Raw genomic sequence first — 72,089 nt, forward strand, 5'->3', positions numbered from 1 at the left:
CCATGAGTGCACAAAAGTGTACAAAACTAAAGGGGAGATATTGAGAATCTTTTTTTCTTTTTAAGTCTGACTTAGGTCTGACTGATCTAAGGTTCTGACAGGTCTTTCGAGCTAGCTCAGTGGCTATATTGTCTCATTAGTGTGAAAAAAGATTTGTTTATTAACAACACAGAACTAAAGTAACTGACAATCAATAATAAAAGACAGATCCTTTCATCACTTTGCTGCTGTGAAATGTAAATTTCTCCACTGTGAGACTAATAATGGCATATCCAATCCAATCCAATCCAGTATAAAGACTGAAGCAGGAAGTCAAGCGTGTGTAGGTAGACGGAATCACGTCCACACACAGACATTATGTACGTGTCCATTGAGAGTTAAGAGTAGGAGTTAAGGCGAAGGTGTGTGTGTGTGTGTGTGTGTGTGTGTGTGTGTGTGTGTGCGTGTGTGTGTGTGTGTGTGTGTGTGTGTGTGTGTGTGCCTCGACTGGGATCACCACCTTATCGTGGTGAGGCACTTTGCGCGTCTCCATGACCCCGAGAGCTATGTCGGCTGGAGTCTTGTACTCCTGGCAGGGTCACCCAAGCCGAACAGGTCGGAGGGTAGAGGCCAGACAAAGAGTGATCCCAAATCCGCACCCGGGGGTAGGCGTAGGCGGAGTCCAACAGATCGGACCACCGGCAGGCCCTTGCAACCGCACTCACCTGAAGGTTGTCTCGAGTCTTCACTCTTGCCACTGGAATACAGTGGGTGCGGCCAAGTATGTGGGGGAAGGAATTGCGCGCCCCGTCCCTCACACTAAATCCACTAGTAGCGCAGGTTTCAGCTTCCACCATATAAGTCCACTGGCGATAGGATAAAGTGACGGGGGCAGGTCATGGATGTGACTGGAAGCTTCTAGCTTGATTCCTACACAGGGGCGGTACAGGATTGATGGTCGTTGCGAAGATGGGATGGAGCAACATTATCCTTCGGCAGCATCCTGTGCGTCTGAGCAGCCCTATTCAGGGTCCGCACTGCTCACCCTTATAGGGGAAGGGTCTAGAAAAGGTGACCTAAACATTGCTTGTTCCACCACACCTGGGTGGCCCACCGCAGCCACCAAGGCATCCCCCCTCTGCGGTCGAAAACGAAATATAATCAAACCCATGACTATGAACCTGGCTTCCTGGAATGTTCGCACCCTCCTCGATGCTCGAGACGGGATGGAGAGACCTCGAAGACGAACTGCCCCCATCGCACATGAGCTGAGGAGGTACAACATCGATATTGGCGCACTCAGTGAGACTCGGTTCTCAGGCGAGGATTCACTCACAGAAGTTGGTGAAGGTTACACCTTCTTCTGGAAGGGTCTCCCAGAGAATGAGCGAAGACTCCATGGAGTTGGCTTTGCTGTGAAAAGCAGCTTACTCAGTAACATCCCTGAGTCCCCCCAAGGCATCAGTGAATGGCTTATGACCTGGCGTATTCCCCTGGTAAAAGGTCGCTTCGCAACTTTAATCAGCGCCTATGCTCCCACCTTGGATGCTGACGATAACACCAAAGATGCCTTCTACGAGTCCCTGGATGCTACCATATCCAAAATCCCTGCCTCTGATAAACTTGTTCTGATGGGTGACTTCAATGCCCGAGTAGGTACTGATGCCAGGCTCTGGAAACAAGTAATCGGAAGGCACGGGACGGGGAAAATAAACTGCAATGGCCTCCGACTCCTCACTCTGTGCTCTGAGCATCATTTGATTGTAACTAACACCATATTTCAGCTGAAAAAGAAATACATCACATCATGGATGCACCCCAGGTCCAAACATTGGCACTTACTGGACTACATCATCACAAGGCAACGAGACCAAAATGATGTCTGCATCACGCGGGCCATGCGTGGGGCTGAATGCTGGACTGATCATCGACTGATCAAGTCCAGGCTCAAGCTGAGAATTCGACCTCCTCATAAGAAACAGCAACCCCAAAGGCGTCTTAACACCAGGGCCCTGGAGTCCCCAGAATGTGCAGCCAGCTACCGCCACAAGCTGGCAGAGGGACTTGCCAGCCTGGACAACGACACCAGTAACGGTGACCTTGATGTTGAAAGCAGGTGGAAAAAATTGAGGGCAACAATTCATCAAGCTGCCTCTGAGACCATCGGCTTCACTCAGAAACGTCATCAAGACTGGTTCGATAACAGCTCAGCTGCCATACAGGAGCTTCTGGAAGCCAAGCGCAAAGCCCATACCACACTTCTCTCCAACCCTCATTCTCCACTTCTCCTCTCTCACTACAAGGCCATCCGTGGTGAAACACAGAAACAACTGAGGATGATGGAGAACAAGTGGTGGCTCAGCAAGGCCCAAGAAATCCAGAGGCATGCAGACAACAACAACACACACGCCTTCTATGATACTGTAAAATCCCTGCACGGCCCACGAAGACAACACATTGTCCCAGTTAAATCTGCAGACGGTTCTGTACTACTGAAGGACAAACAGCTAATACTTGAGCGCTGGGCAGAGCACTTTGACTCCCTGCTCAACCAAGTAAACCCTTCAGACACATCTGTCCTTTACTCCCTCCCAGAGCTTCCATCAGTTCCCTCCCTTGATGAACCTCCTCAGTTCACAGAGGTCCTCTCTGCAATCCGGAGTCTTAAAAACAGCAAAAGCCCTGGCCCTGATGGACTTCCAGCTGAGGTCTTCAAGAGCGGCGGTTACCTCCTGACACGGAAGCTTTACCACCTCATCTGCAACATCTGGCAAAACGGGACACTTCCTCAGGAATGGAAAGACAGCAACATTGTCACCATTTACAAAAGGAAGGGGGACAAGTCAGTCTGCGGCAACAGCCGTGGCATCTCCCTACTTTCTGTTGCTGGCAAGATTCTTGCAAAAGTAATGCTGTTCCGTCTTACATCGCACATTACCGAAGACATCCTCCCAGAGACACAATGCGGCTTCAGGAAGGATCGAAGCACTCTGGACATGATCTTCGCTGCGCGCCAAGTTCAGGAGAAATGCAAGGAACAAAACAAGGACCTCTATATCACCTTCATCGACCTTACAAAGGCATTTGACACAGTAAACCGTGACATTCTCTGGACCATACTGCAGAAATTTGGCGTCCCCTCCAAATTTCTCGGCATTCTAAAACAGTTCCACAGCGGCATGCAAGCAACTGTACTTGTTGGTGGCCAGCAATCTTCCCCGTTCCCTGTGGAAGTCGGGGTGAAGCAGGGCTGTGTACTGGCCCCTGCTATATTCAACCTGTTCCTGATGGCAGCTACGCTCCTCTTCCATAAGTCCATCCAGGAAGGTGGCGGTGTACAAATCCAATTCCGCCTGGATGGTAACCTGTTTAACATCAGACGCCTACAGGCCAAGACCAAGACCCTGATCAGCGGCATCCACGAGCTACAGTATGCAGATGATTGTGCTCTGCTGGCCCACAGCCCAGCTGCCATGCAAAATGCCCTTGATACCATGTCCTCCGTCTACCGATCACTCGGTCTCGTGATCAATGTAACCAAAACGGAGGTCATGGCAAAAGAGAGTTCTCCAACCCCAGCGTTCACCCTCAGTGGCACACCCCTCAAGGTTGTCCAACAATTCAGCTACCTCGGCAGCATTCTAACACCCTCCTGTCTAATTGATGATGACGTCCAGGCCCGCATCCATCAAGCCTCCAAAGTTTTTGGCAGATTGCGTACTCGTGTGTTCGAAAACAACCACTTAAGAACTCCAACAAAAGTCGCAGTCTACCAAGCAGTGTGTGTGTCCACGCTGCTATATGGCGCAGAAGCCTGGACCATCTATCGACGCCATGTGAGACGCCTTGATGCATTCCACATCAGGTGCCTCCAACGAATCCTTGGCATCACCTGGCAGGATCGTGTTACACACACCGACATCCTTCAACGCACTGCCTCCACCAGTATCGAGGCCATACTGGCAAAGAGGCAACTTCGGTGGGTTGGACATGTCATCCGGATGCCTCGCTGCCGCTTGCCTCGACAGGTGCTTTATGGACAACTCTTGTCAGCGAATAGGAAGCCTGGTGGTCCGAAGCTGCGTGACAAAGACCAGCTTAAACAGACTCTAAAGAAATGCAACATTAAGCCCAGCGATCTGGAGTCTGCTGCAGCGAACAGGCCACTGTGGCGCTCCTTATGCCACGAAGGGGTGACACAACTTGAAGACAAACGCACCCAGAGGAGGATCATGCGGCACGAGCAAAGAAACCTTTGTGCTGCTTCAGTACCGTCTCGCCAGCCCGGTCCTGGCCTCACATGTCCTGAATGTGGCAGGATTTGTGGCTCCAGAATCGGGCTTCATAGCCACCTACAGTGGCATCGACGCCAGCGCCAATAACCACTGTCCAATACCCCACAAAGCAATGGAAGCTATGTCATCTTCGACTTCGATGGACTGCCAAGAGAGAGAGAGAGAGAGAGAGTGTGTGTGTGTGTGTGTGTGTGTGTGTGTGTGTGTGTGTGTGTGTGTGTGTGTGTGTGTGTGTGTGTGTGTGTGTGTGTGTGTGTGTGTGTGTGTGTTGGGTCAGACTGCTAGCACTGGCGCAGCTGTAAAAATACTTTATAGGCGGAATTAATGCCGGCGGACATTAGCGGGCGGACCGATAAAAGACTATCAGAACAGAGGGCCAAGAGGCTTGAGTGGCCCTCCGTGCCCGAGCCCTGTGTCGGAACTAAAGTAGAATCTGGCTTCAAAGCCGGCACACTCGGTGTGTTTGCTTCGCTTTGTGGCATCTTAAAAGAAGTCGATCCAGGCGCCACCTTATCAGCCTGCCTGCGTGTTTTTATTACAGCCTGCTCTTAGCGTAGCGTAGCTTTGTGTACATGCAGTTCATGCTCAAATGTGCAAATATTGATCTTTTGGAAGATTTCTTGGTCACACAGTCAGACATATTTCTAGAAGATCTAAAAATGACATGTGGAGGACTGTGTGGGGTGAACTTGTGTCTGCATTGTGTAAATGTTTGGCCACAATACAGGTAAAATTCAGAGATGTGCATGAAATACAAATGCATGAAATACAAATGACACTCAGAGAACTTCACTGCTTCCAAATCCATTAAACTTTAGAAAATTATTGGCAAGAATCACGGCCAAGTAGGGATGGATTTTATCCGATATCAAGTAATGCGTGGTCCACCTATCACAATAACGATCTGTATGGATTCCGGACAACAATTGTAATGAAGCCAACGATTGCTTGGTCATCAGAGAACTTCAGAAGCTGGCAGCTTGATTGATGGATGGACGAATGGATACACTCTGCATTGTCTTGAGATGTGAGTGAAAGTTCATATATGTGTGCCCTGAAGTTAGCTGGTGGCACTGTTCCGGGTCAACCCTGTCGCTCTGATGATGGCTGGGATAGGCTCCAGAACGCCCATGACCCTTATGAGGGTCATGTGGATTTTCCAAATGGATTTATGAAAAGTTGAAGCCAACCAATTAATAAAGTACATTCCTTTTGAGGGGAAAATTTCCATGAATTTCCATTTGATTATGTCTGCCAAGAACATCTTTAATCAACAATGTCAAAATGATGTCTTTTTCCATTATTTGAGATACTTTCAAGCACCCAATTTTCTGTTTGTGGTAACAATACATTGAAATTGTGGTTTTGGCGTCCAACTTTGGTTGATGGCGTCCCCACTGGACTGCATCAAGACTTTCGCAGCAAGGGAGACAGTTTAATTACCAAGAGGTGTCGTATTTCATCTGTCGTCCTTGAAGTTCCGTGACCACCCACATTGATTTTTCCCCAAAAACGTTTCAAATCGGTGTGAGAAAGAGCTCATGTTTATTTCCCTCATTAAAGGCATGCAGACGTGAAATGACTTTGAAGTGTAAAATGACAGTGTCCAAGTTTATGGATTCATGGCGGTAGAATGAGACTCGGCGTGTTAAAATCATCAATATGAAATGTCACGTTCATAAATGCAATTCCAGTGAAGCTACACACACAGAAACACACACACACACACACACACACACACACACACACACACACACACACACACACACACACACACACACAACCACAATAACTTTGTACACACTGTGTGTTATGTATCTGTCGGTTTTTGGTTCCTTTTTAGAGAGTAGAAGTGAAGTAGAAGTGTTGTTTGCCACTAGAGTGCACCTATAAAGCTCTCTCACAGGCAGTGTGCTCCATAATTTCACTGGTGACTTTTTAAGTGAAATTATTTCCAATATTGAGAGACAGGACAATGTACTATACTTGATTTTAAGGAGGGACTGGATACGTACTGAGATTCTGACAAGGAGCTGAAATAGAAGCCAAAGAACCTAACACAGCTTGGAAAAGCACACACATCATCTGAAACATTCATTTGAAACATTAAGATTGCTTTGAATCACATATTTGAAATTCTAATTCTTTTCTCAAAACCCTAATTGGTGGGCCCCTAACTTGAAACCCAATTCAAATACCCTCAACCCGTCTTGAAAACCAACTTTTCAAACAGCATCACATAATGTTGCCTGCATAGTGCCACATGGATCAATACACAGCCCCTTTTTTGTCCCAATCTAAATGGTGCCACTTGAGGGCATCATACAAAAACAATGCCATCAATGTCAATTCTAGTTTCAAGAATTGACTATAGAACGCAAACCCTAATTTGTACCATAACACAAATGATGTTTTCACCCCCTAACTCGAAACTCAATTATTTCTCGATACCCTAATTTGAAATGCTATAATCCCCGTCTCCATCAATGCAAAAACCTTTTTATAATACCCTGCTCTGAAACTTTAACATTTGCTTGACACCATAATTTGAACGATAAAGGAGTATTTGAAACTCAATTTTGAAACATAATTTTAAATCAGACGACACTTTACCTGGAAACCCTACTTAAAACTCCAATTTTGTTTGGATGTATAATTTGAAACTTAAACATGATACACTGCCACCTACAGTACTGGAGTGGAACTATTTCAAATATAATATGGTTCGCTAGGCCGTGGTGGAGGTCTTAGCTGACTAAATGTTCTTGGTGTACGTCGAACACAAGTGCGCCTGCTTGTCTGTACACCAGGTTGCCAGCACTGCTTGGCGGCAGACATGGTGACACGTCTGGAGGCGTCGGGACACGACCTAAAATGTGAATGTTGTGAACTTGCGAGTGTCAGGCTGAAATTCCTCAAGTGTCACCTGTCTGACGAGTAGGTCCATCCCGATTTCAAAGTGGGGTATTACAACATTTCATGCTTGTCTGCAAAAGTGGGGAGCCAAAAAAAAAACAAGAAAGAATGAAAACGAAGTTCACAGCATCCAGGAAGAGCTTGTTTCTCAGCGTTGCTATTCAGCATGTGACACGTTTTCTGCCGACTCATCTTTCGCGCTGTCAAACGCAATGCCACATTTTCTTGGTGCAGAAAACATGGCAAAAATATGTCATCTTGACGCAGCCTCACCGAGGGGGGGGGGGGGGGGGGGGACATCTTTCTGTCTTGAAATGTGAATGCTGTCATGACTTCCCCACTTTTCATAAACTAACCTGCAATCAAGCTCTGGCTGGAAACCTACATTTGAAACCCTACAATTACTGGTGTCAATTACTTTTTTTAGTAACCCTGTATTCATTACAAAGTGTATTTTAAAATGCAGGCCCGTACCCAGAACTGAAATCCCATGCCTGTAAAGAAACCAAATCCCAGACATTGAACCTAATCTTGAAGCTTGGCTTGAAACCCTGATTTTAAACATTTGCCTTTACCTGAAATCCCAAACTTGGTTGGAAACCCTGCCTTAAAATCCAAACTCAAGCATGTTGGATGAAACTCAAATCTTAGTCGAAACCTTGACTCTCTCTTCAGTTCTTCATCTTTAACTTTAATGCGCTCATGTAACAATTCTTTTCGACTCAAACCAATCTTGAAGGTTTTATGCAGACACAAAACCCTAAAACTGGCTTGAAAAATAGGCTACACCCCAACTATGGCTTTAAACCTCAAATTGAAACCGAAACTCTTCTGAAAATGCAAAGTCCATTATTTTGAACCCCAAACATAGGGTTAAAACCCCACTTGAGAAAATAAACTTGAGAACCTAAACCTGGAAACGTAACCCAGGCATCAAATCCTAAACCCTAATACCGTCTCAAACCCCTGTTTTTGAGACCTCAACCCTATTCTGAAACCTTATGAGGCAAGCCAGGCTTGACACCACAATTTCAAATCCATACCCTGTCTTGAAACCCGAAATCAGTCAACAGGGCCGCCATTCGACTTCTGGCATGTTTTCTCCCGTCTCTCTTCTGGCACTGTCACAAGCGCTTTGATAACGTTTACCAGGCAGAGAAAAGATGGCAGAGAAGCTGGCACCCGAACATAGCTTCATTTCATAGAAGCCAAAGAAAGAAAGACGGGAGGGAAAAAAGCCGCAAAGAAATCAAGCGTCAACCTGACTTGCGCTGAATGCTTATGCCGGGTGCCTCGGGGCAGGGACTCCAAAGGAGTGCGGGCTGGGAGATGAGATCAGCGCTTCCAAGTAAATATTCAAGATATATTAGCCTTAATCGAACGTTTACTTTTTGTAAGCATTACAGGTGGAATGACAAGATCATCATCCAAACATTTCCGCAGAATTTCCACCTCTTACCATAAAATGTCCTCACATTTCTGTCATCCCGCTTGGAATCAGACAGATTTTTATTCAGCCACCAGCCATCCATTTTCTGATCGGCAGCTACTCACGAGGGTCGCAGGCTTGCTGGAGCCTATTCCAGCTGTCTTTGAGTAGGAGTTGGTGTACACCTTCGGAATAATAATAATAATAATAATAATAATAATAATAATAATAATAATAATAATAATAATAATAATAATAATAATACATTTTATTTCAAGCGCCTTTCAAAACACCCAAGGACACTTTACAATAAAAACAATAAAACAAAGCACATAACAATAAAACCATAAGTAAAATGATACATAATAAAATAGCAGATAGAACTTTTGGAGTGTGGAAGCAAACCGGGGAACCCAGATAAAACCACAGAAGCACAAGAACATGGAAACTTCAAACATGTACAGATCTTGAATACATGTAAAACATGTTAGAACATTACTATTTTAATTTTATCTAAATAGGAAATAAATTCAGCCTTTAACTGTCTAATTTTTTGGGGGCTAATGAACATTAACATAATTGTTTGTAAAATTCACAACATTTTAGTTACAATTAATCTATTTATATCAACAGTCAAATAATGTTACCCTCAATGAGACATTTTTGTAGCCATAATTTACATTCAATATATGATTAACCTGGAAAAATTTTAAGTCTGTTAATACATTTTCGTTTTTCTAAATATCAATGACACAACATACAGCCGTTTTGTTGTACTAAATTCATCCTGTCTACTTGATAACTAATGTTAAGCAGATTCCTTACTTACAGACAGTGTATTGTAGGTGTTCAAATACCTGACATGTTTCGGCGACTACTTCCGCCTTCGTCAGAGTGTCACGGATGTTGCTATGTTAAAAACGGCCAAACCACCACCCAGCAATATTACTAAAGAGGAAGCAAGAGCCATGATAACACTATCGAAAAACAAAGACATCACAATACTCCCCGCAGACAAAGGCAGAACAACAGTTATTATGGACACAGAAAAATACGAAAAACAGATGCAGCAGTTATTACAGGACGACGCCTATGAAATATTAAAGAAAGACCCAACAGAAGAAAAGAAAAACAAACTTAAAGCACTACTCACACCCCTATTAAACGAAAATAAAATAAACAAAGAGTCGCACAACCACCTGGTACCTACAGCAAACATCATCCCCAGGATTTACGGCACGCCAAAAATACATAAACCCGATACACCCCTCCGCCCCATAGTAGACAGCATCGGATCAGTCACATACAAACTCTCTAAAGCACTATCGGAAATAATAAAACCGCTACTGGGACACACGGACCAACACTGCGAGAACTCAAAGCAACTCGCCACAGAACTCGCCACCATAAAATTACAGAAAGACGAAATGTTCATATCACATGACGTCACCTCACTTTTCACAAAAACACCCACCAAAGCCACCATTCAGATAGTACAGGACAGACTCAAAACAGACAGGACACTCAAAAAACGCACAAATCTTACAGCACAAGACATAACCCAGCTACTTCAATTCATAGCCACATCCACATATTTCCAATACAGAAACACCATATACAGACAAAAAGAAGGGTTCACCATGGGGGACCCACTCTCTGCCATCATGTGTGGATTCTTCATGGAGGACCTGGAACAGAAAGCACTTTCAACAGCCCCGGAAATATACAAACCAACACTATGGAAACGGTATGTGGACTACATCTTGGAAAAAATCAAAACAGGACATACGCAACAGCTTACGGAACACCTCAACTCCATAGACACCACAGGCAGTATCAAGTTCACCCATGAAGAAGAAACAAACCACTCCATCGCCTTCTTGGACTTGAACATACACCACACGGACAACGGGGACATCAAAATAAAAGTACACAGGAAACCTACACATACTGACGAATATCTCCTTTGGACATCTGAACACCCCACTATTCATAAGTTGTCAGTCGTCAGAACATTACATGAACGCACGACAATAATCACGGACCCGGAAGACAAAACACAGGAGGAAAAACATATACAACACGCACTGAAAAAATGCCAATATCCCCAGTGGGCAATAACTAAAGGGGCAGAGCAGCAACATCCGTGACACTCTGACGAAGGCGGAAGTAGTCGCCGAAACATGTCAGGTATTTGAACACCTACAATACACTGTCTGTAAGTAAGGAATCTGCTTAACATTATACAGCCGTTTTGGTATTTTCACATCTTATCTCCTGTTTATATAAACATTTGAGTCTTAGCTGTTTGATTTTGATCGCACCGAGGTACTCCTGCCACTAGTACCATTACCCCCAATTAGCGTTATGGATGAGTTGCATCATCAGCATTGGAGAGCAGGCTGGCTGACAGCCTAGCGGGTTGCCATTGGACATTGGGGACCTTAATGATCGAAAGGAAGAAAGGTGTGAATCTTTAACGTCTTGGAGGATAAATGATGGCGAAGCATGTTGGATACTATCTCTGGGCACAGCTCATTAAGGCGTGGTAATCCGTTAGCCCTCTGCCAATCAGTAGACGCTTAACAGTTGACGGCTCGAGAAGCTGGAGGCACAGCAACGCCACGACGACGTCCCAGGGAGTGGACCTCATTAACCAAGAAGAAGCTTCGACATGTTTTCGTGTCGCGCTTGCTGTCGTGTAAAAAATAAATAAGTAACATTGACACAAAGTTGACCCAGCTTATATTTGATTTTATATAAGGTTTAGTGACAACACATTTGGTCTCAAATATTGAGTTGATGTGTCATCTGTGCTGTTACAAAATAAATAATATATATGGGCTATGATGGTCATAAAGACACAAACCTAATTTCCCCAAGCTACCGTATGTTAACTTCTTAGGAGCAAAATATCCCCGTCGCTTAGTTTACGGAAGACTCTGTTGACCAAATATGTGTTTTTCAATCATTGGGTGTTTGTTTTTTATGTTAACAATGACACACATTAAATATGCTAACCGTGTATGCATGCTCGGTTTACATAACCGTCAAAACCTTCAGTAACTAAAAAACTCCTTCCAAGGTAAGAAAAATACATACTTTTAGTTGACAGAAACATGTCTTTGATGTCTTTCAACCATCTTTGGCAGCCACACAACATGACACCCGTGTCCATGGAGAGCTCCATGAAGGCCATGGTGTTGCTGTGTGAGGCCAGTAAAGTGGTCAGCGGGTGAGCCGCCCTCTGCGGGATGACGCTCTCCATGCTCCCGTCTGCTTTACCGCATCAAGAGTCTGTCTTGTAACATTCTTTTATTTATGAGCGTCTTATGAATAGATATCCTCAAACCCACGCAGAGCAAAATGGCACTATCCCCGATCCTTATTAGTCAGCGCTCCGAGGAGGAGGAGGAGGAGGAGGTAGATCGGTAAAGTCAGATAATAATACATAGGTGGAGAAAAATATTAAATAGACGGATGTGTGAAGGCAAACCGATAATGCATTTGAGAAAATCATTTACAATGCCGTATGACCATGTGACGCATTTCACAGCAGCTGGAGCTGAAACAAAATATGTTATGTATAATATGAAATAACAACGATACACTGTCCACAACAACAATAGAGAGTCAAAACATTACATTTATTTCAACACTTTATTTTATGCATGCAAATACTTTGTTTTTTCTACTTTCTTCCCTTCAAAATGTTGCTGCCGTAAATTGTGAATTTCTTCACCGTGAGACAAATGAATGTTTTCTTATTTTATCTTGAATTAACGACACTAGCGCATACACAGTAGAAAATGTTTCTTTACACAAGTTTTAAAAATGGACAAAGAGGTTGGTTGCCTAACATTTTATATAAGGTGATTCCAGAGAAAAGGACGGGCAACAGAATAGTCTTGTTCACCTCTGAGGCTCCTCTTAGTCCTTGCCACCTCCAGTCGCGTCTGGTCAGCAGGTGTGTAGCGATGGAAACCCTTAGAGAAGTAAACTGGGCTGAGGCCATTTAAAGATTTGAAAACAAATGGAAGTATCTGAAAATGACCTCTAAAATGTACTCGGAGCTTGTATAGGGAAGGCAGAATTGGGCTGATGTGCTTAACTCTGATGAGCTCCAGTCAGGAGGTGAGCAGCAGCACTTTGGACCAGGTGGAGACGCGCGAGGTTGAATGAGGAGTTGATTCCAAAATAAAGTGCATTACAGCAAACAAGTCCAGATGAAACAAAAGTATGAATTACTTTTTCAAAGTGCTGCAGAGAAAGGTAGGGTTTCTTTAGCTGGGTCAGTTACCTAAGATAAAAAAAGTTGGATATAAAAATAATGCAGATTTGCCGGTCCAATTTTTGATCAGACGCCAGGGAGGCAAGGTCAACAGGGTGGGCTATCCAAGGACCACTGGGACCAAACACCACAACTTCTGTTTTCTTTTAAATGAAAACATTCACTGGCATCCATGCTTTGATTTGACTCCAGATCGGACAAAAGTGGTCTTAAGGAGAATGCATTCTTTTTGTTCCGTGGGACATCGATCTATCTTGAAAACATAATACGGCAAAGAAATGAAAAGAAATGAAAAGAAATGATGGGAGTCGCCCGTTTTAGGAAAGTGTCTATGCAGCAAAACGCTGTCTGAGTATGACATTTAATTAAGGGAGCTGCCAAAATCTGTCGTCTCTTTCATTCTTTACTTTATTCTCCACTACGGCACTTCTTCTTGGACAATTTGTGAATGTATCTCTTTTATGAAGTGACACCTGTTTGCCTCATCCTTTCCAAGGTAACTGATCAATAAAAGAAATAAGGGTACGATACATTTTCATTCAATTAACCAAGATTCTAAGAGTATTGTCATGACAATCAAATGGCTTCCAATTGTCTGTTTAACATCTTGTATTATCATCTTATAATTTGTTTTATGTGATTGGAACACAAAAACTTCATGAGTGTAAACCGTGATTGTCATCCCTCCATATTCAATCAGCTTAAAGGAAGAAAAACACTTTGTTACTTACATAATATTAATAACAATAACAACAACAATAATTATGATAATAATAACAGTAATACTACTAGTGCTACTACTACTACTACTACTACTACTAATAATAATAATAATAACGATAATAAAACAACAACAATAATAATAATAATAATAATAATAACAACAACAATAATAATAATAATAATAATAATAATAATAATAATAATAATAATAATAATAATAATAATAATAATAATAATAAAGATAAATGGTCAACGGTGTCTGTGATGTTAGTATTATAAATTATCTTTAACGTAGATGCCAAAATGTACAACGCCGACAAGCATTTACAAACACTACAGTAAAGATGTTATCGGAAGCAACGCAGAGAAAACAAATGTAGCTTCCACAAATACTACAATGTATATTTGCATGTTTGATTGCGCGTTTGTTCTCGAACAATATCTCAGATGGGAGATAAAGAGGCGTGAGAGGGGACGTGATGGAAAGACGGGAGGAAGGCTGTCCACAGGGTCTTTGGACTGTGGCTTATCAGGATGTTCAGAGACCGTGGTGCTCCATTTGAACATCATTTGTCTCTGTTTGTGTCTTTTCAACATATTTATTGATGTATACAAGCGAAATATGCAAAGGACATTTGAGTAGATGGTTGCCTAGCAACAAAGCTTGGAGGAAAACAAGGCTGGAGGAGCTCAGTGCTGTGTGTTTCACGTCAGCTGCATGAAAGTTAGCGGCGGGGAAAACTTTTTTTTTACAGTGGATAATCAATCGGGGATTGCGGGTGTAACATTTTGGGTTCCATGTCCACCCATTTTTTTTTTTTTTTTTTTTTTTGTTCTTCAGTTGAGCCACTGAACAACTCCAAATTTACTCAAGATATCTATCATGATGAGACCCACAAAAAATCTCAAGAAACCATGCCTGAAGAGACACAAAACGTTGGCAATGTTGGTTTGATGCAGCCATTTTATTGTCACCCCCGCCGCGCAATTTCCAAACTTGATGACTCTTTTACTCATTCACTGCCAGACGTGGAAAAATGTGTCCATTTAATTTATAAGTTATATGGGCCGGTGTTATATGAGCTTGAAATGAGGGTGGCTGTCAAAAATACAATGCAATACAGACATATTGGTTTATACACCGCTTTAACAACAGCTGACGCTGGAACTGTCACGATTTGTAAAGTGGTGATGGTTGTGGATCCCAAATAAGCAGGCAGGAGGGAGCAGCAGGTTGTATTTGACAAATTGCATTAAAATAAAGTCATCAGGAACAAAATCTAAAACATCAAAGTCATCCGAACAGAAGAGTACAAAGTATCAAAGAAAACCATGAGTAAAAATCTGCCAAGATGAAACAAACCTGACAGGGTGGAGCCGACAATGACCCGACACGGAATGGTCATGCCGGGAGTCCTTTTAACTGCCACTGATTGGAACAAACAACACCTATGCAGCTGCAGACGGGGCCGACAGCGCTATCTGTTGGTCGGCAACCACAAAGTGACAGCAACAAAGCGCTGACATGGAAAAAAAGAAACTGCTGCCCCCTCATATAAGGGAAAAAACAACCACAAGTCTGATATTTTATTGTCCCTTGTCTTTTTAAAAACAGACCTTTTCAGACTTTATCGAACAAAGCAGCGAGCGAGTAACACCATATACACGATGAAACAAAGCAGATTGAGCATCTCCTCTGTGCGTGTTATGTAAGCTTCTGTCCTCTGTCTTCACACTGTGCAGAGCGAGAAGATTTATTCTCGTCTGTCACACGCTTGATTTCCGCCACCAAACGTTCTTTCCCGCTCGGTGACAAGAGGCGACTCTTTCCCGCTTAAATGTCGGCGCAATGAAAGTCAATGCGGGAAGACAGACGACGCTTGGCACCCCAGGCCATAATTATCCTATTTGTTTGGAGGCAGGCCGTTTTGTTTTATTTAAATCTCAGCTGGGCTGACAAGGCTCGTGAAAGGCTCGTTTTACTGTCATGTCAGGTTTGTCAGCAGCACCAGACGCAGCTTTGCATTAAATATCAAGCTGTGTTTTGTTTTTATTCTATTTTCTTTTTGCAGCCAGGGTAGAATGGGATTTCACAGCGTGATGGAAGGAGATTTGTCCTGTAAACAGTGCTAAAGTGTCTTAAAAAAATAAAAATTAGACCTGTGCTTTGTGAAAAAGGGCATTTGACCTCACGAATCAGCCTCATGGGTCAGCGAGAGCCAATCTCAGCTTTGGTTGCCAGGAAATCACAGACCACATCTTCAGTCTTCACATACATGTTTTTGGAATGGAATGTAAGAACGAAGAGAACACGTGAATACGTGGCAAACGCCGAAACAAAACTGACACATCCGAATCAACTTTCAATGCTTGGACCAACTTCTCAGAACGATTAATTCAGGTTTTTCGGAGTCTTTAGTACAGGGTTGTGAAAGTCATTTTTTTGCCGCGGGACACATTGTAGTTAAGGTTTCCTCTCAAGGGTCGTGATGAATTTGGGAAGCCATTGGGATGTTTAATATCTTCCACATATTACATATAGAGCGCACAACAAATTTAATGAATAACTACTTTTCAAATCTGAAGTCAAGAATAATACCTGTTATTGTGGTGTACATATTTGAAATTTTGGTTTGGACTTTAGCAAGCATCGTGGCACTTCACACGCTTGATTTGGTTTTACGGGCTGAATAAAATGATGTGGCGGGCCAGATTCGGCCCCCGGGTCTTGACTTTGACACCTGTACTTTAGGAGGTTTCATTTTTACACTCAACAGAAACTCTCCTTGTTCTAGCAAGCAAATCCCTTTTCTGATCTGCTTATCCTCACAAACGGTACGGGGTGTGATGGAGACTATCCCATCTGTCTTCGGGTCATTGGCGGGTGACATCCTGAACTGGTTTCCGGCCAATCGCAGGTTACATATAAACAAACATCCGCGCTCTTACTGACTTATCGTGACAATTTCGAGTGTTCCGTCAACCTTCGATCCATGTTTTTGGAAAGTGTTAGGGAACCAGAGTACCCGGAGAAAAAACTCACACAAGCAGGGGGAGAGCACAGTAGAAGGCTGGATCTAGAATCGAACCCTGAACCTCTGCACTCTGAGGCTGATGTGTTCACCAGTCAACCAAAGACAATGGGGCCCACAGACGCTTGCCACTAAAGTGAGAAAGATGTCATATGTGAGCATCAGTCAGTTGTGGTTTTTGTGTTGTGCGTTGTAGCTGTGAAACAAGGAAGCTTGTCATGACTTGTACTTCTATACCGACACAATCCAAGCATGGCGACTGCTCGGTTACACCTGTAGCCTGTAAAATCAATGCCGCCTTTGTCAACAACTTGTTCATCTGGAGGCGGCGCCGCCACTCGTATCGCGCTTTTGTGCCCGCCAAGCTCGACAGAACCAAAGTGGGTGGAAAGGTGGAGGCCCGGGGGTGATGAGGGAGTCTTGTTTGAAGAGGGAAGCAACTTGATTGGAATTGCATTGCGGAAGTTATCAGGGCGTGTAGCAAGCGAGTAAACACAAAGATGACGCCATGGGAAGTGATGTCAAAAAGCAGGCCGAGTTCAAGCGGCTGCCGGTGGGGGAGAAGGAGGCAGGCTAGGAGAAGATAGTTGGCGGTGCGTCCTGTAAATATTCACAGCAAGCGTCCCCGAAGAGGAATGAGCCAATTAACAAATCCCATTAATTATGAGGCTATCACAGCTGATTAGGACAAGGCATCCCGCTCGCCAGTCTTGCTCTTGCCTCGCAAGGAAGTAAGAAAGTTGAAGTCACTTGAGGATTTAATCAACGAGAGGTGGACAGCTTCTTATGAGTCCACTTTATCTGGTTTCAAATTCTCTTTTCATGCAGCCATCAACAATGCGAATGCTTTGTACGTTTCTGCATTATTACCTCCACCAAGGCATGTTTCAGTCCTTTTAGACACGACAGATAACAATGTCAGGTGGTTCCAAATACAGGGAAAGTACCAGTTTGATGCCGTTGATTTCCGCAAAATCCAAATCTGAGAAGGATGTGAGCCGAAAAGGGAAGCTCTCAGTTTGCCGATCAATGTACGTTACAGCCCTCAGCTATGGTGACGAGCTATGGGTTGTGACCGAAAGAACGAAAACCCGGACACAAGTGGCCGAAATGAGTTTTCTGACAGAGAGAACATGAGAAGCTCGGTCATCCGGGAGGGGCTCAGAATTAAGCCTCCATATCGAGAAGAGCCATATGAGGTGGCTTGGGCTTATGTTTGGGACAGTGGCGAGCCATGCATTTCACAGTTAGGGCCTCAATAGTGGTATATCTGAATCAATCCAACCCTTAATAACTATTTTATGAAAATAAAACCTTTACTGCTGCTAAAGCTGTGACTGTGAGTCATGTAAAAAGTATGGTGTGATTTACTACAAGCCCACTAGCGGGTACCATTAGCCAGGAAATAAATCCTGCGAGAAGCCTTGGTGTTGACAACTCGAAATCCGATTGGTTACAGCAACAGTTTGAACAACGCTTATTTTATGCTACAGGGTCCGCAGAACTGATTGTGAAGGCGACCAGGTAGATTTTTGACACTGGTAAAAAATTATGACTGAAATGTGATTGGTTGAATGCTTAAATTCGAAAACAGACGTCTGGAAGCAGCAAAACAAGGTAAAGGCAACAAAAGGAAGCTGAAAGACAATTTTGAATTATTTCATAAGACTTCATGGACTAAATATAATTCACATGAGTCTGTGATTAGGATATTTTTAGGCCGGAAGAGGAGGCCTTGCAGGCACTGACGGTCCACCACTGGTTTGGGATGCCTCCTGGACGCCTCCATAGTGAGGTGTTCCGCACATGTCTCACTGGCAGGAGAACCCGCGGATGACCCAGGACACATTAGAAGACTATGTCACCGAGCTGGCCTAGGCACGCCTCGACGCCTGGGAAGCGCTGGAAGAAGTGGCTGGGGAGAAGGTTTTCCTGCCTCAGCTGTTCCCCTGTGACCCAGAAAATTGATGGAGGGAGTGGTTAGCAAAAAAATTCCCTGGCTACTAAAACAACTTCATTGGTTCGTATATTAATAATCAACAAAACTCTATTTGACTCGCGATGAGTAAAAATTGCATTTTCTTTCTTGGCAGAGCAATTTCACAAATCACTTGGAAATTGTATTTTCTTACTAAAAGTTTCGTTAAATTGATTTGAAAAAGATTGCTGACTGACCTACTCACTGGCAAACTGAATTAAAAACTGGATGATAGACTCACTAAATCCCTCACAAAATATCGAACTAACTACCCCATACTTGAATGACTTTCTTGCATGTCAAACAAAACAATCTCTGGCCACATGCTGTAATAAAATTAACTAGGAATGGATCTCATGTGTGAAAGAATGAATAAATGAATAAATGAATACTTATGGGAACAATATGTGCATAAACAACAAGCCGCTGTTCTGCTGTGGCCTCAGCGGGGCCCCTGGATGCCGATGACGGCGATCCAATTGAATTCCCAGCAGTCGGTCACAGGTGTCACTTTTGCGAAAGCGGAAATGGAGGGGTTGGTGGTGACAGGGCACAGAGCAAATAAGGAGAAAGGGGAGAACGGGGCGAATGGGCTATGACATTCGTCACAAGGCAAACAATAATTACGTGAAGTGTTTTCTTCATAGTGACCAAATGATTTTAATTACGCAGAGACTGAAAATCAATATGTTGCCCAGCCAGATATGTAATTACGCTTATCTTATTGCCATCGTCATTAAGTCCACGCTGTTTGACCGCACACCAACACGCGCGCCTACACACATCCTTGTTAATGAATTGAAGCCATTTTGGCAAAATGAAGTATGAAGTCCTCACCCTAATTGTTTGCTTTGTGGGAATAAAATGCACCACTTGATCACACTTTAGAAAATAAAAAGCCGCTAAAGTCGCAGAGGAAATGAGACGCACGCTTTATCAATGTCATTTTCGATTTGGCACATTATTAAAAATTCAATCTATGGACAATTTATTTTCCTTCTGGAGACACATTTTATCATTTGAATTACAAATTATGCCCCCCCCCCCAAAAAAATGTGGTTTTTCTTTGACAATAGAGTTTTGGACATCGTGTCAGATTGTCAATCTGTTTTACGGCTCAAAATAACACCCTTTTTTTGTGTTTTCATTGCAGGGTTTCAAGGCAAGATTGGTGTTTGAACCCACGTTTGAGGCTTTCAAAGTAGTTTAGGAAATTTGTTGAAATGAGGCCAGAGAATAGGTTTTTCCTTTCAATAATACAGGATTGTTCAATTGAACCTTGAACCACGCAGAGAGTAATTCATTCTTAAAGGACAACCGACGTCACTTTTTTGTTTTTTAACTGACAGCAGAAAAACGTTTTATAGCTTCTAAATTACCCTAAACATGCAGTATGATATTTTTAGTCAAATGTAAAACACCAGTAAAAATGACTTAAAGTGTCAGAAATCTGCAAAAAAATTGAGCTGCGAATTGGGCATTTTCAGAAGGTCCCGCCCCCATGTTTGTGGTGTCACCCCAAAACGTCTTGCATTGCTTGTGAATCAAAACAATGGCTTCAGATTCGGAGAATATGCTTTCTTGTTACACATCCAGTTATGAATATGATTCAAATAGTCCTGATGAGCAAAGCATACATGTTTGCAATCGATTAAAGAATTTATTTGGGCCATTTTGAGGCAAACGGGCGGGGAGGAATGTCTCACCCAAAAAGAGGCAGAAAAATGGCGACCAGCTCCGGTGAGGAATGAATCAGCCCGTTTCCACAGGCTGATACATTCCTTCCATGGAGTTTGCCTCCCTCTGCTGGCGCCTTTTGGGTGTAAGACATGGTTAAAAAAAAACAGTACAGCAAAATACATTGACGTGATGGAAAGATGCTGCAATGCGTCTTTTTTACGGTGAGGAGACGGTTCTTTTCTGACGTCCCGTACGGACTCGTCACCAACTCAAAAACAAGACTTCCTGAATGTTCAGCGCGAGTCTTAAAACGTAAAATATAGCTATATGCGGTGGAATCTTATTAAAATACGCCCAGTAGAAGTCATTTGAAGCTATTTTACAAATTATGGATTGGATTTGGATTTGGATTTGGATATGCCTTTATTAGTCTCACAGTGGAGAAATTTACATTTCACAGCAGCAAAGTGATGAAAGGAATTAAAGTAGAAAAACAAAATACATGAGCTGCTGGAAAGGCAGCTACTCTCGGGGCGCCGTCTTGAAGTCAAAAGAACAACAAAAAACTAAATAACAAATAATATGACAGCATAGAGACAATATGACAAAACAAAGACACAGAGAGACATTCATTCTTCAGGACTTGCTGTACCCTCTTTGTGATGACATGAAGCAGTTCTAGATGAAAGAGGAGAGGATCTGTCTTTCCAACAGTGGATCAGGGACATCATGGTGGAATGTGCACATCGACTACAAGCTAAATGTTGAAAGCAAACACGCAGCTGTAGCATCCACTGACGAAAAGAGATTGTCTCACATCTCCTGTTGCACATAAATCTGCTTCAATTCCAAGCCGCAACAGTTCCACATACGCATCGGCGCTCTGCGCTGACGCTCCTTTCTTCTTATCGCGGGTTCCTCAAGCCATGCATCCATCCAGCCGCAGACTGGACACAACTTGTTACATGAAGCAGGTCTAGATGAAAGAGGAGAGGATCAAAGCTTCCACTGGTGAAAAGGATCAAAACCTCCTTTTCACCAGTGGATCAGGGATGTCATGGTGGAATGTGCACGTTTACTAAAAGCTAAATGTATAAAGCAAACATGAAGCCGGAACATCCAATGATGAAAAGAGATTGTCTTACATATCCTGTCCCATGTAAATCCACTTCAATTCCAAGCCGCGACAGTTACGCATCTGCGCTCTGCGCTGACGCTTCTTTCATCTCATCGCGGGCTCCTCAAGCCATGCACCCATCCAGCCGCAGACTGTCCAACTGCACCGACCATTGTTGTGAAGCGGTTCAGTTTGGTGTTGGTTGACGTCCGTATATACATTTTTTTGGGGTCCTGAAAAAGCGCTTTGAAATTATCTCCTCATTATCTCCTCATGCACTCCTCATTATCTTGACTCATAATGGGATGTGAATGAAAGCTTTTCCACAGATGATTTATTTGATTATCTGATTATTTCAAGGCCGCACGCAACGCAGCACAAAGGTATTTGGTTCCCCGTCCCGTTGCTGTACTTTTTTTGTGTTTGTTTTATTTCCACTTCCACTTAATTCCCATTCCCCTCCTTCTCCTTTGGCCTCTCAGATTAGTCAATTGAGATCGGTTAAGGAAAAGCGGGAGCTCAAGCTGTCACCCGCATGAACGCGCAGATCCCACCTTACAGTGTACGGCCGCCCGACATTTACACGAACACCTTGTCCAATTATTCTTCTCTTGTGCCGATGCTAGCGCCGGCCGCGTCACGCATGGTTGCCGGCAGCCTGCTTCTTCGCTGACAATTTACCCAGGTTAGAATTCTCAGAGGACCAAGGACACGAGGGCACTGTCTCCTTCTCGCACACTGCCCCAAAGTCACATTCACTACTGGAAAGTCATCAAGTATCCACAAAGTGTAAATGCTGGGACGAGTGGAAGCAAGAAAAGAAGTGTCGGGGGAAAAAAGCCTGTTGGATGCTTAAGATTCATGACTCCCAAGGAGGGGGAGAGGCAAACGTAGACAAGGCGCTGGGTGGTTGAGTAAGAAAGAAGAACACGGATTCACAGTTTTTTAAAATCATTTTCACATAAAAGCATGTTACAAGGACCAAAAAATAAAATAAAAAACAACAACAAATAATCACTCAAAACATCACTCACCATTTTCTACGCTTCACTGGTCTGCGGCCTATTCCAACAAATATAATTCTGACACTGACAGTAGACCCATAGCAACACAATGTAGTGTGATGGAGTTTGGCATCTATATTTGGATAAAGTTGTCATTAGTATACAATTCTTATCCACGCATCAATGGAAATAATACTCTGTCAATAAAGTGCCACTTGGGGTGGCTACATTTGTTTCTCGTCACTGATATAAACCCATAAAAATAGCAGCAATCAGGACGGAGTCCAGTCATTAGCTTTCAGCTAACTTTGGTCGTAACCTAGCTTAGCTACCACACTGACACACATCAGCGGCGTTGCGAGTGGCATCCTGCCAAACATAGATTGCAGTTATCTACCAACTATTGTTACTTGTCTTCAATCTTTTCAGGTCATGTGACATGCTTTTTTATTTTTATGCTACACCACTACTGCCAGGCAGAATGAGGACTTGTTCAGAGATTCCTGTAACAAAATACGGACCATACAAAATAGTTGATAACACTTCTGTATCACAATTTGTAGCTGAATTTGAAGTCGCACGGAATAGATCAGTTTATTACCTGAAAATGAGAACCACAATGCAAAGTACTCTAGCTAGTTGAGCCATATAGAGCTAGGTCACCTGCTCCAACTAATGACAGAAGTCCAGGGAGCTGATTAGCCTAAATACTCAACAAATAGATCAAAGTGTACTACCACTGAAATTAGAGAGTTAAAAATGGCAAGAAAAATGGCTCATTCGACAAACAACAAGGTTTTAAAGGACCAGAGCAATTTAGGAGCTACTTGGCGTGGCTGTTTGAGAATGTCATTACAATGTGACATCAGCAGGGTGCAATTGAAGGACATTGTGGGTGGAAGACGAAGTTTACAACATCAAATTGTTAGCCCCGCCCCCCCCCAAAAAAAATTAAAAAAAATCACAGGTGCTCCAACAGCAGAAGTTACTGATGGGAGACAAATTTAGCGTATTAACACCTCACGTGTAATTCAAGATACCTCAACATGAACACATTGTTGTTGGACAAATTTACAGAGCAGCGTGTGCGTAAACAACAATCCAATTAGCACATTTACTGAGGTGATGTTTAGTCGAGCAAACCACCGACGTCCACATGCCAGAAGGTACGCTGGGTTCGGGCTCAGGTGCCATGGCACCTGAGCCACCTGAGTGGAGCCGAAAAGGGAAGCTCTCAGTTTGCCGATCAATGTACGTTACAGCCCTCAGCTATGGTGACGAGCTATGGGTTGTGACCGAAAGAACGAAAACCCGGACACAAGTGGCCGAAATGAGTTTTCTGACAGAGAGAACATGAGAAGCTCGGTCATCCGGGAGGGGCTCAGAATTAAGCCTCCATATCGAGAAGAGCCATATGAGGTGGCTTGGGCTTATGTTTGGGACAGTGGCGAGCCATGCATTTCACAGTTAGGGCCTCAATAGTGGTATATCTGAATCAATCCAACCCTTAATAACTATTTTATGAAAATAAAACCTTTACTGCTGCTAAAGCTGTGACTGTGAGTCATGTAAAAAGTATGGTGTGATTTACTACAAGCCCACTAGCGGGTACCATTAGCCAGGAAATAAATCCTGCGAGAACCCTTGGTGTTGACAACTCGAAATCCGATTGGTTACAGCAACAGTTTGAACAACGCTTATTTTATGCTACAGGGTCCGCAGAACTGATTGTGAAGGCGACCAGGTAGATTTTTGACACTGGTAAAAAATTATGACTGAAATGTGATTGGTTGAATGCTTAAATTCGAAAACAGACGTCTGGAAGCAGCAAAACAAGGTAAAGGCAACAAAAGGAAGCTGAAAGACAATTTTGAATTATTTCATAAGACTTCATGGACTAAATATAATTCACATGAGTCTGTGATTAGGATATTTTTAGGCCGGAAGAGGAGGCCTTGCAGGCACTGACGGTCCACCACTGGTTTGGGATGCCTCCTGGACGCCTCCATAGTGAGGTGTTCCGCACATGTCTCACTGGCAGGAGAACCCGCGGATGACCCAGGACACATTAGAAGACTATGTCACCGAGCTGGCCTAGGCACGCCTCGACGCCTGGGAAGCGCTGGAAGAAGTGGCTGGGGAGAAGGTTTTCCTGCCTCAGCTGTTCCCCTGTGACCCAGAAAATTGATGGAGGGAGTGGTTAGCAAAAAAATTCCCTGGCTACTAAAACAACTTCATTGGTTCGTATATTAATAATCAACAAAACTCTATTTGACTCGCGATGAGTAAAAATTGCATTTTCTTTCTTGGCAGAGCAATTTCACAAATCACTTGGAAATTGTATTTTCTTACTAAAAGTTTCGTTAAATTGATTTGAAAAAGATTGCTGACTGACCTACTCACTGGCAAACTGAATTAAAAACTGGATGATAGACTCACTAAATCCCTCACAAAATATCGAACTAACTACCCCATACTTGAATGACTTTCTTGCATGTCAAACAAAACAATCTCTGGCCACATGCTGTAATAAAATTAACTAGGAATGGATCTCATGTGTGAAAGAATGAATAAATGAATAAATGAATACTTATGGGAACAATATGTGCATAAACAACAAGCCGCTGTTCTGCTGTGGCCTCAGCGGGACCCCTGGATGCCGATGACGGCGATCCAATTGAATTCCCAGCAGTCGGTCACAGGTGTCACTTTTGCGAAAGCGGAAATGGAGGGGTTGGTGGTGACAGGGCACAGAGCAAATAAGGAGAAAGGGGAGAACGGGGCGAATGGGCTATGACATTCGTCACAAGGCAAACAATAATTACGTGAAGTGTTTTCTTCATAGTGACCAAATGATTTTAATTACGCAGAGACTGAAAATCAATATGTTGCCCAGCCAGATATGTAATTACGCTTATCTTATTGCCATCGTCATTAAGTCCACGCTGTTTGACCGCACACCAACACGCGCGCCTACACACATCCTTGTTAATGAATTGAAGCCATTTTGGCAAAATGAAGTATGAAGTCCTCACCCTAATTGTTTGCTTTGTGGGAATAAAATGCACCACTTGATCACACTTTAGAAAATAAAAAGCCGCTAAAGTCGCAGAGGAAATGAGACGCACGCTTTATCAATGTCATTTTCGATTTGGCACATTATTAAAAATTCAATCTATGGACAATTTATTTTCCTTCTGGAGACACATTTTATCATTTGAATTACAAATTATGCCCCCCCCCCCAAAAAAAAAATGTGGTTTTTCTTTGACAATAGAGTTTTGGACATCGTGTCAGGTTGTCAATCTGTTTTACGGCTCAAAATAACACCCTTTTTTTGTGTTTTCATTGCAGGGTTTCAAGGCAAGATTGGTGTTTGAACCCACGTTTGAGGCTTTCAAAGTAGTTTAGGAAATTTGTTGAAATGAGGCCAGAGAATAGGTTTTTCCTTTCAATAATACAGGATTGTTCAATTGAACCTTGAACCACGCAGAGAGTAATTCATTCTTAAAGGACAACCGACGTCACTTTTTTGTTTTTTAACTGACAGCAGAAAAACGTTTTATAGCTTCTAAATTACCCTAAACATGCAGTATGATATTTTTAGTCAAATGTAAAACACCAGTAAAAATGACTTAAAGTGTCAGAAATCTGCAAAAAAATTGAGCTGCGAATTGGGCATTTTCAGAAGGTCCCGCCCCCATGTTTGTGGTGTCACCCCAAAACGTCTTGCATTGCTTGTGAATCAAAACAATGGCTTCAGATTCGGAGAATATGCTTTCTTGTTACACATCCAGTTATGAATATGATTCAAATAGTCCTGATGAGCAAAGCATACATGTTTGCAATCGATTAAAGAATTTATTTGGGCCATTTTGAGGCAAACGGGCGGGGAGGAATGTCTCACCCAAAAAGAGGCAGAAAAATGGCGACCAGCTCCGGTGAGGAATGAATCAGCCCGTTTCCACAGGCTGATATATTCCTTCCATGGAGTTTGCCTCCCTCTGCTGGCGCCTTTTGGGTGTAAGACATGGTTAAAAAAAAACAGTACAGCAAAATACATTGACGTGATGGAAAGATGCTGCAATGCGTCTTTTTTACGGTGAGGAGACGGTTCTTTTCTGACGTCCCGTACGGACTCGTCACCAACTCAAAAACAAGACTTCCTGAATGTTCAGCGCGAGTCTTAAAACGTAAAATATAGCTATATGCGGTGGAATCTTATTAAAATACGCCCAGTAGAAGTCATTTGAAGCTATTTTACAAATTATGGATTGGATTTGGATTTGGATTTGGATATGCCTTTATTAGTCTCACAGTGGAGAAATTTACATTTCACAGCAGCAAAGTGATGAAAGGAATGAAAGTAGAAAAACAAAATACATGAGCTGCTGGAAAGGCAGCTACTCTCGGGGCGCCGTCTTGAAGTCAAAAGAACAACAAAAAATTAAATAACAAATAATATGACAGCATAGAGACAATATGACAAAACAAAGACACAGAGAGACATTCATTCTTCAGGACTTGCTGTACCCTCTTTGTGATGACATGAAGCAGTTCTAGATGAAAGAGGAGAGGATCTGTCTTTCCAACAGTGGATCAGGGACATCATGGTGGAATGTGCACATCGACTACAAGCTAAATGTTGAAAGCAAACACGCAGCTGTAGCATCCACTGACGAAAAGAGATTGTCTCACATCTCCTGTTGCACATAAATCTGCTTCAATTCCAAGCCGCAACAGTTCCACATACGCATCGGCGCTCTGCGCTGACGCTCCTTTCTTCTTATCGCGGGTTCCTCAAGCCATGCATCCATCCAGCCGCAGACTGGACACAACTTGTTACATGAAGCAGGTCTAGATGAAAGAGGAGAGGATCAAAGCTTCCACTGGTGAAAAGGATCAAAACCTCCTTTTCACCAGTGGATCAGGGATGTCATGGTGGAATGTGCACGTTTACTAAAAGCTAAATGTATAAAGCAAACATGAAGCCGGAACATCCAATGATGAAAAGAGATTGTCTTACATATCCTGTCCCATGTAAATCCACTTCAATTCCAAGCCGCGACAGTTACGCATCTGCGCTCTGCGCTGACGCTTCTTTCATCTCATCGCGGGCTCCTCAAGCCATGCACCCATCCAGCCGCAGACTGTCCAACTGCACCGACCATTGTTGTGAAGCGGTTCAGTTTGGTGTTGGTTGACGTCCGTATATACATTTTTTTGGGGTCCTGAAAAAGCGCTTTGAAATTATCTCCTCATTATCTCCTCATGCACTCCTCATTATCTTGACTCATAATGGGATGTGAATGAAAGCTTTTCCACAGATGATTTATTTGATTATCTGATTATTTCAAGGCCGCACGCAACGCAGCACAAAGGTATTTGGTTCCCCGTCCCGTTGCTGTACTTTTTTTGTGTTTGTTTTATTTCCACTTCCACTTAATTCCCATTCCCCTCCTTCTCCTTTGGCCTCTCAGATTAGTCAATTGAGATCGGTTAAGGAAAAGCGGGAGCTCAAGCTGTCACCCGCATGAACGCGCAGATCCCACCTTACAGTGTACGGCCGCCCGACATTTACACGAACACCTTGTCCAATTATTCTTCTCTTGTGCCGATGCTAGCGCCGGCCGCGTCACGCATGGTTGCCGGCAGCCTGCTTCTTCGCTGACAATTTACCCAGGTTAGAATTCTCAGAGGACCAAGGACACGAGGGCACTGTCTCCTTCTCGCACACTGCCCCAAAGTCACATTCACTACTGGAAAGTCATCAAGTATCCACAAAGTGTAAATGCTGGGACGAGTGGAAGCAAGAAAAGAAGTGTCGGGGGAAAAAAGCCTGTTGGATGCTTAAGATTCATGACTCCCAAGGAGGGGGAGAGGCAAACGTAGACAAGGCGCTGGGTGGTTGAGTAAGAAAGAAGAACACGGATTCACAGTTTTTTAAAATCATTTTCACATAAAAGCATGTTACAAGGACCAAAAAATAAAATAAAAAACAACAACAAATAATCACTCAAAACATCACTCACCATTTTCTACGCTTCACTGGTCTGCGGCCTATTCCAACAAATATAATTCTGACACTGACAGTAGACCCATAGCAACACAATGTAGTGTGATGGAGTTTGGCATCTATATTTGGATAAAGTTGTCATTAGTATACAATTCTTATCCACGCATCAATGGAAATAATACTCTGTCAATAAAGTGCCACTTGGGGTGGCTACATTTGTTTCTCGTCACTGATATAAACCCATAAAAATAGCAGCAATCAGGACGGAGTCCAGTCATTAGCTTTCAGCTAACTTTGGTCGTAACCTAGCTTAGCTACCACACTGACACACATCAGCGGCGTTGCGAGTGGCATCCTGCCAAACATAGATTGCAGTTATCTACCAACTATTGTTACTTGTCTTCAATCTTTTCAGGTCATGTGACATGCTTTTTTATTTTTATGCTACACCACTACTGCCAGGCAGAATGAGGACTTGTTCAGAGATTCCTGTAACAAAATACGGACCATACAAAATAGTTGATAACACTTCTGTATCACAATTTGTAGCTGAATTTGAAGTCGCACGGAATAGATCAGTTTATTACCTGAAAATGAGAACCACAATGCAAAGTACTCTAGCTAGTTGAGCCATATAGAGCTAGGTCACCTGCTCCAACTAATGACAGAAGTCCAGGGAGCTGATTAGCCTAAATACTCAACAAATAGATCAAAGTGTACTACCACTGAAATTAGAGAGTTAAAAATGGCAAGAAAAATGGCTCATTCGACAAACAACAAGGTTTTAAAGGACCAGAGCAATTTAGGAGCTACTTGGCGTGGCTGTTTGAGAATGTCATTACAATGTGACATCAGCAGGGTGCAATTGAAAGACATTGTGGGTGGAAGACGAAGTTTACAACATCAAATTGTTAGCCCCGCCCCCCCCCAAAAAAAATAAAAAAAAATCACAGGTGCTCCAACAGCAGAAGTTACTGATGGGAGACAAATTTAGCGTATTAACACCTCACGTGTAATTCAAGATACCTCAACATGAACACATTGTTGTTGGACAAATTTACAGAGCAGCGTGTGCGTAAACAACAATCCAATTAGCACATTTACTGAGGTGATGTTTAGTCGAGCAAACCACCGACGTCCACATGCCAGAAGGTACGCTGGGTTCGGGCTCAGGTGCCATGGCACCTGAGCCACCTGAGTGGCAAAGACACAGCTGCCAGCCGCAGGCTCAAATTTCTCACCTCGTTTGAATCTGTGATATAAAATGATGTTGGGAAAAAAATACAAGTTTCCTGAGAAGTCATGACTTCTGGGGAGATATGAGGCATCAACGCATGTATTAAAATGTTCGCAATTATTTATAGCTTCAGTAGAAAATAGAAAAAGTCTGGGAAGTTGCTCACCTAGATGTGATGAGAGAAACAAAAATGTTTCATATTTTCCTTTTGTTCATTAATTTATCATCAACGTTTCAATGTGAAGGTTTTGGGTTAAATATCAGGTTGCGTAAAACCAGTGGTGGACCATCAAGGCATGCAAAGCCCTCTCTTTAAGAAAAGTTGGTCAGTTATTTCCTGGCTAATGGTACCCTCTAGTGGACTTGTAGTAAATCACACCAGACTTTTTTTCAGTCTGAATTGATTCAGACATAGCACTACTGAAGGCCTCGCGATGAAATCCACAGCCTGCTACTTGGGTGAAACATAATCAATTGTGCCTGAAATATTTGCTTCACTAAAATGGCAGATTTCCTGTATATTTTCAGGCAAGTGATTTTTATGCAGGCCTGTTCAACTTGGACCAGCTTACCCAAAATTTGTGATGAAACGTTATATTTTCAATTAAGTTGGTGCTACATCAATTGATTGAGCTTAAAATTTTCACACTCAAACTAAAATGGCCAACCTCTTTTTAGGGCGGGTTTCTGGCTTGTCTGATCAGTTTCACTCAGTGGTACTTTCTGCTATCTTTGTGACTACTTTATTTCCTTGATATGTGATTGCTGTCCATGTTGCTTTGTTACAGCTTTAGCTGTTGTTAAAGTGCAATATAAACATGTATTGTATTGTATTGTATTGTATTGTATTGTATTGTATTGTATTGTATTGTATTGTATTGGATTGTATTGTATTGGATTGGATTGGATTGGATTGTCTATACACTCACAGACACACACACACACACACACACACACACACACACACACACACACACACACACACACACACACACACACACACACACACACACACACACACACACACACACACACACACACACACACACACACGCACACACACACAAACACACAAACCAAATTTTGGGTTGTTGGAGACAGACAGGATAGGGCTTGGGGGCATTATAATTACTTTTAGGGCACACTACAGAGCCAAATAGCTGAGCGAACCAACTAACTACAGCAAAAAATGTGAATACAGCTGACAAAATTCCACAATAAATCCATAAAATGTTGACAATATTTATTCTCCGGCCATCTGCTATGCGGCTGAAATGTGTCCTGCTGTTACTAAAGTACACACATCGTTCAAAGCATGCGCACTATTAGCACACTAGTCGACACATTCGTTTGAATCACGTTGACCCGGACAGCTGATTCGGCCTGGGACAGATGGATTCTGCTGGCCGAGCCGCTGCTGCGCTTTCACATTTTGTTCCGCCAGCAACTAAGGCTCATCTTTTATCTCCCACTCGCTGCCATAGCACCAGATTTTACTGTTGTAACAAGATGGGTGATCACAATGCTTGTACCGCAATGAACTTGGGAGAGTTTGATATTGGAATTTTAAATATCAGACATTACCTTGAAAACACTAATCCGAGGGTTTTAAACTAATTTTTTTTTGCGGCAGGCCACATTGTTGTTACGGTTTCCTCTCGGGGGCGGTTATGAATTTGGGGTACCCTTTCGAATTTTTAATCCCCTGCACATGTTATATATAGAGCGCACAACAAAGTAATAAAAAACTAGTTTTCAAATTTTAAGTCTAAAATAATGACTGTTATTGACATTTCCATACGATAATTAGAAATTTTGGTTCAGACTTAACCTAGCATCATGGACGAATAAAGGTATTCTGATTCTGATTCTGAAGTTTGACTCGCTTTCGCGGACCGAATGAAATGATGTGGTGGGCCAGATTTTAGCTCTCGGGCCTCGACTTTGCCCTAATCCATGTTTCAATACCTTACCTTACTCAATACCTTACTTTGTCTTGAATCCTAATGACATGACATTTTTATCATATCCTGTGTGAAAAGTTCCTGTTCAGAAAAAAATAAATAAATAAAATGAAGGTGAACCAGCCACGACCTGGCTGTCTAGAGAAAAAACGGCTTTGGGTGTTTGCATGTGCATCAATCAACATATCCACTGATCAATGTTTGAATCTCTTGTTGCTGTTGTTGTGTCTTTAAAAGACAAACTGTCTGCTTGTTGTTTTGAGCACTGATCTACTTTCACTTCCTCAAAAGACAACACTCAATGGTACAGTGTTTGTGTGTATGTGTGTGTCTGAGTGTGTGTGTGTGTGTGTGTGTGTGTTTTCCACCTGCTGTTGATGGCATGTGTTTGAAGCCGCGGGGAGTTGAGCTTCAACTCTTCCTCATCCCCGAGGAGGAAAGAAGCATTAACACGTGTGTTTAGTCTTCTTGCCTGCGAAGGAGGAAGTGTTTCATTTGAACATTTCCTCTTCTCTTCCTCCCCCTTCTCTATCTTTTCTCTTCCTCCACCTCCTCCACTTAAGTGTACCTGCCGCTATCGTTTTGTCTGGCCGCCTCTGAGGACGCCTTTTTAGATTTTTTTTTGGAAGCTCGCCTCCATGCAATGCCGGGATTTGGCTCACAATCTTCCTTTCCTCTCTGCATATTTTTGTCTTGTAAAAAGAAGTGTTATGCTGTTACGCCTTCTGAGGTAGGATATGAGCTTTACAGATGGAGGAGGAAGAAGTACTCATCGTCACGGCAACCTTCATGTAAACCTTGAAATGAAAACAATGCAGGATTACAGTGAAAGGAGGCCGGGGGGGGGGGGGGGGGGGGGGGGAACAAGAAAACAAGAGTGAGAGGAGATTCCAATTTGGATATAAAGTAACTGATGATGCTACAGAACTACGACCAAACAAGTATTCAGGGTAAAAGTATCTGTTAGAATCCATTGTGTCTGTCGTAAGTGTTCCACTGTGTGACCTTCCGTGTGTTGTATTTTTGGGTGCCTTTCCCTTAATTCAGTGTAGGCTTGGTGTGCCCCCAGTCATTGCACCTGTGTTATCTACACACCTGCCAGTCTCTTCCTCGTCAGTCCCTCCTCTCTGGAACACAAAGGCCACCTTGAAGATCCACCTGTTGCCAACATTAGCAGAGACTATACTCTGTTAAGCAAGCACAGGACACAGGCAGAAACAATTAACAGAGTATAGTCTCTGCTAATGTTGGCAACAGGTGGATGGGACATTGATGAAAGCTTTAAGGTTGGTTCATAGAGATGCTGTTCATGAACTGGAATCCAAATGTTTATTGTGATCAAAGTCCCGGCATCTATTATTTTAGGCGCTTATCCTGACGAGGGTCATGGACCTGCCATAGCCAATCCCAGCCGATTTAGGGTGCTACATGAGGTACATGCGGAACCGATTGCCAGCCAATCGCAGGACAAACATTGACCAATAATCACTCACACTGACAATCATACCGAAGGACAAATTTCAGTGTTCCATTAACCTGCCACAGAGTTTTTTATAATGTGGGAGGAAACTGAAGTACCAGGAGAAAACCCACGCATCAGTCAAACACCCTGCCATCGACATATGCCATTTATTCATTAAATTTTCAATGGGTAGGCGTGAAAGATGGTCTTGTCCCATCTGTGAAACTTGAAATCTGGAGTGAGTAACAATTCACTGCAAAATGGCGGCCTTGTGTCACTTTGGATTTGAAATTTGTGTAGCTTTCGGGCAAACGATAAGGTGCAGATCTCACCTCATTTATCAGGTATGGAAATGTCATCACATTAGACATTGGACTAGTTTAGGCACTATCCATTGCAGCAGAATATGGCACACAATATAGAAAGTATTCAGCATTTAAATAAGACACCGTTCCTCAAATTGAGCCATTTTGCATTAGTTAGATACTATAGCTGAAAGAAAATCCTGAGAGTTGAGGTTGTACAGGTCCAGTCACCTTTGCGCCCCCAATGTACATCCACCTAGTTGTACTTCAAAGGACTGTGGGCAGATTATACTCATGCTTATAATTCACTCAGGGTGAAGTTCAATACATCCATGTCTAGTGATCAGAATAATATCTGATTAGAGACACTAAAATCTCCGGGAACTCAAGATGAAAATACCTTCGACGAAGTCCGTGTGTGCGAGTGTGCGTGTCGTACGTATGTGAGTGTGTATGGAAGTGAATCTTGTTAATTTTCTCTGCTCCTCCCTCCTGCTGGAACAGCAGTCAGTCAGAGAGCTGCTGCCTATTTCAATATACCGTGATGGATGATGGATGGACACACACACAAACACTAACACACGCACACACACACACGCACGCGCACACACACACGCACACACAATCGCACACACGCAAACACACACACACACACACCCTCACACACAATCACACACACACACACACACACACACACACACACACACACACACACACACACACACACACACACACACACACACACACACACACACACACACAGTTTAGGATTTACTTGAGGACATAATAAGATGGGGTTATTGTTGGGTTGCCCTTTTCATGTGAGAATGACCATCATATTTTAACATTAACTAGCGTAGAGAAAAAAGTTCGCAATAGAGCAATTTGTATTTCTCTCGACGATTCCAATCATTTTGACAAATTTCCAAGTAGTTGGTTGTCAAATTTCTACCAACATGACCTATTTTCTGTTTAATTTGTGACAGACATGTCCATCCAAATTTTGGCTGCTTTGTGAAAATAGTGATGGCACTTTTTTCCCTCCCAAAAATCCCGACAATAACCATCAAAATTTGATGCCATGCATACGAGATGGCATTGGTTAAAAGTATGATCGCAGGTTCCGATCGAGGCTTATTTTAATTTCTCTTGTCAGAGTTTGCTCATGCACAAGCCTTGAATTTAAACAAAAAAAGACCAGTTTAAAACAAAGATGGTTGATTTTCAAGATTTTTTTTGGCATGAGTTGTTCAGAATTTGTCAGGCATTACCAGTCCACATATTGATTAAATTACGGTATTTACCGGTGTATAAGTCGCACCCAAAAGCCTTAAAGGACAACCAACGTCACTTTTTTGTTTCTTAACTGACATCAGAAAAACGTTTTATAGCATCTAAAATAGCCAAAACACGCAGGAAGATATTTTTATTCAAATGCAAAACAGCAATAAAAATGACTTAAAGTGTCCAAAATCTGCAAAAAATTTTGCTGTGAATTGGGCATTTTCAGAAAGTCCCGCCCCCAGTTCGTGACGTCACCCCAAGACGTCTTGCATTGCTGGAGAATAAAAACAATGGCTTCAGATTCAGAGAATATGCTTTCTTGTTCCACATCCAGTTATGAATATGATTGAAATAGTTCTGAAGAGGAAAACCATCAATTAAAGAATTTATTCCGTGCCATTTTGAGGCAACATTGAAGGGGAAATGTGTCACTGAAACAGAGGAAAAAAATGGCGACCTCCTGTGGCCACCTCCGTTTCCACAGGCTGATAAATTCCTTATATGAAGCTTGGACGCCCTCTTCTGGCGGCTTTTATGTGCAACACGAGGTCCCCAGACCAAACAAGTACAGCAAAATACATTGACTGCTACAATGCGATTTTTTTGGTCAGGGGTGTTCCATTAGTGACGTCACGTACGGACTCGTCACCAATTCAAAAACAAGACTTCCTGAATATTCAGCACGAGTCTTAAAACGTAAAATATAGCTATATGCGGTGGAATCTTATTAAAATACGCTCAGTAGAAGTCATTTGAAGCCACTTCACAAATTATGGACACAACTTGTCCGGAGACGTCGTTTGTCCTTATATGATATAAGGTGCACCTGCGCCTTATACGCAGGTGCACCTTCTGCACCGGAAAATACGGTGCAACACATCAATCCTTGCGATCAAACCCTTTGGACATTTATGTTTAAAAGAATAAATCGGAGCATAACGTCATGAATTGGCTTTATACTCCTCTTGATACAAATCTACTCTAGGATCTAAAGATGCTAACCCCAAAATTCTCCAGTAACGTCCAAACGCACATTCAATGAATGAAAAAAAGTTCTTCAAATATAAGGCACACCACATTATAATTCGCTAGAGTAGAGGATGGGTTTATGCACTATTTCTTGGGAAATTAAGTCGGTGGCTGTTGACAGTAGGTGCAAGACTCGTGTGCTTCAATATTACTTCACATATAAAGCGCACCTGTGTATAAGGCGCTGGGTCATCTTTTAAAGAAAATTAAGGCTTTTGGGTGTGCCTTAGACACCGGAAAATACGGTATGTCCTTCCCCAATTGTGAAAGGTTCATCACTACCTCTCAAACGTGTGCATTTTCCGAAGCAGAGCCCTCTCATTCGATGACTTTTCAAAGATCTACTGTTTTTACAATGAGCGCTGAAGAGCCGCTCGTGGTGTTTGTTCATCCTCAGGGGGACTATTTATTTCCATGACAGTCGCGCTCACTTAGGAAGACAAAAGTGACGCACCAGGCGAATGACACCAATAATAAAATCATCATAATTGGAATCATAACAAGTTGTCACCTTTGCACTTTTGATTATTCTCTTTGTATTTGTGAAGGTGGCATCATTACGTCCTTTGTTTTTGATGCGTGTGTGTGTGTGTGTGTGTGTGTGTGTGTGTGTGTGTGTGTGTGTGTGTGTGTGTGTGTGTGTTTGTATGTTGCATCCTTTCATGTGTGTTTTGTGCGTTCACTCGGCTGCGTTTGGCTGATAAGCAGCGTGTATGTGCGAGTGCAAAAAGCTTGAGCGACGGGAGGGTGCCAGCAGGAGTGTGACATCCAGTGAGGCATTTATTGCATGAATGTGGGGTGACTGATCCTCTTACACACACACACACACACACACACACACACACACACACACACACACACACACACACACACACACAAAGCCAAAGCACCCACCATGAAATGATGCGATGATAGCAAGCACAGTGGTTGACTCTGCCTGGTACATTGCATATCAACATCAGGGAGGTGACATCATCCCGTTTACGCACGCCAATGACAAGCTTTACCGACGGTCGGCTTTACCATCTTCCGATTTGACAACGATTTGTAAACCTAAATCCAACACCGGCTCTGGCGTCTTGAATCCAACTCAACAATACAGACAAGATTAATCAGTATCACCAGCATCGTAGATAGTTGTGAAGTACTCTAGCTAACAGTGTCATCGTCACCAACTGGACCATTTTTGACATCGCAGACGTTTTGAAGTTTGAACATCTGGATGAACACAGGGTTGCTTTGTCAGTGGCAGAATGAAATGTCTCCTCACCTCATGGACAAGAAGCATTGGAGAGAAGAGGGACTCCGTCAACAAAAAGGACATATTGGTTGAAACCTCAAAGGAGAAGCGTTCTGAAGCAAGCAGTGGATGAAGCCCTGCCCAAAGATGTAATCCAACCCTGCAAAGAAGCAAGGATGCGGGAGAACCTGCGGGATGCGGCTTTTGGGTGCAACACGAGGTCCCCAGACCAAACAAGTACAGCAAAATACATAGACGGGATGGAAGGACTGCTACAATGCGTCTTTTTTTCGGTCAGGGGTGTTCCTTTATTGACGTCACGTACGGACTCGTCGCCAACTCAAAAACAAGACTTCCAGAATATACGGTACTTTGGAGACAAATACCGTCAACTATGTCCACTGACTTGCACTGTTTTTCCAATCACAATCATTTTATTGAGTGTTTTCCTTTAAAAGGGTTGCTCTCCGTCATTCTCTCTCGCTTGAGGTGAGTAGAGGTCACTTGATGCCTATTCTATTATCTGCTTTGTCAATACGTCACGAAAGCAACAACACATCACAATAAAAGCATCTGTAAAAGTCACATTGGATGATTTATTGACCCTGTGTGTGTGTGTGTGTGTGTGTGTGTGTTTGTGTATGTGTTTTGCAAGAGACCTTTGGGCCGCGGGGAGCGCACAACATGAGCTACAGTATTGATCAGAACCACAATTAGCCCCACGGAGCCTGTCATGTATCACATGGCTGCGTTGCTGAGGCGATACAGAGATGGCAGAAAGGTAAAAATGGTGGCAAATGTGAAGGTGGAAAAATAAAAGTCTCATCAGAGACTTTAGTGTCTTGGATGATGAGATCGCCAGTGTGAGCCAGCTGGAGACTTCAACCAAGCAAATCCTTTTTTGAGTTTGTCTGTCAAATCTGAAATCAAACATTCAAGCTGTGCCCAGTGATGAAAGAAAAATAAACCCTCATCCACTATTTGTAAGTTTTTTTTTTTGTATAGGTTAAGGGGCAGTATTGAATTTTGTTGTTATGCAGTGTTCACCTGCAAAGATCAACTAAACATATTGGCAATTGAGTGTTGCTCATTCATCTTGTACACACGGCTTCATTTATGAAGCAATCGCTCATAATTGCTAGCGGGAATATGTCGTTGAAGCACCTCTGCTAACGGATAAAATGAAAATGGCTTGTGACTTTTTGAAGAGGACTGCTTGAGAATTAGTTTTTTAAGGGAGTCACCTCATGATCAACATGTTACCAAATTACACATTGTAAACTAAAACAGGCGCCAAATTCAAAGAGGCTCTACTTGAGTTTGAAGTTGAAAATGACTGTTTTTACAGTTTTGTGTTTCATCAACTACAGAATGGTAAAACTTCAAATTATTGGCAAATTAATGTTGCCTATTTGTCTGAAGTACAAGGTTCAAATTTGGGGCAAAATGTGTTCGAACTTGAAATGATCAACATGGCCCTAAAATGGTTGCTTCAAACCAAAATGGCGGACTTCATGTTTATTTTGACGAGTCTGTTTTTGACACTTTTTGTCACAACTAATACAATATATAAAACAGGCTTCCCATTTCTCAATCAAGAACTAAGTTGTCAAAAATAAATTTGAGTGCAAGTCAATCATCCCGACAAAAAAAAAGTCTCCTTCAAACCAAAATGGCAGATAGATAAGCTGTGTATTTGCAGGTATATTTCTTTTTTCAGTAAAATTGACTTGCTTGGGGTGAATGTTTCCAGAACTATTTGAAAAGTAACTTTTAATCGTAGAAAAGTCTGATTTTTTTTTTTTTTTAATTCATTGTAAAAGCAACATTCCCATTTGGGCTCTTTGCCATTTTATGAATGAAGATGAGGCTTACAATGTTTCTTCATTCTTGTGTGAAATGCAAAATGAGTTAAATTGAGTAAAATTAGATGTATGTTCATGCAGTGCCTTTGAGTGCCTTTGGTCATAAATGAAATGTAATGTTATTATTATCATGAGAAATGTCTTCGGACATACTTTTTGTCTTCTTGCCTTTCAGGCAAAAATTCTTCAGCTGCCGATATGATCTCACTCGTGCTAAGCATATGTAAGTTCAAGGTTAGCATTTGGGAATTTTCACAGATTTGCCCATTTTAATTGAATTTTTTCAGGGTTAGATTTGACGCTTCAACCTCTTGCTCTACACACACACACACACACAGCAATAAATCCATAGAGCAGATTAAAGCTTGTAATCTGATTACTTTTAAGGTCGGCGAGGTTTGCACCCATCGGATGGAATCAAACTTTTTTTGCAATGAGTTTCGATTTCAAGAGTTTGGGTTTTCATGATATAGGATTGAAATATTTGCACGATGTGACTTGAATAAATATTCTTGAGACAGAATGATGCTTTCTGTGATTATCTTTTATTTAGTCGTTGCAACAGTCAACCTCCTCGATGCATGCATACACATAGGCATCGAGGAGGAATTTCATCGTTAAAACGGTTGAAAAAGAGTACTTGTGAATATTTTTGAAGTAAAGAAATCCAATTATAAACGACATATTAAGGAAGTCCAGCAGCCAGTTGCACAGGGAGGTGCTGATCCCCAGTTTGCTCAGTTTATCGGTGAGCTGTTGGGGGATGATTGTGTTGAATGCTGAGCTGAAGTCGATGAACAGCATTCTGACGTAGGAGTCTCTGGTCTCCAGGTGGGTGAGCGCTGTGTGGAGAGCAGTGGAGATGGCATCATCGGTCGAGCGGTTGGGCCGATATGCAAATTGGAAGGGGTCATGGGTGGGGGGGAGGGCAGCCTTGATGTGGTTCATAACTAGCCGCTCGAAGCACTTCATGAGGATGGGAGTGAGTGCGACCGGGCGGTAGTCATTGTGGCAGGTGGGGGACGACTTCTTCGGGACCGGGATGATGGTGGTGGCTTTGAGGCACGTGGGCACAACAGCCTGGCTCAGAGATGTGTTGAAGATGTCCGTGAAGACATCTGTGAGCTCCACAGCGCAGTCTCACAGAACACGGCCAGGAATGCCGTCGGGACCTGGGGCTTTTCGCGGGTTGGTCCCTCTGAGGGATCGCCTCACGCTGTCCTGGGACAGTGTCAGCACCTGTTCGCCGGGAGGTGGTGGGGTCTTCTGTGCTGGAGTGCTGTTATCTGCCTCGAAGCGGGCGAAGAAGTCGTTCAGCTGATTCAGCAGAGTGGTGGAGTTCTCACAGGTCTGTGGAGAGGGCTTGTAGTCTGTGATGGTCTGTATCCCACGCCACAGGTTCCTGGTGTCTCTGCTGTCTCTGAAGTGGTTGGCGATCCTCCTGGAGTGCTGTCTCTTGGCCATCCTGATGCCACGTGACAGGTTGGCCCTGGCTGTTCTCAGGCCCAGCTCATCGCCAGCTTTGTAGGCAGCGTTCCGAGCCCTAAGGAGCCTGTGGACTTCACCCGTCAGCCATGGCTTCTGGTTGGCCAGGATGGTGACAGATCTGGTGACAGTCACGTCATCCATGCACTTCCTCATGTAGGAGGTAACAGAGTCTGTGTACTCTTGGAGGTCGGTGTGGTTGTTGTAGGTGGCCGCTTGTCTGAACATGTTCCAGTCAGTGTTGGAGAAGCAGTCTTTGAGTGCCTCTGACGACCCATCAGGCCACACCCTTATCTGCTTCTTGACTGGTTTGACGACTTTGACAAGTGGCCTGTATGCGGGCATTAACATAATAGTGGAGTGGTCCGAAGCTCCTAGGTGGAGGAGGGGGTAGGCTTTGTAGGCTCCTTTGTGTGTGGTGAAGACATTGTCCAGAATGTTGTTACCTCTAGTCGGAAAGTTAATGTGTCCATGGAGTTGTGGAAAAACGCTTTTCGGGTTGGCATGGTTGAAATCGCCAGCCAAGATAAGGAAACCATCTGGGTGGGCTGTCTGTTGCTCGCTGATGTGCTGGTAGAGTTCATTCAATGCCGCGCTCCTGTTGTTAATTGAGCTCGGGGGGATGTAAACTGCTACCAGCAGTATGGCACTAAATTCCCTCGGCAGGTAGAATGGCCGACATTTTATGACCATAAGCTCCATCAGTGGTGAACAGTGTTTGCATACCACAACAGCGTTGCGGCACCAGGCATCACTGATGTAGACACAGAGACCCTCGCCGCGAGTCTTCCCCCCCTCGATGAGCGCTCTGTCTGCCCGGAAGCTAGTTAGCTGGGCTAGCTGGATGGCACTGTCCGGTATGCTGTCGGTCAGCCATGTTTCCACAAACACAAGGGCACAACACTCACCCACGGTCTTGGAAGTTGAGCGGAGAAGTCTGATACAGTCCATTTTATTGTCCAGCGAGCGCACGTTAGCCAGCGTAATGGTAGGGATGGACGGCCGGTGAGGGCTAGCCGCGAGCCTAATGCGGATACCTCCACGCTTCCCCCTCTTCTGTTTCCTCATGCAGCGCTTGTGGCGCCTCCACTCTGGGTTGGGTGCAGCAGTGGGGGTCGGTGGAAGAGTGGGTGTTAGTGGACGAGCCGACTCTCTGAGCAATCCATGCTTGCGTAGCACTTCTGCTTCAGCTGGTTTTGTTTTTAAAAATGAACTGCCGATGTCGAGCAGAACCTCACGGTGTCATGAGCCAGTTGACAGCGGGGCGGGGCCTCCGTTCCCGCCGCTCGCCAGCTGCTGTCAATTCCCTCCTCATTAACTGTGGACATTTAAACCCGACGCTGGCATCCACCCAGCGTCGGAAGATACTTCGCCTTACGCCAAGCTAGTACGTGGAACTTGTTACCAGTACGTTATTTGCTTCGCCCGAGGAATGATTTTAGCCACGAACGCGTTTGTTGTTTGCACCGCGTCGTAGGTTGTTTTGCACCCTCGTGTGCCACTTTATTTTTGGTTAGTGTGGTTGGGTGGATTGCCGCCACTCACCCACTAACATTGTCAGTTGTCATTTTGAGTTTGTTTCACGAGTTGTTACCGGGTCCGCGTATTTTTGGACCCGCGCTTTATGTTAATAAATCCTTTGCCGGTACCCACGCCTCTGTCCTGCTCTACGATCCACCGCCTATACCACACGTTCCTGTTCGCCAGCTGCCACTGTCGCCGCCGGAACGTGACAGAATCTTCCGACCAACATGGATCCTGCGGACAGTAACCGAATCTTCTCCGTCCTCGCTCAGCAGGCGGAGCAGCTCGGCCAAGTGGTGCCCGCCATCGCGGAGATCCGCCGCGACATCACCCGGTTAGCCCAACGGGTAGATAGACTTGAGGCCAGCGGCGCCTTCGTCGCGGGGGCCGTCCCTCCCCAGACTTTGAGCCGCGAACCCAACATCCCACATCCCACCCGTTACGGAGGGGAGCCCGGGCGCTGCGCGCAATTCCTGCTGCAGTGCTCCATAGTTTTCGACCAGCAACCCTCCGTATACACCACGGACGCGGCCAAAGTGGCTTACGTCACCAGCCTGCTTGCCGGACCCGCAGCCGCTTGGGCGTTGGCCGTCTGGGAATCTCGGCCGGAGCTCCGAGCCTCCTTCCCGGACTTCGTCGCCGAGTTACGGCAGGTTTTCCATCTCCCGGTGAGTGGGCAGGCAGCGGAGTCCCAGCTGTGGATCTGCCAGCAGGGTAGCCGATCGGCGGCGGAGTATTCCGTCGCCTTCCGCGTCCTGGCTGCCGCCAGCGGGTACGACGACCGTGCGCTGCGAGGGATGTTTCGGCGCGGGCTCAGCGCGGCGTTGAAAGACGAGCTGGCTACCCGCGACGAGTGCTCCAGCCTTCGCGAGCTGATCTCCCTCACGCTGCAGCTGGACAACCGGATGCGAGACAGGGCCCGGGAGCGGGCTGCCCAGGCAAAACTCGAGCCGCCAGCAGGGACCCGAGGGGGTGCCCGGACCTTTCCGCGTGGGGGGCACGCGGCCGTGGAGCCGATGGAGATGGGGGTCGAAAGGGCCGTTGAGCGGGCGCCGGAGCGACGCAACACCGGCCCGGCATGCCAGCTCTGCGGCAAGTTGGGTCATCTAGCCCCGGACTGTCCCAGTTGGGGGCTTCCCGGAAAGACCCCCAGTGACTGTAAGTTACCCCGTCCACACAAGCAACGGGTTCCCTTAAGGTCCGCGGGGGGGTTCACGTCGCGGAGACTGGAGCTGGATGCCGTTATACACGGTCCCACCAGGACAATGTCCGTTCGGGCCTTAGTGGACTCGGGGGCCGACGGCTGTTTTATAGACCCGCGCGTCGTGTCGGCGTTGGGGTGTCGGGTTGTTCAGCTGGGGGCGAGTCGGAGCATACTCGATCTCGACGGTCGGTTACTCGCCGAGGTTACGCAAGAAACCGTGCCGCTTCGACTCGTACTCTCGGGCAATCACGTGGAAAACCGGCGGTTTTTTCGTGATGCGTTCACGCTCGGTTCCCATCGTGCTCGGGTTACCTTGGCTGGGGACCCACAATCCGGCCATTTCGTGGGACGGACCTACCATTCAGGGGTGGAGCCCCCTCTGCTACGCTCACTGCCTCCGGTCGGCCGCGGGTGGGCCGGCACCATCTCACAGCTACCCTAGGGAGGAGATTAGCCTAGAGGGGGTGCCGCCCTGTTACCACGACTTACGACAGGCGTTCAGCAAGGACCGCGCCCTGTCGTTACCACCGCACCGTCCCTATGATTGCGCCATTGACATTCAGCCCAACGCTCCGTTTCCCAGTTCTCGTCTGTACAACGTTTCCCAACCCGAACAACAGGCTCTCCGGGACTACATTGACTCTTCGCTCGCGGCCGGGCTCATTCGGCCATCACGGTCACCTCTGGGAGCGGGGTTCTTTTTTATCACTAAAAAGGATAAATCGTTGCGTCCGTGCGTGGACTATCGGGGACTCAACGAAATAACTATAAAGAACAAATACCCGCTCCCACTGATCGACTCCGCCTTCGCGTCCCTCCAGGCCGCGACCATCTTCACTAGACTGGACCTCCGGAGCGCTTATCATCTTGTTCGGGTCAAAGAGGGGGATGAATGGAAGACCGCATTTAAGACACCTCTGGGACACTTCGAGTACTTGGTGATGCCGTTTGGTCTCACCAATGCACCCGCTGTGTTCCAGAACCTCATTAATGATGTCTTGAGGGATTTTCTGAATATTTTCTGTTTTGTGTATTTGGACGACATTTTAATTTTTTCAGAGTCCCTTGAGGCACATCGCCAGCACGTCCGGCTAGTTCTGCAGCGGCTGCTGCAGAATCGACTATACGTCAAGGCCGAGAAATGTGAATTCCACACCTCCTCCTTATCCTTCCTGGGCTTCATCGTGGAGCGGGGGCAGATCCGGGCTGACCCAGCCAAAACCGAAGCGGTAGTAGAATGGCCCACACCTACCTCTCGCAAGCAGTTACAACGCTTCCTGGGGTTCGCCAACTTCTACCGCCGCTTCATCCGGGACTACAGCCGGAAAGCCCTCCCCCTCACCCAACTCACCTCCACTAAGACCCCGTTCAGGTGGACGAGAGAAGCGGACGCCGCGTTCCGGCTGCTGAGAGAGGCTTTCTCTCACCCCCCAGTTCTCCGCCATCCAGACCCCAACGGCGCGTTCATTGTGGAGGTAGACGCCTCGGACTCAGGTGTTGGGGCAGTACTCTCCCAACGCTCCTCAGTCGACCAGCAGCTCCACCCCTGCGCCTTCTTCTCCCGCCGCCTCAGCTCCGCCGAAGCCAACTACGACGTGGGCAACAGGGAGCTGCTCGCCGTCGTATTGGCTCTTCAGGAGTGGAGGCACTGGCTCGAAGGGGCGAAGGAGCCGTTCACTGTGCTTACGGACCATAAGAACTTGGCGGTCATCCGGGCCGCCAAGAGGCTGAACGCACGCCAGGCACGGTGGGCGCTGTTCTTAACACGCTTCTCCTTCACCCTAACCTACTGTCCAGGAACAAAGAACACCAAGCCCGACGCCCTCTCGCGGATCCACGAGCCAGCAGACAAAGAAGACCTTGCGGAACCCATCCTGCCCGGCCGCCAGATCATGGGGGCGCTCCAGTGGGAGGTCGAACGGAGGGTCATGGAATCATTAAAAGGTACCCCGACTCCCGAGAAGTGTCCCACAGGCAGACTGTTCGTTCCCCAGTCGCTGCGCTCAGAGGTGCTCCAGTGGGGGCACGCATCCAAGGTGGCGTGTCACCCAGGGGTGAGCCGCACCGAGCACCTCGTCTCCCAGCGATTCTGGTGGCCGCGGCTCCGCGACGACGTGGCGGACTTTGTTAAGGCCTGCCCGGAGTGCGCCTGTGGCAAGGTCTCCCATCAGCCTCCGGCAGGACTGCTCCGCCCCCTACCTGTCCCCCCGCGCCCTTGGTCCCACATATCAGTGGATTTCATCACCGGCCTCCCCCCATCCCGTGGTAAGACGGTCATTCTCACGATAGTGGACCGGTTTTCTAAGTCGGCACACTTCGTGCCGTTGACCAAGTTGCCGTCCGCCATTGAGACGGCGACACTATTGGTCAAACACGTCGTCCGTCTCCACGGGATCCCCACTGACATTGTGTCGGACCGAGGGCCCCAGTTCGTATCCCGGGTCTGGAAGCGTTTCTGCAGGTCCATGGGGGCGTCGGCCAGCCTGTCCTCCGGTTACCATCCACAGTCCAACGGCCAGACCGAGCGGAAGAACCAGGACCTGGAGGCGGCCCTGCGCTGCGTATGCCTTCATCGTCCCTCGGCCTGGTCCATCCATCTCCCGTGGGTGGAATATGCCCACAACACCCTGGTCTCCTCAGCCACAGGTCGGTCACCGTTTATGTCGGCTTATGGCTACCAGCCGCCGCTCTTTCCCACACAGGAAGGGGAGGTGGAGGTCCCGTCGATACAACACCATCTTCGGCGGGCCCATCGGGTATGGAGGGAGACCAGGGCAGCCCTATCACGCACGGCAGTCCGGAACCAGAGGGTCGCGGATCGCCGTCGCCGTTCCGCGCCAGCCTACCAGGTGGGCCAGAAGGTCTGGTTGTCCACAAGGGACCTACGGCTGGCCGGGACAACCCCCAAATTGGGTCCGCGTTTCGCGGGCCCCTTCACTGTGGAGGCCATCATTAACCCGGTCGCGGTCCGACTTCGGCTGCCCGCCTCCATGAAGATCCACCCGGTTTTCCATGTATCTCTCATCAAACCGGTGGAGTCCAGCCCCTTGGCCCCCCCTCTTGCCCAACCCCCCCCCCCGCGGATGGTGGACGGAGGACCGGCATACGCAGTGCGGGAGATCCTGGATTCACGCCGCAGGGGAAAGGGCATCCAGTACCTGGTCGACTGGGAGGGCTACGGACCGGAGGACCGTCAATGGGTTCCGCGAACCTGGATTCTGGACCCGTCGCTCCTGAGGGACTTCCACGAGGCTCACCCGTCGAAACCAGGCGGGCCGCCAGGAGGCGTCCGTTGAGGGGGGGGTACTGTCATGAGCCAGTTGACAGCGGGGCGGGGCCTCCGTTCCCGCCGCTCGCCAGCTGCTGTCAATTCCCTCCTCATTAACTGTGGACATTTAAACCCGACGCTGGCATCCACCCAGCGTCGGAAGATACTTCGCCTTACGCCAAGCTAGTACGTGGAACTTGTTACCAGTACGTTATTTGCTTCGCCCGAGGAATGATTTTAGCCACGAACGCGTTTGTTGTTTGCACCGCGTCGTAGGTTGTTTTGCACCCTCGTGTGCCACTTTATTTTTGGTTAGTGTGGTTGGGTGGATTGCCGCCACTCACCCACTAACATTGTCAGTTGTCATTTTGAGTTTGTTTCACGAGTTGTTACCGGGTCCGCGTATTTTTGGACCCGCGCTTTATGTTAATAAATCCTTTGCCGGTACCCACGCCTCTGTCCTGCTCTACGATCCACCGCCTATACCACACGTTCCTGTTCGCCAGCTGCCACTGTCGCCGCCGGAACGTGACACACGGGAGTAGGTACGCCTCGGGTGTAGCGAGGCAAACGGAGACGGACATTTACACGAGTGAGACAAACATAATAAACACGAAAAAAACGATTTGCCGGGAGAGAGAGGAGCCGCTGCGTGTGCACGCGCCGCCATCTTGGGAAAAAAAAAAAAAAAAAATTACATTAAGGTAAATGTTTACAAATAAAAAAGCTCTAAAACAGCTTTTTTCAGCATATGTATTCAAGTCACACAAAGCAAAAATAAATTCTTGACAATTTTAGCATTGTCTGCCAGAGCTGCATTTTTAAGTCGCCGTCCTATTGACTTCACAAGGCTTCAATCCACATCCAAGTCCCGACAGCCATTGTGAATAACCGAAAAACTTTATATGAAAAGAGAATGTTCATTTTCAGGAATAAAAACATTTCTTTTTTACTTTGTAAAATATTTTACTCTGACATGATTTCGAAGACTTTTCCACGAAACATACTGCGCTTATATCATGATCCTGTTTTGTTTTTTGCCTACAGGTGGCAGTGGAAGTCTTCTCTTCCAGCACGCACACTTGCTGCCAATTGAATTGTCGAGATTAAGCCATGTTTTTCCGGACTGTCATGCTGCCAAGCCTTTGGTGGATTATTCGTCACCTTGCTTTGTTGCTGAGTGTTGAATTTTTGAAATGATCTTTCTTGTTAATTCCACATACTTTCTTGCCTCGTTTTTGCATTCTTCATCAGTGTTTTGGGTTGTCAAGCTTAGTGTCGCTTTTGATTCCTTTGGCTCTCTTCTTGTCTTTTGCCAATGAACGATTTCCAGTTCCCATTATCCTTGACTGTTAGCTTTGTTTATCCCCTGATTATTGTAACTAGCATCCATTACCACTACTACCGTATTTTGCGGTGGATAAGGTGTACCGTATCAATAGTACATTTTCAAACTTTTTCCACATAGAAGGCACACCGGACTATAAGACACACCTTCAATGAATGAAAAAAATGTTCCCAAATATGTAACTATATCAAGGTTTTCCAAATACGTATAAGACACACACACATCATAAGGCACTACAGTAGAGGCCGGGGATATGTACGCCTTCTTCTACAGTGGGAAATGGAGACTGTGACTGCTAACATTACTGTAGTTGCAATACCTGTTGTGGATCAATATCACTTCACATATAAGACGCACCGCCCTATAAGGCACACGGTCATTTTTTGAAGAAAATCAAGGCTTTTGGGTGCAACTTATATACCGGAAAATATGGTACTTTGTCATTTTTGAATTTGTTAATTATTTTGTTCAATTCCATCTGAGTCTACGGTTTGAAAGTCTCTTTTTTTACGCTACACTCACTCTCCTCGTGTTTATTTATCAAAAAAGTGGCTAACTTAAATTTAACAGACAAGTTGAACTGAAAATACGTATATACCCACTGGTTGAACGGCATATCGATCCAAATTACTGTTTGTTAGTGGCTGAGGGAGTAGTTAGCGTCCACCGATCTGTTTCAAACGAAAATAGCTTGTTTTTTCATTGGCCGATTTTCGGCTACAACACACACCACCATAGTAACTTAAAAACTCCCCACTCCCCATACTCGTTCACAATTATGATGAACACGGAAGAAGTTTGATGAAATCCGACCACATCGTGTTTCTGATTCCCAGATGTATGTGCTTGTCGTGAATGTGACTTCAGTACATCCAGACGTTCTTCGGGATTCCTCTTTCTGTGTGTGATAGGCGGGCCAACGACGGCGCAGATGCTTCGGAAGAAGCCTCGGCGGTACATTACACGTAAGGGGCCGGCAAGGTTACGGCTTGTTGAATATCGGCGCGTGTAAACAGATGCTTGTAAACAAAGTCGCCACATGAAATTCAACAAACACTCAGCCAGCTGAGGGAAGAATCTTCGGTAAAGTCCCGGAGGAAAAGGAGGCTTCTCGGCTCTCCCGGGGAAGAGGGCTACTGAGCTTCGGGGAGGCGACACCAGCTGAGCTGAGAAATAAATAAAAGTGCTTTGCCGCTTCTCGGAGAGCATTGATCCCCCTGCGACATGCGGACTTTCTTCCATCTGCTCGTCACTAATTAACAGACAGGAGTGTCCCCCGAAGATACTCACGCTCTTCAACCTCATCCTCCTCATCCTCAAGGAAGAAAGGGGCAGAGCTGCCAGGCAACCAGGCGAGGTAACCCAATTGTCAATGGATATGCTTATTCGACGGAGGAGCATTCTGGAAGATTTGAGAAAAAAAGTTGGAGACAAATTGTTCATTGACTATCATGGACGTTTTGATTTGTCAATGCTTGATTGATAATATGTTATATTATTCGTCATGTGCGTGAAATTCTGGGGTGCAGAACACATTTTTGTCATTGGCCTTTGGAGGGCCAAATCATATAAGGAGCTTGAGGAATGAGCGTCAGCGCAGTGGAACTATCGTGTCTTGCAATTGAAGTGGATTTACATGGGACAGGATATGTGAGACAATCTTTTCGTTAATGGATTCTACAGTTTTGTTTGCTTTCAAAATTTAGCTTGAATGCAAATGTGCAGATTCCACCAGGACGTCCCGATCCACTCATGAAAAGGTCGCTTTGACCTCTCTTCTTTCATCTAGAGCAGGGGTCTCAAACCAGCGGCCCGCGGGCCAACTGCGACCCCATAAAGAATATTTTGCGGCCCACCTTGATATGAAAGATTAAGTTAGTGCGGCCCGCACGATTGATATGAATGAAACTTGTGTGTGGAGCTGAACAAGTAGGCAAGAGAAGCCATGTTCAGTACAGTTCATGTTCAATATTTTCTTTATGTGAAGAAAGTTAAAGGTTAAAGAACTGTGAATACAGACATTTGAAACTTTATTAAAATAATTACTTTTCCTGTGGGTTTTTTTTCAGTCGTCTGTATCTGCCTTATGATCATTATAATTATTTTATTTATTTATGACTGGTTAATTTATTTTTTATTCATTTTTCCATTTATTCATTTAATTCATTTTTTTGTGTATTAAAAATACAGATTTTGAGAACATTGGAATGTTTTATCTGTGATTTTCTTGTGGAAATCCTGATGCGGCCCAGCCTCAGTCAGACTCTGCCTCCAGCGGCCCTCGAGTCAATTGAGTTTGAGACCCCGGATTTAGAGGGTGCAGAAAGTTATTATTGAAAGTCACCGACTTCCAGATACAGACCGACAAGATGGTAATGGGCAACCAACCAGATATCGTGGTTATAGATAAAGGGGAAAGGAAAGCCGTTGTCGTGGATGTAGCGGTCCCGAGTGATGGAAACATCAGAAAGAAGGATCATGAGAAAATGGAGAAATACCAAGGGCTCAGAGAGGAGCTGGAGAGAGCCTGGAAGGTAAAGGTGACAGTCGTGCCTGTGGTGGTCGGAGCACTCGGGGCAGTGACCCCCAAACTCGACGAGTGGTTGCAACAGATCCCGGGAACAACATCGGATATCTCGGTCCACAAAAGCGCAGTGCTGGGAACAGCACGGATACTGCGCAGAACCCTCCAGCTTCCTGGCCTCTGGTAAAAATGGGGGACATAAATGGGATATATATATATATATATATATATATATATAAAGAGTCTCATTATATCTCGTACGTAACAGTGCACCTGCAACAATAGTTCAAAGGTCTAGGTTCTCGCCCAATTCCAAACCAAACATTTCAGGTTTTTATGCCTCGGTTTTCAACTGAACATCGGTTCTCGATCAAATTGAACGCACCTGAATAGAATTCTTTAAATTTTTTATCAAGCTAATATTTTGCATTTTGAGTCTTTACGTCTCTGAGTTAGGCCAGCATTATTTGTGGTCACACGTATCTCCCAGTCAGAAAGAAGGGAATGGATTCCTTTAGAACCAGTGCTACCCTTTCTTGTGATCACCTTTTCAACTCATCGTGACCTGGCGCCTCTTCGAAAAGTTTTTTTTAAGCCACTTTCACTTCACCTTCATTCGAGAATATCATTTGGTCAAGGAGAGATGCTCCCATTCCTCTGCAAAGAAAAAAAAAGACAAAAGGGTGATTTCTCTTCACAGTTGATACTTTGTACTCGCCGAAGTGAAGTTTTGGGTTGAAGCTTTTCAATGACTGGAGATGTGTTTTTCCATTTATTGTTCGGTTGCAACCAGACACCAAAGCATTTGTCTGTCGCTTCTCTGTGAGAGAGATTGCTGTCTCTCGAAGTAAACAGTCTTTTATCCACGACAAATGGTTTGCTCCGCTGGGTCCTCTCAGTTCACCGTGTCACTTTCGTTTCGGAAGCATCGAAGTTGGTGACCTTTTTGAGTCTCCACGTCGGTAGCTTTGCTGAAAAAAAGACGAGATTAACCCTGACTTGCCTTCGCCGTGACAAACATCACACATACGGACGCGCTTGTGTGACGACGCCATGAACTATCATGGCGGCGGCGACCACTTTCACGCTCTTTCTACGATGACAGACAGAAAAATAAACATTGGAGTCACTCGCCTGTTTACTCCTTGTCATGGCCTGCTACTATGATATGACTGTTTCCATAGCAACACCACCGCAATCATATCCACATTTTCAGGGCTTCTGCATTGTCTAAAACTACAAATGTTGAAGCTACCTTGTGAATGGAGCCCCGTTTTGTTTTGAAGGGCCCATTTATACCCAATTCATTTATTATTTATTATTATTTATTTTTTTTAGGTTCAGCTTGCAATATCATTTTTAAAAATGCAGCCCTAAAAGTCGCAAGTACATTCAGAAATAGGTTTATGAGCCCACAAACACATAATTTGTTTTAGTTTAAAAAAGTGGTGTCAAACTAATATATGTCGTGGGCTACTTTGATGTTACAGTGAAACCACAAGTGTGGTTGTCGCTGCCTTTCCAATAGCTCCTGTATTTTGTTTTTCCCCTTCTTCCTTTCCTTTTCTTGTCCCTTCCATAACTTTACTGCTGTGAAATGTAAATTTCTCAACTACGAGACTAATAAAGGCGAACCCAATCCAATCCAACAACATTGTCTCATTGCTTGTTTTACTTGTACACAACAAATTTAATGTACTACTACTTTGGAAATCAGTCATCTACAATAGCAAATTATTCATAAAGTATGAACAGGGTAACTAAATTATTGTGAAATCTCATTTATTTTACATGGCTATTTCACATTTTGGTTCACATTTTTGTAAGTTATGCAACTTGACTCATGTGATTGTCTTTCTACGGGGCCATATGAAATTATGTGGCGGGCGGGATCTGGTCCCCGGGCTTTGACTTTTAACCAGGTGGTTCAAAGTGACCTTTTAAGGCTTAATTTATTAAGATAAGATAATAACATTTTGTTTGTCGCACAATGAGCTCAAAACTGGAGAGATTCAGAAAGTCCCGCCCCCAGTTTGTGACATCTCGTCAGGAAACTCTTTCACAAACTGCCTTGCTGCAGAATCAAAACAATGGCTTCTGAGTTCAAATTCGGAAAAGCTTCTTTATTTTTACTCATCCAGTTATGAATATGATTCAAATAGTTCAGAAGACGAAAGCATAAATGTTTGCGATCGATTAAAGAAATCCTTCGTATTCAAGCCGTGTATGTAAACTGGTGACGGACACGACATATTCAAATTTATTCATATGCAAATTTCCCCGTTGTGGGACGAATAAAGGTTTTCTGATTCTGATTCTGATATGAAGCATATATGAAGCTCTGTGAATTAGCAATATAACATCAACTTGGGTGATATGTGGCATGTAAGGACACGAATAACAAATAATAAGCTACAAGATGTCAACATCAATTCAGATTGTTTAATGACTGTCGGAATTATACACGTACCAGGTTTGACTGTCATCGAAGCGTCCTTTCGGCTACACCAAGGAGCTCGGTGCCCGTTCTGAAAAATGTATGTCATCACTAAAATGTCATCTTTGGCTTGGAAGAGCTCCATTTTACTTATTTACGTTCAACAAAATAATTTACGAGCAGGATGATCAGCCTCGAGAGGAGCAGAAACAACACGAGGATGACAGTGGTCCTTCGGCTGGTGCTCGACGGCTACGAGCTAACAGCAGCTGGATGTTTGTCTGATCGGTTTGCTCCAATAATATGGTGATTGCTCTCTTTCAACACTGGAAGCAACTTTCTCCCCATTGTCACAGGCTGAAAGGATGAAAGCAGTTATCCAAGCGCGGAATCGCTAACTCCGGTTAGCTTCCTCGTTCGCCTGCGCTGGTGCTCTACTACTCTGGTCCGTTGGAAATAGCTGGTTTGTCCGCTGGGAATTTGTGTAAACTTACACCTTCTTTATGCGTGTTACCGCAATTGGCTGCCACAGAACGATTCACCATTGCATTATTTATGTAGTTTTCCTTCTAATTTAGCGATCAACACTCTGTTTTCAGACGAAACAAAGTACCCAAAATGTACTGTGTATCGCTTTCTCGGTCAGGGGCGTTCCCTCCGCGACGTCACTTCTGGCATCGGCATCAACTCAAAAACAAGACTTCATGAATATTCAGCGCGAGTCTTAAAACGTAAAATATAGCTAGATGCGGTGGAATCTTTGTAAAATGCGGTCAGTAGAAGCCATTTGAAGTGATTTTACAAATTATGGACGCAACTTGTCTGGGGGTGTCGGCTGACCTTTAAAGTTGCCACAGTCCAGATTCAAAGTAAATAAATGAAATCAGCCCTCAATGCCATTGTCACTTGTCAACATGAAATTTGGCCACCCAGTCTTTCACACGTCAATGACAGTTTGATCTGAAATGTAAGTTTTGGGCTAATTTGGAACATTTCCAGGCATCTGTCAAAAACTAAGTTCTCCTCAAATTTTGTCATACAGCAACCAGATCCACACCTGTCTCGTAAAAATCAACTCAAAGTCAGTTCACAAAAAGTTGGCTGAGGCTGCAAGTCTGTCAAGACCGGTAATGCTGTATGCTGTAATGCTGTATTTTCGCCTGCTGTATTTTTTTGTGTTTGTTCCCCTCCCAAAATGACAAAATTACACGTGTGGAATTTGCCTCTGATTGATCATTTTTCAATGCAGAAAGTCTGATCCATCCCTTCACTGACTGGTCGCTGCGAGGAGCGTTCTGTCATTTGTGAAATATGGATAATTGCTTTTATATTCATCTTCTTCTTTAGGACTGGGCGGTCCGAGGGAATGAACTTTAATTATACATGCCAGTGTCAGGGATACGGATGGAGTGATTGATTGAACATCAACGGGAGGGAAGGGGCGAGCTAGTGGGGAGATGGAGAGCATGGGGGCGGGGATACGGGGGATTGGGCGACTAAGGAGGACGTATGTGGAGGTGATGGAGCTATTCAGCTCCGGCGGTGGGCCTTTCATCACCTGAGAGGCAGCCGGCATTAAGGCAGCTGTCAGGGACTTTGATTTGGAGAGGGAATTCCAACACACACGTTTGTACACGATGCCCCCTGCGTTTTGAGGACACACAAACACGCACACGTAAATACACAATGCACACGGTGTGGAACTGCTTGTCCCTGCAGGTGGACGTTGCTCCTCCGTGCTGACACCCACATGAATAATTTGCTAGCCGCTGGTGGTTCACAAACACGGTAAGAAAAATCCCATGCTTCCTAAATATACCACACGCCTGCAGCGACCGGCATGCTGATGACGCAGTCGCAGACACACGCACGCGTGTGTATCCCCGCCCCCATGCTCTCCATCTCCCCAAAGTTAACTGCACTGTTAACACAGTGGTCCCCAACTCTTGGGCCAAGGACTAGTACCAGCCCGTGAGTCATTTGGTGCTGGGTCGCGCAGAAATACCAAATATTTACAGTAATCCTGATTAATTCATTTCGGGATCAGAAATATATTTTATTTTGAAAAAAACTTCAGGATTCTCTGTTATATCCATCAACAATAATTTTTGACCAGATAAAGGCGGTGTTTCTCGGTCACGTGATGGGTTACCGCAAAATTGAAACCCAGGAGCTATCAAAGTGAGTGAAACAAAAAAAAAAAAAAAAAAAAACCTCTTTGCATGGTTCCTTTGAGAGCCTCCGACTTCCAAGAAAAATAATGTAATAAGACCGTATCAGTATCAGAATTATTTAAGATACAGATATATGTCAACTGGAGATACCCACGCACCTGTCATGATCTGGTTGGCGACCAACGGGGGGCGCTGTCGGCCCCGCCTACACCTGCACAGGTGCTGGTCGTCCCGATCAGATTGGCGACCAGCGGGTGGCGACGTCAGCCCTGCCTGCAGCCTCGCAGGTGCTGGTCGTTTAATCATTGACACTTAAAAGGACACCCGGCACGACCATCCGGTGCCGGTTCATTGTTTGTTTGCTGCTTGGTTGCTGCATGCATTGTGTATGTGTTTGTTTAACCGAGGCGGACTTTTGGTCTTCTTTTGCTACTTTCGATGAGAAGGTTTCTTCAGCCGTCATCTGTACAAAAGTGAAGGTTTCAGACGTTTCGCCTCCTATCCAAGAGGCTTCGTCAGCGAACTAAAGTCTGACTGGTCGTATCGGCCCTATTTATATATCCCTAATGTCCAGGCATGGTGGCGCCGGACACAGCTATGATAGGTCCCTACTCTCAGGTTGGGGGGGGCAGAGGACCCTTCCCTGTGGCTTTAGTTCGCTGACGAAGCCTCTTGGATAGGAGGCGAAACGTCCGAAACCTTGACTTTTGTACAGATGACAGCTGAAGAAACCTTCTCATCGATGGACCACTCCTGTACGACTGAGAGCTTACACAGACGTTTTGCTACTTTGTATTTTTTCAGTTCAGATGATTTTGTTTTGTTTTCCATTTTGTTCCTGCTGACTTTATTTTAATACAATTTCTCAAACAACCTCCTGCTCCCTCCTGCCTGCTTTTTGGGATCCGCACCCGCCATCACCACCTTGCAAACCGTGACAGCACCAAACCAACTCCACATAATGCACTGCGATGGTGAGTTGTATTTTTCTTGCACTTTTTAATTTGCGATGTATGGTATGTTGAAGGCACAATTGAATGTTACCACAGCGATCAGGCAGTGTTGCGGCCAAATATTTTTCTGGTGTCATAAATTTTATTATTGTTTATTATTTCAATAGTAATTTAACACAGTTTTTACACAGGTCACATTATTCACACATTAGTCTTATTATTTTGTTGTAATTATCTGGCCTTATAATGTTCTGGTCCCTGAAAATATGATCTTACATTAAACCAATCCGTGGGGCAAAAAAGGTTGGGGACATCTGCTTGAACATACAAAAATAAAAAAATAGAAAAAAATTGCTTGGAAGAAAGTGCTCAAATACAAATCAAATTAGTGTGTCACAGCCGAGCTCCCTTCATGATAAACTTTTTATTTAATTGAGACGCAAGGGGTTATTTTTGATATCTTACCTCCACCTTGAATTTACAATCATATTTTTTGTATTGCCATTGTTATTTAATTAAAAGTTAGAGATTTTTTGTTTTTGGTCCCATAAATAAGGAAACATAAAGAGTAATAATAATAATAATAATAATATTAATAATATGCTGCAAGAAATCGATGAAAAAAACAACAACAATAACAGTGATGTTCAATAGCCGAGACAATTCTTCTTTTCCCTGTAGCATCATTCTTGCACTTGGATCCCTCTCATTCACACACATATATTCCTTCCTGTTGCGACGGATCTTCATTCCTTTCCTTTCCAGGGCATTCCTTCACATCTCTAGTTTCTCCCACACCTGCTCCCTGCTCTCGCTACAGATCACTATGTCATCTGCAAACATCATGGTCCAGGGAGATTCTTGTCTAACATCGTCTGTCAGCCTGTCCATCACCAGAGCTAATAAGAAGGGGCTAAGAGCTGACCCATGGTGGAGTCCCACCTCCACCTTGAATTCCTCCCTCATATAGACAACACACCTCTGTCTTGCAGTGTCTTACAGTCATGATACATGTCTGACATACTTTTCTGTCACTCCACACTTCCTCATGCAATACCACAGCTCTTCTATGGGCACACTGTCATACGCTTTCTCAAGATCTACAAAGACACAATGCAATTCCTTCGGCAATAACCTAAACAATTAAGCATACAAAACACAAAATGAAGGCCGTTATTATGATTGCCTTAAATGTATTTTTAAAAACACCTCTGACCACAACCTAACTCGTGAGTGGCTAGACGTATGTGTTGCAGGGTAATACACAGAAGATTTGTAATCAAGGGTGGAAGGCGTTCTCCAAGTGCCAACTTGACAGAGACCAACTTTACGCTGTCCATAAGTAAAGATCTTTCTGAAGCTCCTTATACATGACCTTTGTGCACATCGATCTCCTTCACCGACTCCAGAGACTCCCTTTGACTCCAGTACCTGTTGACCGTGTGACGCACCTATGTTGAATGAGGACCACCACTTCAATTGGGCATTAATTTAATCGTCTCTGTTCACTCCCAGAACGTGGCAAGTGCCCATTTCTAACTGCTTTTGTCTACGAAAAGGCCAATAGAAGAAAACAAAAAAACTCCACCCATACACAGAGAAGGACTACACATGAAATCTGTCGCAACATCATTGCAATTGGGGACAATTGTCAAAATTGTTGCCTTTGCGAATTCGTCATTTTGGCTGAGCTTTGACTGTCGAAACTCCCTTTCGAAAGTTACTCCCTTTCGAAAGACAATTTCAGCCTCCTAGGCAGAACAATTAGCTTTTCCTTACCAGACATGTTTTCAGACCATTTGTTCACGACTGTGCCGGAAGTACAACAATGTAAGAATCAGTCACAGTGCTATGCAAAGTGAATTTGTACGGTACATTTTCTTCATAAACAACATTGTCGCAGCAGTTAGCATCCCACAGTTCATTGTAACAAAGGCAATATTTTGTGGGGAAAAAATTTGGTTGTTATCTTAATATAAAGTGTGCATTGTAAGCAAAATCGGCAAATGGAAAACTGAACTGCACAAAATCAAGGCATTGAAATGTGACCGTTGTAAGGATAAAAACGCTGTAGACATGGTACATTGACATTTTTTTCATCCATATTTCCAGAGCAACGTGGATGATGTAGCCGTTATGCATTATGTCATCAAAACAGAGGCAATACAACAAACCTCTTGAATCATTTGAACAAGTAACAGCCGAGTGATGAAGTGAAAAGAATGAAAATGCGAGTTCCCACAGCCTATTATGAGTTGAGCCGCCAATCATCGACCCATTCGTGATGCAAAACAGGTTTGAGAACACTGAAAAAAATCACTCATTTTTTTGGGCTTTCATGAAGACGTACAATTAAAGAAATGATGATGCAGAAGTGGAGTCTTTGAAAAGCGGGGCTACTTCATCCCGGTACGCTTCTGTGAAGATCTGAAAACATCAAATGCGTTGGCGAATTCGTTCAAGGAAAAAAGACGACGTCCTCTCAGGAAACAATTTGTCCTTCACGTAATACATCTCCACACAATATGTGGCATTCATAAATGTGTATGTACGTACGTTCCTGTATGTACGTTCCTGTATGTACGTTCCTGTATGTACGTATGTCGAAGGAGGTTATCACATCTTGGATGGCGTCTTCACAGTCTATCAAGTGGTGGAAAAAGAGAGAGCAATTTGACAAAACGCAGCAGTGAGCTGGCGGCGTCCACGTGTCCTTGAATAACAACGACATCAATATTCCATTACGGCGCAGCGCGGCATTGTCGTCCTGAGGGGGCATGACGGTGGCGGGGAAAAAAAGCTGCTCAAACATCACGTTATAGATAATTTCGCGGGGGACGCAAAGAGACAGTAGCATCCGTGTGTTTGTTTTTCCATTTTCATCAAGGCCGATATGGACGCCTGATGTTTGATTCATGAGGGAAAAGACGTCCAAACGCATCTCGGCTCACTGGTGGCTTTTTACTGGATTCTTTTAAGTCATATATACAGTACACGTTTTATTTATTTATTTAAATATTTGTTTTCCTTCTGCATTTCGGCCTTTTGTCCCTACCCCCCCCCCCGGACCCCACATATAGACAAAAAAGACAACATCAAGTTTAAAAAAAAAAGAAATTGGGTGTGTGTCAAACTTTACCACAATACAGTGATACCTTGGCTTACAAACACTTTAGCTCCCAAACTTTTTCCTTTACGAACATTACATTTGCGAGAATATAATATTGGCATATGAACTAGTTTTCGGCGGATGAACCAAATCACACGGTGGCTGGTGGACTAGTTTTCGCCGGATGAACACCAAACCACACGGTGGAACAGCGCCACGGTGGCTGGTGAACTATCTTTCCACACCCCCTTTGAGTGCAGATGTGGTTTGCTATCGAGTGGAGTGCTTTTGCTATTACGGGACCGAAAAATACCCCACCAAAGGCTATGTTTAAGCCGAAAATTACGGTCAAGCAGAAAAAGTAGATCATCGAAAAACACGAACGAGGTGTGTATTTTTGTGACTTAGCTTCTCAGTACCAGTAAGCTAAGTCGACCATTGCTACCTGCGGCTAAGGGTGTTTCTGTGTTGTCGAAGCAATGGCAATCGAAGAGGTTGAAAAATGTCTGTTGATTTGGATTAACAAAAAGGAGCTAGCAGGGGACAGTGTGAGTGAGGGTATTATTGCTGAGAAAACACGGCAACTTCACTCAGATATCATCAAGAGGCAACTACATCAACGACCATCACAAAGGTAAATAAAACGACTTTAATATACAGTACAGTTTATTTCTTTAATTACAATACAACGCACATTTATTATACATTAAATTAGGTGTATTTTGTGTAGTTTTAAGGCTTATTTAGTAGAAAGGTATGTTTTATGGGGACCTGGGAATGGATTATACTCATTTTTAATGGTTTCTTATGGGAAATAAATGTTTGGCAGACGAACTTGTCGCCTTACAGACACTTTCTAGGAACCAATAAAGTTCGGTAGCTGAGGTATCCCTGTAACTGCAAAACGTCTTGCCGTGTTTTTGTCACCAATATATCCTGATGTGTAAATTTGGTACAAATCAAATAAAACTAAGCGCTCACCTTTAAAGGATATCGATAAACAAGCAGCTAAAATGGCAAGTTTAAAGTGAAAACTGTTTCTTTGAGAATGGCTCCTTGATAATTTTTTTGTGGGTCTACTCATGGTAGAACTGCCTACAACATTCCATGTTGCTAAGGTGAACTGACTTTTTTTGTCAAATAAAAATAATACTGCCTATTAACTTATTCACTGCCTGACATGCAAAAACATGTTTTTTTTTGTCATTGTCACTCAAATTGCAGGACCCACAGAATATTGACTTTTATGACTACATAAACTTTCAATGCAGCGTGAGAAACCTTAGACTCTCTTCTTTCATCAGAAGAAAAAGAGTCAGCTCCAAAGTTATATGGGTCTTGAGTTACCTGGACTTGAAATGGGGGCGGCTGTACAAAATACAATACAAGACATACATATTGATTTATATAGCATTTTAACAACAGCTGAAGCTGTTACAAAGCTCTAACATGGGCAAAAGGCAAATGCTACCCCTCTCGCAATGTTTTGCGTGTCTGGCCAGCGCTTTATTGTCAGCCCCCTCAAGAAAAGCCATTCACGAATAAATTCGGGAATGGCAGCAAATGAGCTAAAATATCATATTAAATATCAATACATTTGATACATTTGAGCAAAAACTGTGAAGCAGTCGACAGGTGATCATGTCGCTCAATTGGTTGCACTGTAAAACCCAACAAGTTGAAAGTACTCAATTTTTTTTATGGCAACTGATTACGTCAAATTTTTTGAGTACAGTTTACTCGAAATTTTTGAGTAAACTCAAAATTTTTGAGTAGTGGAAATACATTTTATGAGTTTGACTGAACTTAAATGTTATGAGTTTGTTTGGACATAAATGTTATGAGTTTGAATGAACTTAAAAGATGTACTTTCAGTTTACTCTAATGTTTTCTTGCTATCTTAATTTTTAAGTTAAAATTAGGTTTCATATTTAAGCGTAACCAACTCAAATTTATAATGTTACAAGAAAAAATATATTCATGTATACTGTACTTACATTTTCCATCTATGTCTAAAAACAAAAAGCCACCTCATATGTCTGTTTCAGTGCACATTTTTTATTAAGGTTTAAAACAACCTTTGATAAAACATTCATGATAACAGTATCAAATGCACAGCATTTCCACGTACCAAAACAACAAATAAACCCCTGAGCAGTTGTTTTTTAGTAATTAACACAACATCGTGATAAAGATGTGAAATAAACACAACAAAACAAAACAGAAAAAAAAACAACTATACTGTGCTGTTCTGTTAAAAAATTAATTCTCTGACAAGCATGTACATGAATAAATACAAGAGAATACATTTCAATGTACTCGTTATAAGGCGCAAATCAAAATAAAACTTACTAAAAACAAACAGTATTCATGAAATGAAAAAATACATTTTGGTGGAATCCAAGTTTACACATCAAATTATGAATAGAAAATCAGTCACAAACAGTACATCAATGTTTAGGTATACAAAGCAGAGTAAAACTATTAAATTACTTATCCAGTGTTGCTTTGTTCCGTAATATTGGAGGCACTGGTGCCTTTAATATTGCGGAACAAAGCATTTTTCAAATTTAGCAGGCGTGGTTTGAGTGGTCTGTTATCATCAAGACACAGCAGTATTTTCTGAATGAAGGTGAATGTGTGGATTAATTTTTTGGGAGAATCTAAATGCAGTGCATACATTAAACCAAACAAGAAGAGGTGTGTATCAGCCAACCTGGGGAGACATCTCACAATAATGCCATCTTCTATCACAACAGAAATGCTGTTGGGGTTAAACAAGATGGCGCTAGTTTTCAGTTGTCACGGAGAGAAGTGCGACAGGCATGTTTTCAATGTCTGGATCCTCTTCCCACTGCAAAATACATCAATAGACATTTGTGTTAAGTCAGGCAATACATACATTGCATGTTTTGAAGAACTGTGAGTCATCTTCTCGTAGGTATGCATGGAGAGCACGAAGGGCCAGACTGCGTCTCGTGTATATCATGCTGCTCCTTTATCAAAAGCAAAGGGAGATAAAAGCCAAGTTTTAATTTGGGGAAAGCGACAAGAGCTTAATATTGCAGTACTTGCCTTCAGCATCTCAAACCCAAGACAGTGGCCTATGGAGACCTATGGAGAATTAAGTTTAGGTAAAATTCTGTTCAATATAAAAAAATACATACATGTATTATTTTTAATATGATTCGGGTAATTAATCATGTAGCAGTAATAAAAATGTAAACATACCTTAGATAATGGTGGTGTTACTCAATTTCCACCCTGGGGCTAAAAGGTTGAATAGAAAAAAACGACAAAAATGTAATCATTTAATTTAATAAAACACCCTGATCCATGTTTACTTTTTAAATTGAATAAATAATCTAATTTACCAGATTAAATGATGCGATCAAGCCAGTCAGGTGTTTGCAGTTTGAAAAATGGTGTTTGCAGTTTCAAAAATACATTTAAAAAGTTTTATGTTAAACATGAATGACCATTTAAAACTACACCAATTGTACAGAGTGATATTTCATTTGGCTAGCATTATATTTACTTAGTGCCTTCTTAAAACGGCAGCACAACTGTTGCACATTGAATTAGCATGACTTATTGTGCTGCCGTTTAAAACAAAGTTAACTCAAAGCACCAACCCGGGTATCCCTTATAACTTTTGAAGTTCATATAAAACTTAATGTAACACCCATTTGACGATTATTCTCAGACCTTCGCCGACTCAAACAACTTTTTATCACCTCGTGATAGTTGTTACTCCACCACCGCCCAAACAAACCTGCACTGTACAATTCTCTTAATAACACTGCTGTGTCTTTCTACAAACAAGAGACGTTTAAGAAAAATTCCTACTTACCACAGAAGAGCTCGTAACATTAGGAGAAGTCCTTGGCTCGAGCCGTGGATTACATTGATATTAAATACGATAGTTTGTCTTTCCACCCTAATTTAAAATAAATAATCCGTCGGTCTCTGCCAGATTCAGCCGTTGAGAATTCAAATGGCGTCCAATGAGAGCATGCAGTGACGTCATCACGCAGCTTTCTGCCGTGAACTCAAAATGTTTGAGTAAACGATTGCCATGAACTCAAAAGTAAATTAAAAACGCAGGACTCATTCAAAAACTCAAAACGTTTGAGTTTTTGAAACAAAAAATCGGCTTTTGAGTTGACTGACCTCAATGACTTTAAGTCAGTAGTACTGTTCGGGTTTACAGTGTGGTTAGCATGTCTGTTTCGCGGTCCAGACTTTGATTCGTGACTGCATGGTTTTTTTCTGGGTACTCCAGTTCCTTCCAACATAACAAAAACATGTTAATGTGACACTTTAAGTTGTCCTGAAAGGCGATTGTGGGCACGAATTGTTAAGCATCAAATATTTCATATGCTTTGGTGTGTATGAATTAACACCAGTATTAATGATTAAAGTATACAATTTGAATGACCGCCTTTGAGGTGAGCAGTTGTCTCTTGTGTTTTACATGTTTTCCGTAACTGTTTCTTGGATTTGTGTACGTATGTATGCGTGTGCGTGCGTGCGTGTGTGCGTATGTGTGTATGTGTGTGTGTGCGTGTGTGTGTGTGTGTGTGTGTGTGTGTGTGTGTGTGCGTGTGTGTATGTTTCTGCTGCTGTTCAATAAGAGCAGATGGTTGCATCTATTTTGGTTGATGCTGTTTAACCTTTACTGAAAAATAAACGTCAACAGACACAGCCATCTGTTTGCACCATTGCCGACGACAAAGCTGTACCACAAAACTTTTCGAGCGGACAAACAATACTTCATGCTTTTTTTAATGCTCTCACAGTTTCATTCTCAGTTTTATTAACTTTCTTTTGTTTGCTGGACAAAATCAGTTGAATATCACCGATGTGTCATTTAATTTTTTTTCACTTGTTAAAGTGACTTTGAAAACTTGGCCCCTGGCATGTTTGTCAAGAGCAGCCTCACCAAAAAGTCTTAATTAGCTAGAAAAAAAGAGAATTCAGAAGGTTGGCCATTTTAATTTGAAGTGACAAATGTACCAGATTTTCCAAAATAATCCTGACCTTACAGCCTGTTTCCCTCACCAATATGGAGTTTGGTAGACTTATTTATCATAAATATAGCTACTCAAAAAAAGTCTCCATGAGTCATTTTTCTAAAAGACACCAGAAGTTAGAGATAGTTGCAGACTCCACAGAAAGTCTGCAATGTTCTCTAACTCATTCACTGCCATACGCACTGCAAAAATGTGTCCATTCCAGTGCCAGGGTTTTTGTCATTTGTCATTTGTCACTCCAAGTGCAAGACCTACAGAATATTGAGTTTTAGGGCTTCATAAAATTTCAATACAGCGTTAGAAACCATAGACTCTCTTCTTTCATGAGGAAAAAAATAGTTAATTCCTAAGTTATATGGGTCTGGAGTTATCTGAGCTTGAAATAGGGGGCGGCTGTACAAAATACAATACAATATATACATATTGGTTTATATAGAACATTGCGAGAGGTCTGACCTGCACAATGGGTTAAACTGGCAATTTTAGTTCCATTTAGGTCCAAAGTAAAAAATAACGTCAATATTTTATTTCGAATATTACCATATTTGAACCACATATACCAAACAGATCCATGAAGCATGAAATATTTGATTTTTGGTCCTTGTATGGTTTGAGAATGTCAGCAAAGTTTAACTGACCTTATAAGATTAAACTTGAATACGCCGAGCTTGAAAACTGAGGCTAATTTTGCTGGTTGTCATTCATACGGGGACCCGCCAAAAAGTCTCAGGAAGCCTCGCCCAAAAGCAAAAGATTTCAGCCACCGGCGACTAAATTGCGACTCGACAGATGAACTATTCAAATGCCATTGCCCGAAAGCCAATCATTTTATTTTTGGTTTTAGTTTGACGACTCACCAAAAAAGGATGATTTTGTTTTAATTGCTCAAACATGCCCTTCCATGTTCTTCTCTCATTACATTTTTGGTGTATCGATGTTGTTGAACATCCGTCACTCCACAACCGCCGTCAGGATTCTCTGCCTGATGCTTCTCTGCTTTTATTGCCCCTCTGGGAAATTTGCCTCGGACAAATGGTCCGCGTCTGTAGTGTATAATCACCGTCATAAACAACACGTGCGTTCGCTCATTCACTGGTGGCTGTCGCCATCACAGAAAGTGAGAACGGCAATCAAGCACACACGTATTGGGCTGTGGGTGGATGAAATGTGTTCTCTCCAGGGAAGTCTGGACTGTGGCATGTTGTCATATTCAATTGGAAGACTTAAGATGACTTTTCACCAGTGGCCACATCACGAGATACACAAGCTAATGAGAGACCTGCCACCCACACTGCTGTCTTCCATACATGAAAGTTGAGAGATTTTGCTCAACGGACAGTGGACTCGAGTGTGGCTATGAAGATATTGAATGGTTGGAGTTCTGTCAGTCAGAGGCGCCTCTGGATGTCTTCAGCCCAGGGCTTTCATCATTGGTCTTATTGAGATATTTTGTGGGTCAACACAGGACATATAAGGCAGAAACATGTCATGTTTTTCATTCAAACAACTTCAGGGCTGCAATTTTCAAACGCATTACATGTGCGTTTCACGTTTAAAGATATCTTCTTTTCTGGTGTATAAGGCAAACCCAAAAGCCTTCATTTTCGCAGCAAGAGCGATTTTTGGAAAGCTCGCATGTGCACAGATTCACATCATATTTATTTATCACTTTGCTGCTGTGAAATGTACATTTCTCCACTGCGAGACTAATGAAGGCAAATCCAAATCCATATAACATCCTGTCGTATAGGAGATGACAGCGTGTCGTCATTTGTTCTGATCACGTGATCCTCAGCCATTTTGAACGCCGCTTGACTTACGACGGTTTTGTCGGAACGGAACCTGGTTGTAACTCGGATGTTACCGGTATTTGGAAACTGTTTTTCATTCATTGAAGGTGTGTCTTATAGTCCAGTGGGCCTTATATATATATGAAAAAAAAGTTACATAATGAACCATTCATTGGGGTTGCGCCTTATACTCCGGTGTGCAGTATACACCGGAAAATATGGTAAGACATTGAAATTTGCATCCACACTCTGCCTTTTTCATTGCTGAAAAATCCAATCAATTACTTCAGAGCTTTGTCCATCTGTACCAATATGCAATGTTCAAATATGGTCTTCTACTTTTCCTTTTGGCTTTTCCTTTCAAGAGGTCGCCACAGCAAATCAGTGTCCTCTATCTTCAGAGGTTTAATTCACAACCTTCAAATATGGTAGCAATCAAACAATAAATAAAATCAAATTAAATTAAATCATACAAGGTTGACATTGAAGGAGCCCGGGAAATGGATAAGTGGCCTTAAATTATGCCTTCAAAATAAAACGGTTAACCTCCGGAGTTTTTCTGGGTACTGCTTGTCGAAGCATTTTGCAGGTCTATTCACGAATAACTCACCTTCCTAAAACGTCATAGTTCACTGTCATGTGTGTTTGATAAATACTGAAATGTTTCATAATTTAATATTATTGATCAATCAAATTGAATTGCACTAAAACAAAACGCCTCATACAAGTTCATGTTTAAGAGGCCCCTTGGAACAGACATAATAGCACTCAAATAAAACCCAAATAATTCAGACTTTAAACTAAAATGGCAAACATCCAGGTGTTTTTCAGACATGGCTTATTGAATCTTTTTCAACACATAGATATTTCTTGCAAGTTCCATGTTGTTGAGCCTCAAGAACAGAATTTTCTCTACATTCCTGGAGCCGCTTGAGCCAATTTCTTGGTTTCTTCACTATATCCACCATGATGGAATAAAATTGGTCTGAACATGCCTAATTTGATGAGTTTAAACAAAGGAACAATTTAGTTGGCCGAGAATTACCATAGATATATGGAGTAAGTGCTTCTGTATGTGTGTGTGTGTGTGTGTGTGTGTGTGTGTGTGTGTGTGTGTGTGTGTGTGTGTGTGTGTGTGTGTGTGTGTGTGTGCGTGTGCATGTGTGTGTGCGTGCATCGGTTTGTGAAGTTTCTGGGGCGTCTGGATGCCGATGTACTCCTTGAGATGAAAATCCGATTATTATGATGCAGTCCCTGGGGGGCTTCCAATGATCACTGATCTACTTAAGGAAAAGTCAGAGGGGATTGGGGGGAAAAAAAGAAGAAAAAAAAAACTAATTGGACGGCGGACCCAAAGAACGCCCAATGACCAGATTAAACCCCGGTGGGGCTGAAGATGGACAAGACGTCCTCAATTAGTGGTTGACTGATATTACAATTTGCTGTTTTACTCGACCCAATTATGTTTCAGGCGGATTTCTGAATCTGCCCCCATCAAGTTTTTGCAGATGTAAATCAAAATTAGGTTTCTTTTATACTTTTATCCCCAAAAAATTCTTCATACGTGCTATCATGCCACCTGTTCTTCACCGTCTTCAGATTTTCCAACCAATATGGAGGCTGACGGCCATCTTTTGAATTTTGCTTTGTCCGTGTGACCCCTCCGCTTTTCCACTCGGCCAATTGGATGACACTCGAGTGAACATGTGTGCCATCAAATGTCGCCTTCATCGTCGGAGCCCCAAGACACTTGAAGAGGTGAACTGGAGAATATTGTGCACAGGCTGGTGCCTGGGATCACAAAAGTTGCATGTGGTATTGTCTTAAACTGTCATAAAATACAATCTGAATATCTCAAAATACAAATGTGAAACCTTTCAAACACCAAAAATGATTATGTTTATGTTTCCAAAAATGTCACAGTTTTATATAGGTCATATCCTATGATTGTATGGTATTTATCCAACATACCTGTAAATATTGTCCGTGGTGGTCAATGTAAAGCAAAAATTCAAACATTGATTATTTGCCGTTTGTTTAGATGCAAATATTAGGAAGTCTAGTATCTCTGTGTATCGATATGTCTGTGGGTGTGTGTGCCTGCATGTGTGTGGTTTTAATGTAAACATCGACACAAACACACAGACGACAAAATGCCAGCAGCTGAATGTCGAGTGATTTATTTACAAGCGACACCATGCACTCAAACGGCCAATCAGACGCTCGGTTGGAGTGTTTCGTTACCCAGAAGCCCCCGGGGCCCGTGGAAGCCAGCCGCGCATATGCAGAGGCAGAAAAGACATCCGAGGTACCATGGGAAGGGAAAACAGAGGCAATTGTATCAGAGGTGGCAAAGCGCTCAAGCATGTCACATGGGGGAGCCATGCATAGAAAGCATACGGATGCACCAAGAGCATACAGAGGCGCTGGCACGGAGAACATCTGTCGAGGCGAGTCCTGGCGGTTGTCTCGCACAGGTGACGGTAGATTTTGGATGTCGGATCAACCTTGTTTGGCCAAAAACAAAACCGCACACAAGATGCATCGGCTGCACTCAGACTGAAGTAAAAAATGTACGCATACAATTCAAGCAAACACATTTTCTTTCACGTGGGATAGTACTTAGTTGTGCTTCAGCATTTTAATAAGAGAGAATCGAATCGAGCTATAATTGGAGTGAATCGTGGTACAGCGTGCTCGGAGTGCATACGATTGCAATTTTTGTCATATCGCGGCATGTTCAGAATGACTCACAGCACATTGTTATTGCTGTCAATCAATTCAGGCGTAATCTGTCATACTTGCCAAGGCCGATTGCTCAATTTTTCCGATTTAAATCCATGTTTTTTTTAATTTTATTTATTTATGTATGTATTTATTTATTTATTAATTAATGTATTTGTTTATTTATTTGTTTATTTATTACATGAATGTATCACATTTATATAGCATTTATTATTTGCATTTATATATGAATTTCTTTGTTTGTCTATCCATCTATCATCTATGTATGTGTGTATGTATGTATGTATGTATGTATGTATGTGTGTAGGCATGTATGTATGTATGTATGTATGTATGTATGTATGTATGTATGTATGTATGTATGTATATAAGTACGTACGTATGTACGTGTGTACGTATGTATGTCATGTGTGTATCACATGTTTTTATTTATGGCATTTATGTATCACATGTATTTAATTAATTAATTAATATATTTCTTTTTTATTTCATTATTTATTTTAATTGCCACCAAAACGAGCTACCCAATTGGAATTGAGGGAAATCACAAAATGCTTTGAAGGTTATCAAATAAGGGTTTTTTAAAAAATTGCGATTTATATCATTCTGTATCGTATCGTCAATTGTATCTGAGTTAGCAATGGACATCCATGTCTCAAACACACAATGAACACTTTTTCATTCTTCATCACTGTTGTAATATACGCAGCAAGCCAATTCCTGTTGGACACTGAATGCCATAAACTCCTAAAAGGACGTGACAATATGTTTTCAGCAGATTTTTTTATATTATGTTTGTTTGTAAACAAACTGATCAAAACTATATTGCTTATTGAACCATTATTCCAAACATGTCAGAGCAAGTAATCCATATCAACATTTTGTTTACACCCAAAGGTCTAAGCTGTGATGTTTTTCACTTTATCTTTGTTTATTTTATGTTGTGTTGGGGGAGATTTTGAGGACGCGCGTAGACAGGTATCACCCTACCCCCCCATGAAATGGCTTATACGGGTTCATTAAAAGTCACAGAGGCATGAAATGTGGCCACAAGCTTGCTGACACAAAGCGAAAGCTGAACAAACATCATGTCCGTGTTGTTGTCTCACTTGTTTGCCAAAAATAAATAGTACAAAATACAAGGATGAGCTTACTGCAGAAAGATGCTTACAAGCGCAAAAGTTCTTATGGAGCAGGAGGCAATAATGATTGTTATTCAAGATCATTTTGAAACGTTGCTGGGAACACCATAATAATTTCAATACATAAATAAATGTATGAATGGAAAATAAATGTATCCCAAATTTGGTAGTAAAGTGACAGTACATGAGAGTCAAATTATGTAGCAATAAAAAAAATCTCAGAATAGCACATGATTTAAAGATTCAGAAAAATTGCGGGAAGAACACCAAAATGGCATTTTAAATAAAAGGCCAGACTTCCTGTTTCTTCCGAGCTTTTCTTCCTGGAGAGGTCTTTACGGGTTTGACGATTGATAGACGTGCCTTTTAAATTTAAAAAAGAACAGACAGACTTCCTTTGTCCAAGCTGATGATTGACATGCCTAGTAAATTTGATGCTATCAGCAAAAGTGTCACCCTGTCATGTAATCCATAGAAATCATTGAAAAGGCATCTACAATGGCTAGAGGGTCCCACGATAAGAAGAAAGAAGTTTCTGCGCAGAGCGCCGATGCGTATGTGGAACTGTCACTGCTTGGAATTGAAGTGAATTTATGTGGGACAGGAGATGTCATAAAATTTCTTTTCATCAATGGATACTACTGTCACGGTTTGCAAGGTGGTGATGGTGGTGGATCCCAAAAAAGCAGGCAGGAGGAAGCAACTTGTATTAAAATAAAGTCAGCAGGAACAAAATCTCAAACATCAAAGTCATCAGAAGTACAAAGTAGCAAAGAATACCACGAGTAAAAATCTTCCAAGATGAAACAAACCTGACAGGGTGAAGCAAACACATTCAATGACTTGACACGGAATGGTCGTACCGGGAATCCTTTTAACTGCCACTGATTGGAACGACCAACACCTGTCGCCAACCAGAACGTGACAGCTTTAGCTGTGTGTTTGCTTTCAACATTTAGCTTGTAGTAGATGTGCACATTCCACTAAGACGTCCCTGATCCACAGCTGAAAAGGATGCTTAGATCCTCTCCTCTTTCAACTAGAACTGCCTCATGTCACAAAGAGTGTACAGCAAGTGCTGAAGAATGAATGACTGTGTCTTTGTGTTGTCTATTATTTGTTATTTATTTTATTTTATTTTTAATTCAAGATGGCGCCGTGGAAGTGGCTGCCTTTCCAGCAGCTCCTGTATTTTGTTTTTCTACTTCTTTTTTTTCCCTTACCTCTTCCTTTCATGACTTTGCTGCTGTGACATGTAAATTTATCCACTGCAAGACGAATAAATGTACATCCAATCCAATCCAATCCAATCCAATCCAATAAACATGAAACCAACAAGAGCCAAACATTTAAGTTGCCATTCTAGGAGTTTACATAGAAATCAGTTTGTGAATACTGTAGTCTTGAATTTGATTTCCAAACAGTGTTGTACAAAGCAGCCCAAGATACAACCCAAGATTTCTCCAAGAAACAGCCAAGGCTTCGCATGTCTCCGGGCCAGAGGACCAACCGTCTCGGAACTAGGTCAGGCGTCTGTTTGGCCAAGGGGGCATGTGGTAAAAAACGAATCAGCGCACGGTCAAAGGGTGCGCTTCATTATTATGCCTATTAGAGTCTGTGGACGCCTTGGTTGTGCTCGCTGCAACAATATTTATTCCCCCCCCCCCTCCCATTTTTTTCTTTTTGTAAAGTGTTTATGTAGTCCACTACGTTTGTGTGGGTTATCATAACCTCAACCTTAACCCCTATACAAATTAATCAATACCACATTCCTTTTAGTTAGCAATAACACATTAACTCATTCACTGCCAAACAATGTGCAAAAACTTGTCCACTCCAGTGCCAGAGTTTTTGTCATTTTCACTGAAATTGCAGGAGCCACAGAATATTGAGTTTTAGGACTACATAAACATTCAATACAGCATGGGAAACGTTAGACTATCTTCTTTCATCAGAAAATAAGAGTTCATTCTTCAGTTATATGGGTCTCTGGAGTTATATGAGCTTAAAGTAGGGGTAGCTGTACAAAAGGCAAATACTGCCCCCTTGTGGGAGGGCAAAACATTGCCAGAGATCTGACCGGAGCTTGATGCATCCCCTCCCACAAGAAAAAGCTAAACCCGAACAAATTTGTGAAGAGCGCTCCACATCATGCTTTTCAATTCCCGAATACATTCGGGAATGGCGGTCTTCTTCTTTTCCTTTTGGCTTTTGCTTTTGGCTTTTCCTTTTGGCTTTTCCTTTTCCTTTTGGCTTTTCCCTTGCCAATTTCCCCAGATCGACAGAAAAATCAGAACAAGCCACGAAAAAATATATGAATATGAACAATATCATAAAATGTGTTTCACAATGGAGAAATTCAGAATTTACAGCAGCAAAACAAGGACAAGAAGTTGCTCATTTTAGGTTGACACAGCCAAGGTGAATCCAAGGGTCCTTCATTCCATGCTAAATTGCAAGAAAAAAAATGAAAACCGCCATTTGTGACATATTTCATGACTCAG

The 72,089-nt window shown here is 43.4% G+C and overlaps 1 long non-coding RNA gene across 1 annotated transcript; it reads left to right on the forward strand.

The window, feature by feature from the left end:
• Positions 1 to 36,684: 36,684 nt before the first annotated feature.
• LOC148901828 (uncharacterized) lies at positions 36,685 to 48,255 on the forward strand. Its single transcript, XR_016117939.1, has 3 exons — positions 36,685 to 37,762; positions 39,022 to 39,069; positions 47,375 to 48,255. It is a non-coding gene; the product is annotated as an uncharacterized LOC148901828 (long non-coding RNA).
• Positions 48,256 to 72,089: the final 23,834 nt, after the last annotated feature.

Source organism: Hippocampus bargibanti, linkage group LG02 (assembly GCF_051943395.1).
Source record: "Hippocampus bargibanti isolate YZ-2025 linkage group LG02, ASM5194339v1, whole genome shotgun sequence".
Lineage (NCBI taxonomy): Eukaryota > Metazoa > Chordata > Actinopteri > Syngnathiformes > Syngnathidae > Hippocampus > Hippocampus bargibanti.